General features: G+C 42.7%; 2 protein-coding genes and 4 long non-coding RNA genes across 7 annotated transcripts; 2 read left to right on the forward strand and 4 right to left on the reverse strand.

The window, feature by feature from the left end:
- Positions 1-9,405: 9,405 nt before the first annotated feature.
- On the reverse strand, positions 9,406-10,147 carry LOC134124165 (uncharacterized). The gene is made up of 3 exons (XR_009955668.1): positions 9,906-10,147; positions 9,754-9,789; positions 9,406-9,593 (listed from the first exon to the last, which is right to left on the reverse strand). It is a non-coding gene; the product is annotated as an uncharacterized LOC134124165 (long non-coding RNA).
- Positions 10,148-17,723: 7,576 nt separating this feature from the next.
- Positions 17,724-35,722, reverse strand: LOC119221785 (uncharacterized). The gene is made up of 12 exons (XM_062566303.1): positions 35,515-35,722; positions 35,335-35,435; positions 35,010-35,212; positions 24,116-24,231; positions 23,610-23,855; positions 23,249-23,512; positions 20,023-20,325; positions 19,660-19,920; positions 19,017-19,280; positions 18,658-18,771; positions 17,869-17,931; positions 17,724-17,764 (listed from the first exon to the last, which is right to left on the reverse strand). Exons 1-12 carry the CDS (start codon positions 35,720-35,722, stop codon positions 17,724-17,726), a joined length of 2,184 nt encoding a protein of 727 aa, XP_062422287.1.
- A 1,556-nt stretch (positions 35,723-37,278) lies between these two features.
- Positions 37,279-38,269, reverse strand: LOC134125978 (uncharacterized). The gene is made up of 5 exons (XR_009955874.1): positions 38,242-38,269; positions 38,052-38,140; positions 37,849-37,899; positions 37,502-37,594; positions 37,279-37,392 (listed from the first exon to the last, which is right to left on the reverse strand). It is a non-coding gene; the product is annotated as an uncharacterized LOC134125978 (long non-coding RNA).
- A 5,680-nt stretch (positions 38,270-43,949) lies between these two features.
- LOC119221784 (cytosolic sulfotransferase 2-like) lies at positions 43,950-47,024 on the forward strand. 2 transcript variants are annotated; one of them, XM_037477856.2, is made up of 8 exons: positions 43,950-44,079; positions 44,390-44,522; positions 44,601-44,720; positions 44,814-44,914; positions 45,799-45,925; positions 46,027-46,124; positions 46,230-46,404; positions 46,496-47,023. In XM_037477856.2, exons 1-8 carry the CDS (start codon positions 44,059-44,061, stop codon positions 46,606-46,608), a joined length of 888 nt encoding a protein of 295 aa, XP_037333753.2. In that variant the 5' UTR covers positions 43,950-44,058; the 3' UTR covers positions 46,609-47,023. The 2 variants fall into 2 exon arrangements, with proteins under 2 accessions (XP_037333753.2, XP_037333754.2); XM_037477857.2 differs by having other exon boundaries at positions 43,986-44,079; positions 44,423-44,522; positions 46,496-47,024.
- Positions 47,025-56,233: 9,209 nt separating this feature from the next.
- On the reverse strand, positions 56,234-59,865 carry LOC134124398 (uncharacterized). The gene is made up of 4 exons (XR_009955843.1): positions 59,729-59,865; positions 58,823-58,894; positions 58,526-58,724; positions 56,234-57,757 (listed from the first exon to the last, which is right to left on the reverse strand). It is a non-coding gene; the product is annotated as an uncharacterized LOC134124398 (long non-coding RNA).
- Positions 59,866-68,233: 8,368 nt separating this feature from the next.
- LOC134126078 (uncharacterized) lies at positions 68,234-70,212 on the forward strand. The gene is made up of 3 exons (XR_009955875.1): positions 68,234-68,526; positions 68,864-68,901; positions 69,203-70,212. It is a non-coding gene; the product is annotated as an uncharacterized LOC134126078 (long non-coding RNA).
- The last annotated feature ends 1,648 nt before the right edge of the window (positions 70,213-71,860 follow it).

Below are 71,860 nucleotides of genomic sequence, written 5' to 3' on the forward strand. Positions count from 1 at the left end.
AGGTACACGGACCCCAAACGTTACCTGTGAAACGGTGCAATGTGCTTGACCCAGCGAAGCTTCCTCCAACAGCAGATGAAGGGGAGCCTCCTGCTCGTGTCAGAGTCTTGCAGCAGACATGAATTCCAAGTCCTGATCTGTGGGACACGGCTCCTCCCAGTGGAGATCTGGAGCAGCTTGTTGACGGCTCTGCCTCCAGCTCAGTTGAGTAACAACACGTGTGGGGTACTACTGCTGTGGCTGGGATGGTCTCTTTTACACGTCCAAGAGGGCGACGTGGGATGGAAGGTTGTGAAGCAGACATGTTACGGCTGAGTAGACCACACTCAGGTCGCTGGTCAGCCCTGAACCCAGAAGACTTCAGGACTCAGTGTTTGACAAACACCTGGTCACGGACTCTGAGTCCTAAATATGACACGAGTTTTCATAGATGCAACTTTTTAAACACCAGAAGTTCATAGTTTCTGTCAGTTTGATGAAGCGTGATGATGTTTCTCACTTTATTTCAGCGCTGAATATTCTACTCTACTGTGGACACGCTCAAGGTTTTTATACAACTTTCTTTCTTTTAAAATATTCACGCCAGACGATTCAACACCATTTAGCACTATTTTATTATTACATACATGCCATTAAAAGATGTGTATTGCTTTAAAAAATACAATGCACAGTTAATATTTAAAAAAAGATATATATGTATATATATTATTTGTCGACGTGAAGAAGAAGTTTACAAAAAATACAAATGTATATTAAAAGGTAATTCAGAATTATTTTGATCAGCATGAATGTCAAAGGTAACAAAGTCACTTCCTGTATTTCAGTAAGTATTAAAGGCCCCTTTGATATTGTTCTAATATCTAATATGATTCTAAGGGTTCTGCTGTCCAGCCAATGAAATTATCGATACACTCAAAGAGAGCTTTTTACAATTGCACGTTTTTATATTGAAGCATTAAACCTAAAGATTTAAAGCAATACGTTTCTCTATTCTTTAAAATAAAAGATTCTAAAACACTTACACTGCATTATTTGAACATGGAGTTTAAACTAAACTAAAAGCTGCTGAAAGCATATTGAAGGAAAAATAGGTTTTATGCATTCAAAAGTTAACGAAACTTCAAAATACTACACAGGATTAAAGATTTAGTGAAACAATCTGCTTTATCTGCTAATAGATTAACTGTAGAAAATATGTTTTGCTATTTGAAGCACAAAGCTGCCTAAAATGAATTCTTTAACAAAGCTGTTTTTCTTGTTGGCTGGTTTCGTCCACACGGATGTCTTTATTGATCTGAAAGAACCAAAGAGAAAAAAACAATAGCGCTTATTTAAAATGAGCTTAAATGTGCTTTATGACATTTAACGAAATTAATTGCTTTATAAATGGCTTTATTACCTCCAAATGTTCATGGTTTGACTTCAGAGTAAACAGCTTCCTCTGCTGCTGCACATCTGGATTTTCCTATAAATGAAAGAGTTAATTTTTTGTATGTTTGCCAGTAGTTAAAAATAATGGTGTACTGATATATGGTGTCTTCACTATTGTAAAACAGAAAATAATAGAGATCATCATTAATCAGAATAGTTTGATGAGAAAAAAAGTATTAAAGTAACAGTACCATTTTTGTCCTTTGGATGCAGACAGAAGTCTCATCACATGGAGTCAATGTGTGGACTTTAATTACCTTTATTCCTCTTCTTTTTAGTGGGGGGGTGAACCTGGGCATACGTCACGTTGTCATCTAACGACACAGTATATAGAATATAGATGATGTTTGTTTCATGACTGCATGGTATTGTCATCATTTCTCATTAAAAAAACAAATGGATCCTTCCGGCTTCACCTCGGCTCAGTGGTCTGTGCAGCCCTCCCTCTTCTTAACAATAATTACAAACATAACAGTAAATATCACAATAAGAGCACAGGGTCAGTTTAGGGGGCATTTTGTTCTGCAAGAAGCCTCCCTCCTCCCACTCCTTACAAGAACCTGTCTATGAGGACCAACGCAGACCCCGTACCTGCCCCATAGCAACGAGGCACGTTGGATGACAGCATGAATGTGTTAAACTAGAGCAGGTAGCACCTGTTAAACAGCAGGAGGCCGTGTTGGTGTGGACTGAACCTGCAGCTGATGCAATCCTCACATCCGAGTAAACGGGGCTCTCTTCTGGTTCATCGTGCTTCCCTGTCACAAAGAGACATGAAGGCCTTTGTTAAGGAGACCTAAACCATCTAAATCTCACTATATGAAGTAAAATCACTTACCCTTCTTTTTAAAGTGTTTGAGCTCAATCATAGAATATGTGAGGCTGAATTCATCTGAAATAAGAAATTCTTTGTTTTAGTTGAGTTTGCATTGACTTTGAATCATTTGATTCTAGTATTTAACAGCTGTGTGATGAACACACAGGATGTACTGCACCTTGTTCAGGTTCTTCAGAGCCTTTGATTGTTTCATAGAGACAAGAATCACCTGCAGAGCAGTGAGGATGAAGACGAGGTCATTCAATCATTTGAACCACATATGGAAATGTTAGCATTAAAGTAAAGAACACATTAATAAATAAATCGAAATTGAAAGAGTAATGTTTGTCTCTTTCACCCTGGTTGATCATGTGGTCTGTAGCTGGGCTCTGATTGGTCCTCTGAGACCTTGTGGGTCAAAAACAATGAAGTAAACACAGATGATTGAATGAGGAACATGTAAAGTCCTGCTGCCATGTTCAGAGTGAGAGAAGAGAGGCTTGTACCAACCTGCTGAGGCTTGAAGCTGAAGAAAAAGGTTCCACATTGATCATTAATCAGTGTGTGTAATAATATCTGTGACTTTGACTTATTTCAGTGAAATCAGTCTGATATCAGAAGGAAAAGATCTCACCTTTTGACTTTCTGTAGTGACACAGAAACATCAGCAGGAGAAGAATCAGTAAAACTCCAGAAACCAGAACAACAACCAACATCACGAGAAACACAGAGCTTGATGCTGCTTCTTCAGGATCTACACACAAGTACACACAACCATGAAGAGATACACAAGTACTACAACACATACACTCAAATACACTTACATGAACCCTTGATCACACAACATTCACCTTTCACTGATGCTCATGGTACAGCTTTATTTTTAATTCATTTTTATACACTAAAATGTATAAAACTATATTGTCTCACACTAACAAAGTTTAATTCAGTTACACCTTTTCTAACTCAGACTGTAACACATATTACAAAAGAAATCATCTTCTACTCGTACTCACATTCCACTGACAACCAGCTCTCTGCTGAGGTCAAAGTCTCCAAACCTTGAGGTGATTTCCTTCCTCTACATTTATAAAAGCCTTCATGTGACTTAGTAACTGCAGAGATAAACAGCTCCCCTCTGACAGCATTTGGGAGGAGTTTGTCATCTTTATAGAAATCCACATCATCAAGAAGTTCTTTTGTCCTCAACTTGCAGCCAAGAGACACCGAATGTCCCTCAGTCACAGGATGGACAGGACTCACCAGGATGACATCACCACCTGTGAAGAGACCAGAGGACAGGAAGTCAAACAAGCTGATGTCCAATGAAGAGAAGACATTTATAGTTTACATTTGTTATTCACATTCATACAGCAGCTGAGCCAATAGCTGCATTCCATGGATGAAAGAGACGGCCCTTTGGTGACGTTCATGCTCACAGTTACATCTTTAATTAATGCTCAATATGTGGGGAGACAAATGTCCACTTAGTGGCACTGAGCTACAGGATGGTCCAAAAGGGACACAGTGGAGGAGCCAGGATGGAGCCAGATGACTCTACATCTCCTCCTGGTTTAAAGTCAATGGTGGACGTCTGTGGTCATGAAGAGGAAAGTCAACCACAAAGACGTGTTGGACCTTTAATGAATATAAACTCACTGTGTATAGTGATGTTGGCTGCATTGCTGTACTGTGTTTCAGACTCACACCAGTACACTCCACTACTCGCTCTAGTGCTGGTGTTGCATGTGGATCCAGTCATTTCTCCCCAGTAAGAACAGGATGACATGAAGCCAGATCCATCAGCCTTCATCACTCTCCACTCAGTAGAGGTTCCCTCACAGCTCAGTGACAGTGACTCTGTGCTGAAGTGCTGCAGTCTGTGAGGACTCACTGTGAGAGACGCTGCTGGATTCACAGCTGAAGACACATCATTAGGAGACACACACAGGACAAACAATGTCAACACAAAAAGGACATTTATTCTCTTGTGCAAGAATGTAAAAGTGTGAACAAACTCACCTCCAGACCAGACAAACTTCACATCACTATATAGAGTGTAAATGACAGGATCTCCTCTTCCAGCTCTGCACACATATCCTGCTGTGTGTGTCTGTCCATGAAGAACGTAGGAACCCTGTTCAGTCCCAGTGGTGCTACCATCTAGAAGATCATAGGTGTAGTTGTAGAGGGACAGTTTGTGAACAGCCTTAAACCAGAAGAACCTCCATCCTTCAGACGGAGGTCCAACACTGCAGGTCAGAGTCACTGAGTCTCCACGACTCGTCCATGATGGAGACACTGTGAGGACAGGCTGAGGGACATCTGTTAGAAAGAGGTTTCACAGATTAAAGACATGTTGTGATGAGTCCTTGGTGGATTACTTTCACTGGTGATGTCCTCCATCTTTTTCTTTAACGGTAAAACTGGTGTGATGGTAAACATTATAACCAATTAAACAATTCAACATTTCTGTTTTAGATTCTTTGTTGTCAAATCAGACGTCAGAGAAGTGGTGATTTCCTTTAAACATTAACTCATTCTTTGAGTTCTTTACCGACTGGAAGGCTGTACTCTGTGTAGTAAACTGGGTCTCCTCTTCCTCCTCTGCACCAGTAGACTCCTTCACTAGAGGAAGAGATGCTTCCACTCTGGAGGTTCAGAGGTTCAGAGGTTTTCTCGTCTTTGTACCAGAAGAACTTCCATCCAGATGATGATGATGATGATGATGACCCCACAGAGCAGGTCAGGGTCACATTTCCCTCTACAGGAGAGTCTTTGCTCAGTTGGGCCTTTGGTTTTGCTGTTTTAATGTAGAACAAAGACAAACAATGTAATTATTGTGACTGTGAATTTGTCCACATATACACTCACCTAAACGATTATTAGGAACACCATACTAATACTGTGTTTGACCCCCTTTTCGCCGTCAGAACTGCCTTAATTCTACGTGGCATTGATTGAACAAGGTGCTGAAAGCATTCTTTAGAAATGTTGGCCCATATTGATAGGATGCATCTTGTAGTTGAGGGACATTTCAGAGATGCACATCCAGGGCACAAAGCTCCCGTTCCACCACATCCCAAAGATGCTCAATTGGGTTGAGATCTGGTGACTGTGGGGGCCAATTTAGTGCAGTGAACTCAGTGTCATGTTCAAGAAACCAATTAGAAATGATTGGAGCTTTGTGACATGGTGCATTATCCTGCTGGAAGTAGCCATCAGAGGATGGTACATGGTGGCCATAAAAGGATGGACAAAATCAATGCTCAGGTAGGCCGTGGTATTTAAACGATGCCCAATTGGCACTAAGTGGCCTAAAGTGTGCCAAGAAAACATCCCCCACACCATTACATCACCACCACCAGCCTGCACAGTGGATCCATCATGCCTGTGCGTGATGGATCCACCAAAGCTTTTAAATGTATTGTCAATAAATCAAATAAAAGTGATGACATACCTGATGTTTTTAATGTGAAAGCATCACTCCATTCTGTTGTAATGGCTTCATCTTTCAGTCTGCCCTTACACCTGTAGTCTTTTGTGACTGATGATGTAATAATGGAGCCTCTTGGGTTTTGAGGTGTGTAATAGTAAGGTGTACTCCATTCATACTCCCACTCAGAGCCTCCTCCCTCCTTTATTCCACATGTGAGAGTGATCGTCTCTCCAGAGTAAATCTCAGGCCAGTCGTGTTGCAGAGTCACAACAGCTCTGTTTGTGACTGTTCATCATCATCAGGCCCCAAAGAGAAAAGTTACACAGAGTTTTTGTGTGAGTCTTAACCCTTATTCACAAATACATTTTGTACATCATCAGTTTAGTTCTTTACCGACTGGATGGCTGTACTCTGTGTAGTAAACTGGGTCTCCTCTTCCTCCTCTGCACCAGTAGACTCCTCCACCAGAGGGAGAGATGCTTCCACTCTGGAGGTTCAGAGGTTGAGAGTATTTATTGTCTTTGTACCAGAAGAACTTCCATCCAGATGATGATGATGATGATGATGATGATGATGATGATGATGACCCCACAGAGCAGGTCAGGGTCACACTTCCCTCTACAGGAGAGTCTTTGCTCAGTTGGACCTTTGGTTTTGCTGTTTTAATGTAGAACAAAGACAAACAATGTCATTATTGTGACTGTCAACATTCCATCCATCAATCCCAGTTAACATCAGGTGAGAGAAGGTTCACTCTGGATGATTCTCAACACTTTTATCTCCCTTTTGTTCCACATTTTATTTCTCTTTTTTCTCTGTAATTTGTTATAATGTAAATTTGTTCTGAAGTAAATAACCAGTTTGCTTTGATCTTTGTTCTCAATAAACATTCAAATTGGACAGTTTGTCTTATCATGTTAATTTTCTTTTATAATCCATCTTTATTAGTTATATGTTAAATGATCAATATAATCTGATAATTCATCCTTTTAAACAAAGATCAGCTGACTAAACAGCATCAGGGGTCAACTTCAAGGTTCCTCTTACACGTGTTAACATTTATTAATTATCACTACTGTAAGAGCTATTTTGTTATTGTTTGTTTAGCCACACCCCCTTGGGGGGGGGGGGGGTTCAATTAGGCCGCAATGCCAATATAATCAAGTGGATTACTGGGCACAGGTGTTGGTGTTTGGGAAGTGAAATAGTTTTTCGACTGAGCGTGAACATTCACGAAACCAAGATGTATGTATGTACGAAGAATCAAATAAAGGAAAGTAAAGGACTATTGGAGACAGGGCCTCTACAACTACATTATATTACATTAGCACCTAAACAGGTTTATTAAATCAACACATCTCATTAATATAAAAGTGCTTTAATGAACTCGTTGTGATGGAAAAACTTTGATCACTTACCTGAAACACTTAGAGAGACTTTATTACTTCCTCTTATAACGTTGTGATTCTTCTTCTGAGAAGCAACACACTGATATTCACCACTATCTCCTGTAGTTAGAGGTGATAGTGTATATGTATTTGCTGCTATGTAGGGGGTCCACTGATAACCATTCCTTCTGAATGCATAATTCCAGTCAGCATCGTTTCCTTCCCTTGAGTCACATGTGAAGGTAACTTTCTCTCCAGTAAATAAAGGGGACCAGTTTGGCTCAAAATGCAACAAAGCAACTAGAAACAAACACAACATGCAAAGAATGAATTGTGTTAAATTGTGTTTTCTTTCTTGTTTTCATCATAAATGGACAAAGATATCAGTGGTTTATGTTTCAACATAATTATAATTTAACATAAAGTTGTAGACAGAAGAAGAAGATGTTAAAGTCTCCCTGTAATAAATAATAAAAGGTTCGCTAAGTAATGAGTACATTTCACTTGAAGGAGGCGCCACAATCTGCTGATAAGTTTGATCTGCATAAAATATTGGACAATTTGTCTTATAATCGTTTAAATGTATTTATAACGCAAGAAGATGAAATCCAGTGTTCTGATTGGTTGAGAGCGAGTCACCGGGTGTGAATTATTAAAGCAATAAGGACAAGAGGCTGTACTTTATCATCCAATAATGTAACATGTTACATTATTGGATGATAAAGTACAGCAGCAGACAAACAATGTCAACACAAAAAGGACATTTATTCTCTTCTGCAAGAATATAAAAGTGTGAACAAACTCACTTCCAGAACTGACCATCTTCACATCACTATATAGAGTGTAAATGACAGGATCTCCTCTTCCAGCTCTGCACACATATCCTGCTGTGTGTGTCTGTCCATGAAGAACGTAGGAACCCTTTTTAGTCCGAGTGGTGCTACCAGCTAGAAGATCATAGGTGTAGTTGTAGAGGGACAGTTTGTGAACAGCCTTAAACCAGAAGAACCTCCATCCTGCAGAAGGAGGTCCAACACTGCAGGTCAGAGTCACTGAGTCTCCAGGACTCGTCCATGATGGAGACACTGTGAGGACAGACTGAGGGACATCTGTTGGAAAGAGGTTTCACAGAATAAAGACGTGTTGTGATGAGTCCTTGGACATTTTGCAACCGAAAAATATAATACAGTGAATATCAAAAAAGAAATACTAGTGAAGAATGAAAAAAAATATTTTATTAAGAAAATATATAGAATGGAGTCAAAACTATATTGAACCTGAACATATTTGTTGTCCACTTATATTTACTTTGAATACAGTGATGTTGGTGGTTTGTGATCCAGCCAAGAACATCATGTACTGATTGTAGGACACACGGCAGTGAACAGGTTAAAGTGTCTCTTCTGTAGTTGGACATGAAACGTGGAAACAACAAAGAACCAAGAAGAACAAACCAGTTATATGCAATGAACTACTCTTTCTGTCTTAATCAGTTGCAAATGTTTTCATCCCAAAGGAGCTTTACACACTTGGTGAAGCTCCTTTGGTACATGTACAGGTGTCTGTATACACATTGGATGTAGTCTTAGTTTGGGTGTTTACAGTGATCATTTACATTTGAAAGGATTTTAAATCTAGTTCTTTAAGTAAATGCCAGCAAACCGTAGTCAAATTTAATTTAATTAACACTAAATTTCCCAACAACAAAATTGTGGCTGATGAAATTGCTGAGTGATAGATACAAGATATTTATGTTTCAACATAATTATAATTTAACTTAACGTAGACAGAAGAAGATGTTAAAGTTAGTCTCCCTGTAATAAATAATAAAAGGTTCACTAAGTAATGAGTACATTTCACCTGAAGGAGGCGCCACACTCTGCTGATAAGTTTGATCTGTTTGTGATCAATAATTTATCAATAACTCATTTCTAATTTCTCAATAGAGATTAAATATTGGATGGTTTGTCTTATCATGTTAATGTTCTTTTATAATGAGTCCATCTTTCATCTGTTTTATTTGAAATGATCAATATAATGTGATAATTGATCCTTTTAAACAAAGATCAGCTGACTAAACAGCATCACTGGTCAACTTCAAGGTTCCTCTTACACTAGTTAACATTTATTAATTATTACTACATTATATTACATTGGCACTTTATCAAACAGGTTTATTAAATCAACACATCTCATTAATATAAAAGTGCTTTAATGAACTCGTTGTGATGGAAAAACTTTGATCACTTACCTGAAACACTTAGAGAGACTTTATTACTTTCTCTTCTAACGTTGGGATTCTTCTGAGCAACACACTGATATTCACCACTATCTCCTGTAGTTAGAGGTGATAGTGTATATCTATTTGCTGCTCTGTAGGGGGTCAACCACTCATGACCATTCCTTCTGAATGCATAATACCAGTCAGCATCGTTTCCTTCCATTGAGTCACATGTGAAGGTAACTTTCTCTCCAGTAAATAAAGGGGACCAGTTTGGCTCAAAATGCAGCAAAGCAACTAGAAACAAACACAACATGCAAAGAATGAATTGTGTTTTCTTTCTTGTTTTCATCATAAATGAACTAAAGAGAACTGAAATATTAAATGTAAAACAGTGATAGAAGGTGTTGAATCTTCTTGAGTGAATTCATCAGAATAAAGAAAGTTGTATAAAAACCTTGAGCGTGTCCACAGTAGAGGAGAATATTCAGCGCTAAAATAAAGTGAGAAACATCATCACGCTTCATCAAACTGACACAAACTATTAACTTCTGGCTTTTAAAAAGTTGTATCTGTGAAAACTGTGCTTTAAAGAGAGAAAGTACTCACAGAAAAGGCCCAACACAGCAAACAAAGTGTGTCCCATCCTCACGTCCACTGTGACACTCTGACTCTCTGCTGTGAGAAACGCTTCGTGTCAGCAGACGGCTTCAAAGGTGTGAAACATGCGCAGAAATGTGGAAATGCAGAGACAACGTGTGAATATTAGATGAGAGCTTTTCTCTAACTTCTGCTTCTGTTTATGGTCCGTGCTTCCTTCCCTTTGACCAACCAGACGCTGTTAAACACGTCACATGTTCAATGCTTATAGGAAATAAGATTAATGGAGATAAATTTAATATCCTTTCTTCATACACGGTCATAAGCTGAAGGTTTCTGTAAAGGCAGCTGCAGGAAGTCAAAGGTCTCCCCTGTAATAATAATAATCTTAATAATCTAAACTGAGAGGATTTCAAAATAAAAGCCACAAGCAGCTTGTGAATGTCGTCACTTCATGGTGAGATTGAGGCGTCTCGATGTCTCGTCTCCTACAGGAAGTGACTGTGTCCAACAGGACAGAAACAAAGAGACAGACGGAAGTGGACGTGAAGAGACAAAAACCTCTCACTGCTCACCTCTTAATGGTTTTATCAGAAGTGTCAAGTAACAAAGTACAAATTGTTCGTTCTGACTTAAGTAAACAATTTGGGGATCTATACTTTAGTGGAGTATTTATTTTTCAGACGACTTTTTACTTCTACTCTTTACATTTTAAAAATAGCCTCGTTACTCTTATTTCATTTTGACTTGTCATCGTTCAAAAACAAAAACACATAAAAACTTCCCGGATAATTCGCGCCATCCGGATTGAATGAACTAGATTGTGGTTGGATGAGAAGTTTAAACATTTACCATCCAGACGCCTGATTGGTTTATCAGCGATGCGCCTGCAGATGACGTCAATCACGGTGACGTCGGGTGCGTAAAGTGGCGCAAGGATCGTTTCTCAGGAGGCAGGTCGGTGGTCGCGGTACAAGTTGATCTCACTTTGTATTTAGCGACATGAACCCTCCTCCTCCTCCTCATGCAAAGTCCATATAACGTTAAATCAGTATCTTCATCACCGTGGGTTTGTTCTACAGTTTTTTTCTAACTTTATTGAGAATTTGGCAAAACACAGCGACCTGCAAGTAAATAAAGAGACGTGAATCACAGAAGCAGATTCAGAGGCTGAAACAGACCAAAATAAACCCACCAACGTTTAATTAGACTTAAATGTAGTAAGTGAGCCGTTTTATTTCATCAACCTTAAGGTTCCTTTTTGTGCATCAAAGCCACGTTCAACTCTAACAGCAAACACAGCAGCAGGAGGAAGTGGTGCATTCTGGGAGGCCTCTTTCACCACAACTCAACCGTTGCCTAAGACGTGTGAGTTAAAATCTTTTTCCGTTGTTTTTTTTGTATTTTGCAATTTTAAAAAAACTGCGTTCAACTATACATTTAGAGAAGTGATGAATTGGCAGAAAAACCTTTAACACTTTAAAAGAGGAAACAGACTCTTCACAGAACTGTAGTCAGTAATGTAGAAGCCTCATTTGCATGAAATCAAAATAAAGAAGGTAAAGGAGAGAATTTCCACGAACTCTTTAGTTCCTCATCTGCAGCAGCATGTTGAGAGAAATGCGACAAAACCATTCAGTTTAATACATATATGTGAGGTGTATAAATATATTATTATAACCAAATGGTACAACATACAAAAGCAATCAGATAGAAATACATTATAAACCATGTGACACTTGGTGGTTGATGATGTCACTACTTGAGGAGACACTTCACTACAGACTCATAACCTCCAGTGCAATGTGATACACACTTAAACCGCCTTCTAATCAATCGGTATGAATCATAAATTTGTATTTTAACTAATTGAATCATGTTTGTTCTGGTAGTCGAGACATATTTTATCAGCAGTGACTTTAATGCAGCCTTTTGGATTTTAGGCTCAAACTCCAACAAACATCTCACGTCTAAATGTTTTTACAAAAGAATCGGCTCTTGTGAGATTAATTTCAAAATAAAAAGGTTTAATTAAATTTGAGTTGTAAAGATAAAGATAACTCTGTAGCCAGAGTCTGAGGAGAAGAAGCACAAGGCTTCTCAGAATCAGTCGAACCGTTCCTGTTCCCCTTCACACACAAGATGTATTTTTAGATGTAGCTGCTGGTTGTGTGGTGTCACATGACCACATTCACACAAGAGCTGATGTGCTTCTACAGAGGTGTCGTACTCTGTGATGTATGAGAACATGTTTCAATAGAAGTAGAATTTAAGTTCAATAAACTGCAAAAACAAATCATTATGACATTGATGCAACATTTTTATAATAAAATATTGGTGTTACAACGATGGCTACAAAGTTAAATTTGTAAATGTGTGACAAACAAGTTCCCCACTCTGCGTTAGTGCACGTGATGTGAACCCTGAGCAGATGGGAAGGGACTCAGCTTCTTTACAATGTGTCTCCCGGGTCTCCTGGACATGGCCCCCTGGGACAGAACCACAGCGGGTCGAGTCCCAGACTAAAGGAGGACTTGCAGGTGCCGTTTGGGGCCCTCTGGCGTCCCCTAGTGGTCCTCTGAGGACGTTTCACATCCAGCTGCTCGGTGAGGTCCAACAAGTCCCACCTCCCCTGAAGGAACTCAAACACCACAGGACTCTGCAGAGGATGATTGCGTAACCCACAGAGGCGTGTTCTCCAGGTTCAGGTGAAAGAAGGGTTGATATGCTCTTCCTCCATGTAAGCCTGATGCCTCCTGCCCCCCCCCCCCCTGTGTCGTTCCGTAACCATCGCCCTCGCCGCCCTGAGGCGACCCCGTCTCCTCCCTCGGGCCTACGATGGGGCTGCTGGTCTGGAAGCAGGCCTCGACTTGTCTGGAAGAGCAGGTAGAGACTCTCCACTCGGGGGGGGACGTCATAACTACATCTCTGACGTTCAAAACAAACCGTTTAAAAATTGGTTGAAAATTGAGAAAGTTATGGTTATTTAAAAAGTACATGTATCACTACCAACACACTGTAACGGTGAGCGAGCTGACCGCACCAAGACGGACGCCACGTGCGGAAAATCCACTCCGTTGGCCGGAAAAAGGTCTTGGGACGGTTTCTGCAATAGATAAATTAGGCTGCCTGCTGGCGCCCTCTAGTGAAAAACCTGGCAGTCTGTGAGAAAAGACTTTTCAATCGCTTTAGAACGCATTTAATACTATAAAAGCCCTTTTCCGCCAATTAAAAAATGAAGGTTGGAAAGTCTGAATTTTGATTTCCAAAGTTGAAACCATCACTTTAGATGCACTCACCTAAAGGATTATTAGGAACACTTGTTCAATTTCTCATTAATGCAATTATCAAATCAACCAATCACATGCCAGTTGCTTCACAGCATCTAGGGGTGTGGTCCTGGTCAAGACAATCGCCTGAACTCCAAACTGAATGTCAGAATGGGAAAGAAAGGTGATTTAAGCCATTTTGAGAGTGGCCTGGTTGTTGGTGTCTGAGTATTTCACAATCTGCTCAGTTACTGGGTTTTTCACTCACAACCCTTTACAAAGAATGGTGTGAAAATTAAAAAAACATCCAGTGTGCGGCAGTCCTGTGGGCGAAAATGCCTTGTTGATGCTAGAGGTCAGAGGTCATGGGCCGACTGATTCAAGCTGATAGAAGAGCAACTTTGACGCTAACAACCACTCGTTACAACCGAGGTGAGCAGCAAAGCATTTGGGAAGCCACAACACGCAAAACCTTGAGGCGGATGGGCTACAACAGCAGAAGACCCCACCGGGTACCACTCATCTCCACTGCAAATAGGAAAAAGAGGCTACAATTTGCAAGAGCTCACCAAAATTGGACAGTTGAAGACTGGAAAAATGTTGCCTCGTCTGATGAGTCTCGATTTCTGTTGAGACGTTCGAGATGGTGGAGTAAACAGAATGAGAACATGGATCCATCAGGCTGGTGGTGGTGGTGTGATGGTGTGGGGGATGTTTTCTTGGCACACTTTAGGCCCCTTAGTGCCAATTGGGAATCGTTTAAATGCCACGGCCTACCTGAGCATTGTTTCTGACCATGTCCATCCCTTTATGGCCACCATGTACCCATCCTCTGATGGCTACTTCCAGCAGGATAATTCACCAGGTCACAAAGCTCCAATCATTTCAAATTGGTTTCTTGAACATGACACTGAGTTTACTGTACTAAAATGGCTCCCACAGTCACCAGATCTCAGTGGGCCTTCACACCTCACTGCTCAGAGATGGTTGGATATCATGCAGCATTGTTAGAGTTGCCAAACGTTCCCTGTGAAACGCTGCAATGTGCTTGACCCAGTGAAGCTTCCTCCAACTGCAGATGAAGGGGAGCCTCCTGCTCGTGTCAGAGTCTTGCAGCAGACATGAATTCCAAGTCCTGATCTGTGGGACACGGCTCCTCCCAGTGGAGATCTGGAGCTGCTTGTTGACGGCTCTGCAGCTCAGCCTGAGTAACAACACGTGTGGGGTACTACTGCTGTGGCTACGATGGTCTCTTTTACACGTCCAAGAGGGCGACGTGGGATGGAAGGTTGTGAAGCAGACATGTTACGGCTGAGTAGACCACACTCAGGTCGCTGGTCAGCCCTGAACCCAGAAGACTTCAGGACTCAAACACCTGGTCACGGACTCTGAGTCCTAAATATGACACGAGTTTTCATAGATGCAACTTTTTAAATGCCAGAGGTTCATAGTTTCTGTCAGTTTGATGAAGCGTGATGATGTTTCTCACTTTATTTCTGCGCTGAATATTCTCCTCTACTGTGGACACGCTCAAGGTTTTTATACAACTTTGTTCTTTTAAAATAATCACTAGAGACGATTCAACACCTTTTATCACTATTTTATTATTACATACATGCCATTAAAATATGTGTATTGCTTTATAAAATACAATGTGCAAAGTTTATTATTTATAAAAAGAAATAAAATTTGTATTCGTCGACGTGAAATAGAAGTTTACAAAATATACAAATGTATATAAAAAGGTCATTTCAGATGCTGCATTATGAACAAGTCTGTTTTCAGAATAAACTGTTCCTTCTGTTAAAAAGGGAGATGAATTTCCTCTAAATGGAGGGAAGAATAGTTTGAAATCTTGTTAATTGATCACATCAATGTTTCTCAAAGTGTGGGGCGTGACCCTCTAGTGGGTCGCAGTGGTATTACAGGACGGTCGCTTGGCAAAATTCAGAATGATTTAAATCAGCATCAAAATGTGGAAGGTAACAAAGTCACTTCCTGTATTTCAGTAAGTATTAAAAGGCCCCTTTGGTATTGTTATAATATCTAAAATGATTCTAAGGGTTCTGCTGTCCAGCCAATGAAATGATCCATACACTTAAAGAGATTTCTCAAAGAGAGCTTTTACACTTGCACGATTTTATATGAAAGCATTAAACCTAAAGATTTAAAGCGATACCTTTCTCTATTAAAAATACAAGATGATAAAAACACTTACACTGTATTATTTGAACATGGAGTTTAAACTGTTAAAGAAGCTGCTAAAAGCTTATTAAAGGAAAAATAAGTTTGATACATTTAAAGGTTAATGAAACTTCAAAATACTACACAGGATTAAACATTTAGTTGAAACAATCTGCTTCATCTGCTAATAGATTAACTGTAGAAAATATTTTCTGCTATTTGAAGCACAAAGCTGCCTAAAATGAAATCTTTAACAAAGCTGTTTTTCTTGTTGGCCGATTTCGTCCACACGGATGTCTTTATTGATCTGAAAGAACCAAAGAGAAAAAAACAATAGCGCTTTAAGCTCATTTTTTTATTTAAAATGAGCTTAAAGGTGCTTTATGACATTTAACGAAATTATTGCTTTATAAATGGCTTCATTACCTCGAGATGCTCGTGGTTTGACTTCAGAATAAACAGCTTCCTCTGCTGCTGCACATCTGGATTTTCCTATAAATCAAGAGTATATTTTCTGTATGTTTACCAGTAGTTAAAAATAATGATGTACTGATGTTTGGTGTCTTCACAATTGTAAAACAGAAAATAATAGAGAGCATCATTAATCAGAATAGTTTATAACACCTAGTTATAAACCTTTCCTGCTGAAAATGCGTTTCAGAAAGTTGCTTAAAGTACAGAAATAAAAAAGCTGAAATTAATTCTAAACATTGCTGAAAACACAGAAAAGTTGAAATGAACTTGAAAGAATTGCAAAAAAAACAGAAATGGGAGAAGCTTCTATGAATTTGAAAAAATGCAGAACTAATAACATTAATAACAATAAAAACATTGCTGAAAGAATAGAAATAGGAAAAGCTGATAATTTGTGTAGTAATATAAGGTTTAGTACTAGTTGTGGTACTAGTGGTACTAGCAGTAGAACAAGTAAGTACTAGTTGTTCTAGTATTTGAAAGCAATTGTGGTGTATCTATGGTTGAGGTACAGATAATCATTGAGGCTTTTATTTTGAAATAATGGAATTGGGTGAGGGGGGTTGGGAGAGAGAATGTTTTTTCATTCAAACTAAATGGACTTGGTAAGTTCGAGTCTTCTGACCACTCAAAGCGCTTTAACACTACATGACATCATTCACCCATTCATAGAGAAGGAGGCGCTGATTCGATTCAGGTGCACATAACTGGAATAAGTGCACGTCCACGGCTTTTTTAAGTAGACCACGCTATCGGTCACAGATTTACTGACGCTGAAATGGAGAAGACGCCGCGCGCAGCATATTTCTCACCTGCTGATCAGCAACTGATCAAATATATGAGGAGGTGGAGCATATGATACGCAAAAAGCTGTAATTAAACAGAGAAAAAGCCTGGCTGACAATTGCGGACCAACTGAATGCGGAAGGATTTTAAAATATCTACTTACTAGGAAGTTATACACTCAAAATGCACTGGTTTTACTGCAAAGTGTCTTTGAGTAGCAACATGTAAAAAGCACTATAAAATGTATGCTTATTTAGCCTATACTTTGCCTTAAAAGTGAACAGAGGGAATTAATGTTCCTCTGGGAATTTACACTAAAGACTAATTTCAAACCCGTATTCACACTGCAAGAATATGTTTTACAATATGCAGAAATCTCTATAAACTGTGTCTGCTTATTCTGATTATCTTTCTAAAATGTGCACAGAACAAACAAGACAAGAGAAGATCCTGGCAACAGGTCAAGATAAACATTTAGCATGGTTGGTGACTGCCTTAAAAGTTTGCAAATGGTGTAGAAATTACTTACAAGATGCCTGCTCACATGTTTTATTTAAACTGATTTTAGCAGTTAAAAAAGGCTCATTTGTCTGGCACTGGAGGGGGGGGGGGGGGCTTCACCCCAGCTTAGGAATCTGCCCTTGTTTTAAACCAAAGAAGGCCTGGGAGAGACTCAGGGTGGGACAGTTACTGACTCTGATCCACATGCAGAAACCCACAGATAGTGCATTTACTCTATGGCTTGATGACTGGATCGGATCAATCCATAATTTATACATAGACACGTTTGCTTCATTCTCCCAACAATCACAAGTCTGATCTACCAAGAAGCCATTCTTTCTGCTCCTTGCAGATCAGGAGCTTTGTACAAATCGCTTTTGGTTCATTTGTGAACAAACGAGTGGAATCATACGTTGCCTCCTGGAACTGAACCCTGAATAGTAGAGGTTTGATATCCCAGATTTAACAATATCCACCGACACATCTAGGAGAACGCAAAATGGGTTTTTATTGGGTAACCCATTGTCCTCCCACTGGGTCAAAAACGTCTTACTCTGAGAGTGTCTCCCAAACCTTTAGTGAAGTATGGAGACCTTTTCTAGACTACGACTCCTTACAAGAACCTGTCTATGAGGAGCAACGCAGACCCCGTACCTGCCCCATAGCAACGAGGCACGTTGGATGACAGCATGAACGTGTTAAACTAGAGCAGGTAGCACCTGTTAAACAGCAGGAGGCCGTGTTGGTGTGGACTGAACCTGCAGCTGATGCGACCCTCACATCCGAGTGAACGGGGCTCTCTTCTGGTTCATCGTGCTTCCCTGTCACAAAGAGACATGAAGGCCTTTGTTAAGGAGAACTAAACCATCTGATTCTCACTATGTGAAGTAAAATCACCTACCCTTCTTTTTAAAGTGTTTGAGCTCAATCATAGAATATGTGAGGCTGGATTCATCTGAAATAATTAAATAATTATTTTTATTTTTTTTGAGTTTGCATTGACTTTGAATCCTTTGATTCTAGTATTTAACAGCTGTGGGATGAACACACAGGATGTACTGCACCTTGTTCAGGTTCTTCAGAGCCTTTGATTGTTTCATAGAGACAAGAATCACCTGCAGAGCAGTGAGGATGAAGACGAGGTCATTCAATCCTTTGAACCACATATGGAAATGTTAGCATTAAAGTAAAGAACACATTACTAAATAAATCAAGATCAAAGCTGACCATCAAGAAGAGAAGCATAATGTCCGTCTTCAGTTTCACCCTGGTTGATCATGTGGTCTGTAGCTGGGCTCTGATTGGTCCTCTGAGACCTTGTGGGTCCAAAACATGAAGTAAACACAGAGGATTGAATGAGGAACATGTAAAGTCCTGCTGCCATGTTCAGAGTGAGAGAAGAGAGTCTTGTACCAACCTGCTGAGGCTTGAAGCTGAAGAAAAAGGTTCCACATTGATCATTAATTAGTGTGTGTAATAATATCTGTGACTTTGACTTATTTCAGTGAAATCATTCTGATATCAGAAGGAAAAGATCTCACCTTTTGACTTTCTGTAGAGACACAGAAACAGCAGCAGGAGAAGAATCAGTAAAACTCCAGAAACCAGAACAACAACCAACATCACGAGAAACACAGAGCTTGATGCTGCTTCTTCAGGATCTACACACAAGTACACACAACCATGAGGAGATACACAAGTACTGCCACACGTACACTCAAATACACTTACATGAACCCTTGATCACACAACATTCACCTTTCACTGATGCTCATCTTACAGTTTTATTTCTCAAAATGTATAAAACTATATTGTCTCACACTAACAAAGTTTAATTCAGTTACACCTTTTCTAACTAGGACTGTAACACATGTTACAAAAGAAATCATCTTCTACTCGTACTCACATTCCACTGACAACCAGCTCTCTGCTGAGGTCAAAGTCTTAAAACCTTGAGGTGATTTCCTTCCTCTACATTTATAAAAGCCTTCATGTGACTTATTAACTGCAGAGATAAACAGCTTCCCTCTGACAGCATTTGGGAGGAGTTTGTCATCTTTATAGAAATCCACATCATCAAGAAGTTCTTTTGTCCTCAACTCGCAGCCAAGAGACACCGAATGTCCCTCAGTCACAGGACGGACAGGACTCACCAGGATGACATCACCTCCTGTAAAGAGACCAGAGGACAGGAAGTCAAACAAGCTGATGTCCAATGAAGAGAAGACATTTATAGTTTACATTTGTTATTCACATTCATACAGCAGCTGAGCCAATAGCTGCATTTCATGGATGAAAGAGACGGCCCTTTGGTGACGTTCATGCTCACAGTTACATCTTTAATTAATGCTCAATATGTGGGGAGACAAATGTCCACTTAGTGGCACTGAGCTCCAGAATGGTCCATAAGGGACACAGTGGAGGAGCCAGGATGGAGCCAGATGACTCTACATCTCCTCCTGGTTTAAAGTCAATGGTGGACGTCTGTGGTCATGAAGAGGAAAGTCAACCACAAAGACGTGTTGGACCTTTAATGAATATAAACTCACTGTGTATAGTGATGTTGGCTGCATTGCTGCACTGTGTTTCAGACTCACACCAGTACACTCCACTACTCGCTCTAGTGCTGGTGTTGCATGTGGATCCAGTCATTTCTCCCCAGTAAGAACAGGATGACATGAAGCCAGATCCATCAGCCTTCATCACTCTCCACTCAGTAGAGGTTCCCTCACAGCTCAGTGACAGTGACTCTGTGCTGAAGTGCTGCAGTCTGTGAGGACTCACTGTGAGAGACGCTGCTGGATTCACACCTGAAGACACATCATTAGGAGACACACACAGGACAAACAATGTCAACACAAAAAGGACATTTATTCTATTGCGCAAGAATATAAAAGTGTGAACAAACTCACCTCCAGAACTGACAAACTTCACATCACTATATAGAGTGTAAATGACAGGATCTCCTCTTCCAGCTCTGCACACATATCCTGCTGTGTGTGTCTGTCCATGAAGAACGTAGGAACCCTGTTCAGTCCCAGTGGTGCTACCAGCTAGAAGCTCATAGGTGTAGTTGTAGAGGGACAGTTTGTGAACAGCTTTATACCAGAAGAACCTCCATCCTGCAGACGGAGGTCCAACACTGCAGGTCAGAGTCACTGAGTCTCCAGGACTCGTCCATGATGGAGACACTGTGAGGACAGACTGAGGGACATCTGTTGGAAAGAGGTTTCACAGAATAAAGACATGTTGTGATGAGTCCTTGGTGGATTACTTTCACTGCTGATGTCCTCCATCTTTTTCTACAATTGTGTAAAACTGGTGTGATTGTAAACTGTCTTTAAACATTAACTCATTTTAACAATTAAACACTTCAGATTCTTTGTCCTCAAATCAGTCTTCAGAGAATTAGTGATTTCATTTAAACATTAACTCATTTAATTCCTTACCGACTCGATGGCTGTACTCTGAGTAGTAAACTGGGTCTCCTCTTCCTCCTCTGCACCAGTAGACTCCTCCACCAGAGGGAGAGATGCTTCTACTCTGGAGGTTCAGAGGTTCAGAGGTTTTCTTGTCTTTGTACCAGAAGAACTTCCATCCAGATGATGATGATGATGATGATGATGATGATGATGACCCCACAGAGCAGGTCAGGGTCACACTTCCCTCTACAGGAGAGTCTTTGCTCAGTCGGGCCTTTGGTTTTGCTGTTTTAATGTAGAACAAAGACAAACAATGTAATTATTGTTAGTGTCAACATTCCATCCATCAATCACAGCTGACATCAGGTGAGAGAAGGTTCACTCTGGATGATTCTCAACACTTTTATCTCCCTTTTGTTCCACATTTTTACATCCTTTTTTCTCTGTAAATTGTTATAATGTGATTTTTTGTTCTGAAGTAAATAAAACTTAGTTGGCTCTGAGCCTTTAGAGGCTTTTTGAAAAGTTTCTTCATCAACATGTTCAAAAATAACCGACGTGTTTAGTGCTGTAGCTTCAGTTTCCAAAACTACTACAGAACCTGACGACATGTTGCAGAAACAGCATGCCATAAACATCATAAATAGCACATGGAGGAGGAGAGGTGACTAGCCATAGCGATAGCGGTGCTTGCGGCTCGCAGTAGGGTTGCCAACTCTCCCAACCCCAAATCAGGGACACGTTCGCGGGCTGACGGGGGGGTGCTAGCAGTCGGCGGCCGGGCTTGCACAACCTCGCATGCTCCGCTCTGGCCACCCGGCCCCCGCGCGCACACTGCTCTGATGCGACACAACTTCACAACAACCGGGAGTTTTTCGCGCGTCTTTGACTTAGCAGGCTGTGATTGGAAATCGGTACTGGAGCTGTCAAAAAGATGGACAAATCAAAATTGCCCATAATTCGGGATGTCCCGGGTAATACGGGACGGTTGGCAAACCTAGCTCGCAGGCAGCAGAGGAGAAGGTGCAGCAGGTGTCTGAGTGACAGTGAAGTCCAGGAGGGGCAGAGTGAGCAGGAGAGTGTCATTGAAACGGTGAGCAAGCAGGTAGCTCCATGAACAGGGAGGGGGTGTTAATCAGGGCGGTGCATGAGGACAGTGTGTGTGGACCTGGGCACAACCAAGATGATGACCATTTAACAGTTACCTCCATTAATGAATATTATAATAAGACAACAAACATTATCGTTGTCGGTTGTTGCGATTATAAAGTCTGAGTGTCAGGTTGTCATCTGTCAAATTGTCACTTAAAAGTTACTGCAATGGCCACTCAGTTAGCTAAAGTCAAATAACACAGCATAAGCTATTTTGCACTGTATTTGTAGCTCGCACTGTTGAGAGTTCACTTATTCAACTGCAACTTGTGATATTATATATTTTATATATTCTAATGTAAACATTTAAAACTCATTTCGTCCCTTCTTCTCTAGAAAAAAACTTAAACGATGCCATTTGATTATTTTAATTATTACTCACCAACGAGTTACACGTTAGAAGAAGTAGCTAACGTGTGTTATTTAGGGGTTAAAAACCTGCTTTGCATTTTGAAAGCTGTATATTCAACTAACTAGATATTTTATAATGTTTAATCGGAATTTTCAATATCAATATGCAATATTACGGCAAGTGAATACTCTAAATTATATATATATATTATCAGGACGTTTTGTGTGAGTGATTTGTTTGTATAGGTTTTTTATGGTAAGTGTCTCAACAATTAGAGGTAAATGTTGTTTGGTGTCATATTAAAGAGGGGTTTGTGCTCTTTAAAGGGATAGTTCACCCAAAAAAGAAAATTGTGTCATTTACTCACCTCCAAGTTGTTTCAAACCTGTATGAATTTCTTTATTCTGCTAAACAAAAATATATATTTTGAAGAATGTCGGTAATCAGACAGTTGATGGACCCCATTGACTTCCATGGTATCTTTTTTCTACTATTGAAGTCAATGGGGTCCATCAACTGTCTAAATACCGTCCATGGCACTTACAGTAGTTCTCAGCTTTTCATGGGTTTTTGGGAACGGAACAGTAGATATGCACATGTACAGGGAACGCTAGGATAGTGTACTGGTTGGTGGTTCTGTCCGACCGATTGTGGGGGGGCGGTCTGAGCAAAAATGCCAGGGCCCTTTTTTTGTCCCAGTCCAGCCCTGATGGAGGGAGATCTCCAAAAACGTTGGTTTGCAGGTCAATGAGTGAACAAAGTTGGAGGAAAATACGGGACAAATATGTCCGTGAAAAAAGTGAGATGAAAAGCAGCAGTGAAGATGCACGGAGCAAAAAAGTCTGATGAATAAATAGACAAACCAACGACTTTACACACAAAGACGTCCCTCGTCTTCAACAAAAAGTGTGACTCCACCTGCTGTTCTGGAGGTGAAATGCTTTGAAACAACTGCAAACCTTTAAGGACCATGAAATGAAACGAGTCCGTTGACACAGAAGCAAAGTGGAAGTCAGTCTCCTTGTAATAAATAATAAAAGGTTCACTAACTAATGAGTACATTTCACCTCAAGGAGGCGCAACACTCTGCTGTCCTCCATCTTTTACTTTAACGGTGTAACACATGCGTTACACTGTCTTTAAACATTTTAACCAATTAAACATCTCAATATTGTTTGTTTTTTATTAAGGGAAATAGAGGTGATGACATACCTGATGTTGTTAATGTGAAAGCATCACTCCATTCTGTTGTAGAGTCTTCATCTTTCAGTCTGCCCTTACACCTGTAGTCTCCTGGGACTGATGATGTCATCATGGAGCCTCTTGGGTTTTGAGGTGTGTAATAGTCAGGTGTTCTCCATTCATACTCCCACTCAGAGCCTCCTCCCTCCTTTATTCCACATGTGAGAGTGATCGTCTCTCCAGAGTAAATCTCAGGCCAGTCGTGTTGCAGAGTCACAACAGCTCTGTTTGTGACTGTTCATCATCATCAGGCCCCAAAGAGAAAAGATACATTTGAGTCTTAACCCTTATTCACAAATACATGTTGTAAATCATCAGTTTAGTTCTTTACCGACTGGATGGCTGTACTCTGTGTTGTAAACTGGGTCTCCTCTTCCTCCTCTGCACCAGTAGACTCCTCCACCAGAGGGAGGGATCCTTCTACTCTGGAGGTTCAGAGGTTCAGAGGTTTTCTTGTCTTTGTACCAGAAGAACTTCCATCCAGATGATGATGATGATGATGATGACCCCACAGAGCAGGTCAGGGTCACACTTCCCTCTACAGGAGAGTCTTTGCTCAGGTGGGCCTTTGGTTTTGCTGTTTAAATGTAGAAAAAAGACAAACAATGTAATTATTGTTAGTGTCAACATTCCATCCATCAATCACAGCTGACATCAGGTGAGAGAAGGTTCACTCTGGATGATTCTCAACACTTTTATCTCCCTTTTGTTCCACATTTTTACATCCTTTTTTCTCTGTAAATTGTTATAATGTCATTTTTTGTTCTGAAGTAAATAAAACTTAGTTGGCTCTGAGCCTTTAAAGGCTTTTTGAAAAGTTTCTTCATTGAGACCCACCGACCTCCGGCGAGGGGGCCGAGCAGCGGACTCTGGTGATCTGCTGGGTCACGTGAGGTAAATCCTCTACGGACACGCCCACCCACTCAGGACCATTTTTATACAAGGTGGAGATTCTGCTTGGGCCGCCGGCAAGCAATGGCACCTGAGTTCAGTTCTTAAGTTCAGAGTTCAGAGCTTTAGTTCAAATAAAGCCTCTAATTGCCACCCGGTAAAAGTAACATCCGACAGTGGACAGGCGGGGTCTCAGGGGTCCAGGAGAGGGGGGGGGGGGGCTGCGTGTTCATATAGGTGGCAACTCCGTGGCTTCTGTGGCGTCACAACAGGAATACTCGTTCTGCACTTTTCTACCAACTCAAGCCTCCAATTTAAATGAAACGTTTTTTTCTCTAAAAGCAGCTCGGAGACGAAGCCAAAACAGAAGAGAGAAAGTTGACATTCTGCAAAGCACTTTCAGTGAGTTGGTTTACGGAGCTTCAGATCTTCATGGATTAGATTAATACGAATATGAAAACAGTGATTCATTTAAACATTTTTATTAATATCACTTCAATTGTGCAAAAGGCTGATGTAAGATTTTGAAGTCAGCATTCTGTGCCTCTGTGGTGGGACACGTGAAACTAAACTAAATACACAGTCAGTTGTTTCTCTTAGTATATTTACTACATGTGTTGATTGAAAATACATTGTTGAAAATGTTAATTTGTCATTGTGAAAACATGCCCATTGTGTAAATAACGTTTTTATATGTAGTAAATATATAGTTTGATATGGTGCGCGGTACTATACTGCTCTATAACAAGAGCTAATTTATACGGACTTGCCATCTTGGCAATTACCGTGAATTACCGTAAGTATTGTAATTGTCAGTCGTCATGTCTGACATTTAAACTCAACATTTAGATTTACATTTATATTTAACATTTACATTTAACATTTACATTTAACATTTATATATAACATTTATATTAGGGCTGTCAAAAATAGCGCGTTAACGGCGTTAATTAGCTGTTTGTTGTTAATTACGTCAATTTTTTTGACGCATTTCATGCACGCGCAGTGTGACAAATGATTCAGGTCAGGAAAGTGCCTCTTCCTCTAGGGAATGCACTTCATCCTATACAACACATTACTGCCACCTGCAGGCATATGTCAGGCCCAACAAGTCGTTTGCGCCAGAGACCCCCCCCCCCCCCGTTTCTCGAGCAGCAGAACAGAGAAGAAAAAAAGCTTTATTTTTTTATTATTTAAAAAAAAATCGAATATCAATAACATGTATTTATGTAAAAAAATAATAATGATGATAATAATTGTCACGGTTTGGCCTCGCTTCCTGTTTTAGTTTGAAGTTTCATGTCTCTTGTGGTCCTGGGTTCACTTCACTTCCTGCCTTGTCTTGTGATTGCATGATTGTCTCCACCTGTGTTCAATCACCTGCACCTCCCTTGTGTATTTAAGCCCTGTGTGCCTGTGGTCCTTTGTCGCGTCATTGTCTTACGTCATTCGTCATTGGAGCACGTCGTGTATTTGTTTAGGAATAAAGAGCACTTTGATTGGAAAAACTCTGCGCTTGGGTCCTCACTGCAACCTGCCCCAGCCCGAGTGTGACAGAATGACGCGACCTAAGGAGGACTCTGCAGAGTTTTGGAGCGTTCGGGGCCCCGACTATTTGGACGTGGGAAGTCCTTTTTGGCAGCGCGAGACGGACCTTGTTCTCGGGCCCAGAGGCTACCGAGAGATGTGCCTCGAGATACGAGACATCCTCAACCCGAGGAAAGGGAGCCCGGGGGGGGAAGGAGACCACGAACCCCCCAGTCCCGGCTCCCAGAGCCTCGCCTCCGCCCGTTCCGGCCCCCAGAGCCTCGCCTGCGCCCGTTCCGGCCCCCAGAGCCTCGCCTGCGCCCGTTCCAGCCCCCAGAGCCTCGCCTGCGCCCGTTCCGGCCCCCAGACGCCCGTCAGCGCCCGTTCCGGCCCACAGAGCCTCGCCTGCGCCCGTTCCGGCCCCCAGACGCCCGTCAGCGCCCGTCCCGGCCCCCAGAGTCGTGTCTCTGCCCGTCCCGGCCCCTCGACACCCGATCTTGACCCCCCCTTCCCACCCTCTGGGGACCGTCTAGAATCCGGTCCTTGGAGGGGGATTGGGGTCAGGGCTCAGCCCGGTGATCCCCGCCACGACGACGCCGGAGCCGCACCACTCGGCGCCCCCCGCCATGACGACGCCGGAGCCGCACCGCCCGGCGCCCCCCGCCACGAAGCCCGGTCGCCGTAGCGGCCGGCCCCCCAAGACTTTGAAGTCCGGGCGGCGTGGCATCCCGGCCGGAGGGACCCGACACTGTGCCGCCGACTCGTGGAGTCCCCTGGGCGGCCGGGGGTTGTCGGGTTCCCCGCCCTCCCTCCCTTGTCTGTTTTTCTAGGTTCCACCCTACTTTAGGACCGTCTGGAATTCGGTCCTTAAGGGGGGGGTTCTGTCACGGTTTGGCCTCGCTTCCTGTTTTAGTTTGAAGTTTCATGTCTCTTGTGGTCCTGGGTTAACTTCACTTCCTGCCTTGTCTTGTGATTGCATGATTGCCTCCATCTGTGTTCAATCACCTGCACCTCCCTTGTGTATTTAAGCCCCGTGTGCCTGTGGTCCTTTGTCACGTCATTGTCTTACGTCATTCGTCGTTGGAGCACGTTGTGTATTTGTTTAGGAATAAAGAGCACTTTGATTGGAAAAACTCTGCGCTTGAGTCCTCCCTAATAATTATGTATCTGTGTCCTGTTATTTATCTTTAGTATGCATTTTAGAAAGAAAATGTCACGGTTTGGCTTCGCTTCCTGTTTTAGTTTGAAGTTTCATGTCTCTTGTGGTCCTGGGTTAACTTCACTTCCTGCCTTGTCTTGTGATTGCGTGATTGATTCCACCTGTGTCCAATCACCTGCACCTCCCTTGTGTATTTAAGCCCTGTGTGCCAGTTGTCCTTTGTCGCGTCATTGTCCGTGTTACTTTCCGTCGGTGCACGTTGTCCTGTTTTTTCGAATAAAGAGCACACTTCGTCTGGGAATCCTGCATTTGAGTCGTGCTTCCGCCTGCACCGGCAATCCCCCATGTGACAGAATGACGCGACCATGGAAGGACTCAGCGGGATTCAGTTTTGTGAACCCGTTTTTGGGAACCCGTCTGGCCCTCGGCGGTCCCCGCAGCGTGCAGCAGGCTGCCAGGCGTAACGCCGACCCCGGCTCGCCAGCAGGCTCCGGGCGGCGTCCCGGTCGACGCCCTCGCCGCTGTCCAGACACTGCTTGGGACTCTCAGTGGGAGGCCAGCGCCCAGCCTCCAGTCCTTAGCGAACGCGGGAAGCAGGTGCTGGAGCTGGCCGCCCTCCTCCAGGCCAGGTACGATCCCCACGTCCTGGACCTCCGAGGTCGGCGGCAGCAACACCGTCCACGACGCCCGTCAGCGCCCGTTCCGGCGCCGAGACGCCCGTCAGCGCCCGTTCCGGCGCCGAGACGCCCGTCAGCGCCCGTTCCGGCGCCGAGACGCCCGTCAGCGCCCGTTCCTGCCCCGAGAACCCGGTCAGCGCCCGTTCCTGCCCCGAGAACCCGGTCAGCGCCCGTTCCTGCCCCGAGAACCCGGTCAGCGCCCGTTCCTGCCCCGAGAACCCGGTCAGCGCCCGTTCCTGCCCCGAGAACCCGGTCAGCGCCCGTTCCTGCCCCGAGAACCCGGTCAGCGCCCGTTCCTGCCCCGAGAACCCGGTCAGCGCCCGTTCCTGCCCCGAGAACCCGGTCAGCGCCCGTTCCTGCCCCGAGAACCCGGTCAGCGCCCGTTCCTGCCCCGAGAACCCGGTCAGCGCCCGTTCTTGCCCCGAGAACCCGGTCAGCGCCCGTTCTTGCCCCGAGAACCCGGTCAGCGCCCGTTCTTGCTCCGAGAACCCGGTCAGCGCCCGTTCCTGCCCCGAGAACCACGCCCCCGGTTCCGGCCCCGCGGCGCCTGACCATGACCCCTCCCTCCCACCCTCTTGGGACCGCCTGGAAGTCGGTCCTTGAAGGGGGGGTGGGGTCAGGGGTTGGGCCGGAGCCCCACGCCACGACGACGCCGCAGCCGCACTGCTCGGCGCCCCCCGCCACGACGACGCCGCAGCCGCACAGCTCGGCGCCCCCCGCCACGACGACGCCGGAGCCGCACAGCTCGGCGCCCCCCGCCACGACGACGCCGGAGCCGCACAGCTCGGCGCCCCCCGCCACGACGACGCCGGAGCCGCACAGCTCGGCGCCCCCCGCCACGACGACGCCGGAGCCGCACAGCTCGGCGCCCCCCGCCACGACGACGCCGGAGCCGCACAGCTCGGCGCCCCCCGCCACGACGACGCCGGAGCCGCACTGCTCGGCGCCCCCCGCCACGACGACGCCGGAGCCGCACTGCTCGGCGCCCCCCGCCACGACGACGCCGCACAGCTCGGCGCCCCCCGCCACGACGCCGCAGCCGCACAGCTCGCCGCCCCCCGCCACGACAATGCCGGAGCCGCGCCGACCCGGCAGGCCCCCCGAGACCCTGACGCCCGGTCTCCGACCCGGCAGGCCCCCCGAGACCCTGAGGCCCGGTCGCCGACCCGGCAGGCCCCCCGAGACCCTGAGGCCCGGTCGCCGACCCGGCAGGCCCCCCGAGACCCTGAGGCCCGGTCGCCGACCCGGCAGGCCCCCCGAGACCCTGAGGCCCGGTCGCCGACCCGGCAGGCCCCCCGAGACCCTGAGGCCCGGTCGCCGACCCGGCAGGCCCCCCGAGACCCTGAGGCCCGGTCGCCGACCCGACAGACCCCCCGAGACCCTGAGGTCCGGCGGTCATCCCGGCCGGAGGGACCCGACCCCGTGCCGCCGACCCTTGGAGTCCCCTGGGCGGCCGGGGGTTGTCGGGTTCCCCGCCCTCCCTCCCTTGTCTGTTTTTCTGGGTTCCACCCTCCTTTAGGACCGTCTGGAATTCGGTCCTTGAGGGGGGGGTTCTGTCACGGTTTGGCTTCGCTTCCTGTTTTAGTTTGAAGTTTCATGTCTCTTGTGGTCCTGGGTTAACTTCACTTCCTGCCTTGTCTTGTGATTGCGTGATTGATTCCACCTGTGTCCAATCACCTGCACCTCCCTTGTGTATTTAAGCCCTGTGTGCCAGTTGTCCTTTGTCGCGTCATTGTCCGTGTTACTTTCCGTCGGTGCACGTTGTCCTGTTTTTTCGAATAAAGAGCACACTTCGTCTGGGAATCCTGCATTTGAGTCGTGCTTCCGCCTGCACCGGCAATCCCCCATGTGACAGAAAAAATGGTTAGGATTCAGGTGTGATTAATCATGATTACCAACTTTGTGTTACTGCCAAACATTGTACTTGGAAAAGTTGTTGCATGTATTTACATGATTTTGTCTCTAAATGTTTGAAAAAGTGACGTGAATATTCTACGCTAAATGTACGAAAACTGCGCAGGATTTTAGAACGTGCAATATTTTACAAACGGCGGCCCATAAGTCCAATCTTCTTTATTGATTGAGTGAATGTACAGTAGTGATGAGTTTGTGTGGTTCCACAAGAAAGCAGAAATATCAGCGCCCTCCTAATACCCAACAGGAGAAATGAGCTCAGCAAAACCCAAGAAAATTAAGAAGATTATTTGAAAAACAAAACCACACTCAGGTCGTTAAAAAACGGATCAATCGGCATTTTTGGGGACTCCAAACAGGTTGTCACAAAAGCCACGGAGTTGCCACAGAAGCCACAGCCCCCCCCCCCCCCCCCCCCCCTCCTGGACCCCAGCAATCCCCCCCCCCTGTCCACTGACCGATGTTACTTTACCCGGGGGCAATTTAGGGGATACTTTACTCTAACTAAATCAATTTCATTTCCCACTCCGACCACACACACACACATACACACACACACAAACACACACACACACACACACAGAACCTGCAGACATGAGATGGAAGTGAACAGTGTCTGGTCCAAAGCTAAAATGAGTCGCTGCTGTAAGTAAACGAGGCTTCACTTGTCTCAAATAAATAAAAAATAATAAAACAGACGTATTAGCGTCAGCTGATCTGTCGTACACACAACGGACGTTTTCTAGGAAAACTTGGCTCCGCCCACTCAGCGTGATGTTGTGACGCTCGCTCTGGACTTGCCACTGAATTACTGCCAATAGCAACTCAGTTGCCTTGTTTTGCCACTGCGTTCCACGAGGTGCCAATCAGGTGCCACTCAGTCATTCCTTGCCAAGGAGGATCTCGATGTTTCTCTTCTCTTTATTTTAAATATTTTTCTAAACTTGCGCAAAAAGCTTTGTGAGCTCACGCAGCAAACAAGGCTGTGATTGGTCCGCTAACTGCATCCTTTACAGAGTCTCACGTTTCCGGTTTCATAGCATAATTGCGCCATTATTAAAACGAAGATTTTTTACGAGAGAGTGAATCAGTTTGAAGAGTTTTTGTCGGGAGAAACGCGTGAATATGAACACTGATACAACGCGTCATTGGTGGAATATAAGGACGTGATTATGGCCTCCAGTTCATGGAGGGAGATCTTGTTCGATTGGTGAACAAAGTTGGAGAAAGATACGGGACAAATATGTCCGTGAAAGAAATGCATTGAAAAGCAGCAGTGACGATGCACGCAACAAGAAAGTCTGATAATTAAATAAACAATCAGACGATTTTACACACAAAGACGTCACTCTGTAGGTCGTCTTTAACAAAAAGCGTGACTCCACCTGGTGTTCTAAAGGTCAAATGCTTTGAAACAACTGCAAGCCTTTTAAGACCATGAAATGAAACGAGTCCGTTGACACAGAAGAAAAGTGGAAGTCAGTCTCCTTGTAATAAATAATAAAACGTTCACTAACTAATGAGTACATTTCACCTGAAGGAGGCGCCACACTCTGCTGTCCTCCATCTTTTACTTGAACGGTGAAACACATGCGTGATAGTACACTGTCTTTAAACATTTTAACCAATTAAACAACTCAATTTTGTTTGTTTTTTATTAAGGGAAATAAAGGTGATGACATACCTGATGTTGTTAATGTGAAAGCATCACTCCATTCTGTTGTAAAGGCTCCTTTTTTACGTCTGCCATAACACCTGTATTCTCCTGTGACTGATGATGTAATCATGGAGCCTCTTGGGTTTTGAGGTGTGTAATAGTAAGGTGTACTCCATTCATACTCCCACTCAGAGCCTCCTCCCTCCTTCATTCCACATGTGAGAGTGATCGTCTCTCCAGAGTAAATCTCAGGCCAGTCGTGTTGCAGAGTCACAACAGCTCTGTTTGTGACTGTTCATCATCATCAGGCCCCAAAGAGAAAAGTTACACAGAGTTTTCGTGTGAGTCTTAATCCTTATTCACAAAAACTTTATTTCACATCATCTATGAGTTTAGTTCTTTACCGACTGGATGGCTGTACTCTGAGTAGTAAACTGGGTCTCCTCTTCCTCCTCTGCACCAGTAGACTCCTCCACCAGAGGGAGAGATGCTTCCACTCTGGAGGTTCAGAGGTTCAGAGGTTTTCTTGTCTTTGTACCAGAAGAACTTCCATCCAGATGATGATGATGATGATGATGATGACCCCACAGAGCAGGTCAGGGTCACACTTCCCTCTACAGGAGAGTCTTTGCTCAGTTGGGCCTTAGGTTTTGCTGTTTTAATGTAGAACAAAGACAAACAATGTCATTATTGTGACTTTAAATATATATAAATATCAAATAATCAAACAAAGCTTTTAAATATATTGTCGATAATTCAAATAAAAGTGATGACATACCTGATGTTTTAACTAATGTGAAAGCTTTACTCCATTCTGTTGTAGAGTCTTCATCTTTCAGTCTGCCCTTACACCTGTAGTCTCCTTCGACTGATGATGTAATCATGGAGCCTCTTGGGTTTTGAGGTGTGTAATAGTCAGGTGTTCTCCATTCATACTCCCACTCAGAGCCTGCTCCATCCTTTATTCCACATGTGAGAGTGATCGTCTCTCCAGAGTAAATCTCAGGCCAGTTGGGCTTCACAACAGCTCTGTTTGTGACTGTTCATCATCATCAGGCCCCAAAGAGAAAAGATACACAGAGTTTTTGTGTGAGTCTTAATCCTTATTCACAAAAACTTTATTTCACATCAACTATCAGTTTAGTTCTTACCGACTGGATGGCTGTACTCTGAGTAGTAAACTGGGTCTCCTCTTCCTCCTCTGCACCAGTAGACTCCTCCACCAGAGGGAGAGATGCTTCCACTCTGGAGGTTCAGAAGTTCAGAGGTTTTCTCGTCTTTGTACCAGAAGAACTTCCATCCAGATGATGATGATGATGATGATGACCACACAGAGCAGGTCAGGGTCACACTTCCCTCTACAGCAGAGTCTTTGCTCAGTTGGGCCTCTGGTTTTGCTTTTTTAATGTAGAACAAAGACAAACAATTCAATTATTGTGAATAAACAATACTACAATTTGCTAAATTAAAACACCACAACAATGAAATTATTTAATCATTTCTGAATCTGTGTATATAGTTTAGATTTAGTAAACTAAAGGTAATCAGGCTCATGTTAAGAGTCACTGATTCTCCTTCATACAAGGAGGACGCAGGAGTTAAAGGTCACATCTTTGTCTGTGGAACACTTAGTTCTTTGCTTTACTGAATCAGTTTAATATAATGATCAATGATACAAGATATCAGTGATTCATGATTCAATATAATTATAATTTAACATCAATTTGTGTGCAGAAGATGTTAAAGTCAGTCTCCATGTAATAAATAATTAAAGGTTCACTAAGTAATGAGTACATTTCACCTGAAGGAGGCGCCACACTCTGCTGATATGTTTGATCTGTTTGTGTTATTATTAATGAATCATAAACTAAATTCTAGTTTTTTTTCATCATGCTATTGTTATCTTATAATCAGTCCATGTTTTATCTGTTTTATTTGAAATGATCAATATAATCTGATAATTGATCCTTTTAAACAAAGATCAGCTGACTAAACAACATCAGTGGTAAACTTCAAGGTTCCTCTTACACTAGTTAACATTTATTAATTATCACTACATTATATTACATTAGCACTTTATCAAACAGGTTTATTAAATCAACACGTCTCATTAATATAAAAGTGCTTTAATGAACTCGTTGTGATGGAAAAACTTTGATCACTTACCTGAAACACTTAGAGAGACTTTATTACTTTGTCTTATAATGTAAGGATACGTCTTCTTCTTCATAGCAAAACACTGATATTCACCACTATGTCCTGTAGTTAGATATGATAGTGTATATATATTTGCTGCTCTGTAGGGGGTCCACTGATCATTCATTCTAAATGCATAATCCCAGTCAGCATCGTTTGCTTCCCTTGAGTCACATGTGAAGGTAACTTTCTCTCCAGTAAATAAAGGGGACCAGTTTGGCTCAAAATGCAGCAAAGCATCTAGAAACAAACACAACATGCAAAGAATGAATTGTGTTTTTTTCTTGTTTTCATCATAAATGAACTAAAGAGAACAGAAACATTAAATGTAAAACAGTGATAGAAGGTGTTAAATCTTCTTGAGTGAATTCATCAGAATAAAGAAAGTTGTATAAAAACCTTGAGCGTGTCCACAGTTGAGGAGAATATTCAGTGCTAAAATAAAGTGACAAACATCATCACGCTTCATCAAACTGACACAAACTATTAACTTATGGACTTTAAAAAGTTGTATCTGTGAAAACTGTGCTTTAAAGAGAGAAAGTACTCACAGAAAAGGCCCAACACAGCAAACAAAGTGTGTCCCATCCTCACGTCCACTGTGACACTCTGACTCTGCTGTGAGAAACGCTTCGTGTCAGCAGACGGCTTCAAAGGTGTGAAACATGCGCAGAAATGTGGAAATGCAGGGACAACGTGTGAATATTAGATGAGAGCTTCTGTTTATGGTCCGTGCTTCCTTCCCTTTGAACAACCAGACGCTGTTAAACACGTCACATGTTCAATGCTTATAGGAAATAAGATTAATGGAGATATATTTAATATCCTTTCTTCATACACGGTCATAAGCTAAAGGTTTCTGTAAAGGCAGCTGCAGGAAGTCAAAGGTCTCCCCTGTAATATTAATAATCTTAATAATCTAGACTGAGAGGATTTCAAATTACAAGCCGCAAGCAGCTTGTAAATGTCGTCACTTCATGGTGAGATTGTGGTTTCGATGTCTCGTCTCCTACAGGAAGTGACTGTGCTGAAACAGGACAGAAAGAAAGAGACAGACTGAAGTGGACGTGAAGAGAGACGAAAACCTCTCACTGCTCACCTCTTACTATATATACACACATATATTTATACATATAAATATAAATAGATGTTATAGACGTGTGATGTAGTTATAGCTTTACAATGAAAGAACTTCTCGGAATTAGTCCAAAAACGTTCCTGTTCGCCTTCATACAAGATGTGTTGCTGCTGATTACGTGGTGTAACACGACCACATTCAAACCACACCTGATCGGCTTCTACAGAGATGTCTCTGTGGTGTATGAGAACATGTTAAAATAGAAATAGAAGTTAAATTCAATAAACTGCAAACACAAATCATTGTGACATTTTTATAATAAAACATTGTTGTTACAACGATGGCTACAAAGTTAAATTTGTAAATGTGTGACAAACAAGTTCCCCACTCTGATCCTCCTCATTTAATACTGCAAGTAAAACAGAGGAAACCTTCATCTTAGTAAAGAGAAGCTACAGAACGGCCTCTGGGTTCAATGTTTCTGTGTCCAAACTATCAAAGTAGTGGAAAACTTTGGCACTTTGACAAATGAAATCACCCCACAGTGCAACAACCAGACCGTGCACTGGACCCGTGCATTAGTGCACGTGATGTGAACCCTGAGCAGATGGGGAGGGACTCAGCTTCTTTACAATGTGTCTCCCGGGTCTCCTGGACATGGCCCCCGGGGACAGAACCACAGCGGGTCGAGTCCTGGACTAAAGGAGGACTTGCAGGTGCCGTTTGGGGCCCTCTGGCGTCCCCTAGTGGTCCTCTGAGGACGTTTCACATCCAGCTGCTCGGTGAGGTCCAACAAGTCCCACCTCCCCTGAAGGATCTCAAACACCACAGGACTCTGCAGAGGATGATTGCGTAACCCACAGAGGCGTGTTCTCCAGGTTCAGGTGAAGAAGCGCAATGAGAACGTGTCCAAGGACAGGACGCCTCCTCGCGTGACACCAACACTCCTTTTCACACCCTGAAGGGGGGGTCGGTGTCGGGAGCATCTGGGAGGTGAAATGCTGAGGTCACATGGCTAACCTGATGCCCAGGACATCCGGTGGGAAGGAGCCCGTTGGCTACAATGAGGACGAAAACACAGAGTGACACGCACACTGCAACCATCGTCCCTATCAAAGTGTTGCCCCCTGCTGGTACCACGAGTGAACTGAACAACCACGTTTTTGCCCCGACAGACGACGGACGTGTCGTCAGTGAAAATGTTGATGACGACCTTCCTGTTTGACCTCTGGGAGGTTCTGCAACCCTCTACGTCACAGACAGACCACGCCCACTCCTCCCCGATGGAGCAGTTGACCGTGATGTCGCACAGAGCGGCAGACAGGTTGGAGGGCAGTGCCGACATCCTCATGACAGGTCTGGGGACAGTTTCTGCAACAGATGCGTTAGATGCATTTCGGCTGCCTGCTGGCGCCCTCTAGTGGAGACTAGAAGCAACTACAACCCAATCAGTCTGTGAGAAGAGACTTTTTAACACGTTTTGAACGCATTAAGAACAACGGAAGCCCATTTCCGCCACTAAAAAAATAAGAGTTATAAAGTCGAAACTCTGAGATCTAAAGTCAACATTTAGATATGCGCATGCGCAGACTCCTGTTCGGTTCAAGGACTTCCCAAACTCTCGCTGCGGTTGTTTCTCTAAAGCGACCAGTGATAAATCCAACAACGTTATCTGCATTTATTGTACACTTTAATGGTGTCGGACGTGAAAGCACGTGTTGTCCTCAGCGTGTCGGTCCTGCGCAGCAGTCCAGCAGAGAGGCGACACACGTCCAGACTGAGGGAAGCGCGCATGCGCAAAGCCGCCTCTGATCCTGCAGCGTCTTTCCTCGCTGAGGAGTTGGAAACACGTGATCAATAAAGAGAGAACTCTCTTCAGCGCTTTTCAATCGTCACTAACAAGGACTTCTACGGAGTAAATACCAGAGGTGGGAACAAGTCACTATTATGCAAGTCACAAGCAAGTCTCAAGTCATTGCCCTCGGGTCCCGAGTCAAATCGAGTCAAAGACGAAGCAAGTCCCAAGTCGAGTCTAAAGTCAAAGCCAACGAGTCTCGAGTCGAGTCACAAGTCGTAACGTTTTATTTTCGAGTCAATTCAAGTCCTCTTATTATAGTGGGGACGGGGAACCCTGGGTGATGGTGCGCTGCCTCACAGACCTACACTACGAAGGGAAGGGTAATGGTGGATCGACTGTGACTGTGTTATAGTACTGTAACGCTCACCCCAATGCTGCAGCGTAAATAAGGAGGCGATGGCTGGCTTGCAACTCCGCTGCATTTATTTATATAAAACAACTCAACTTCGGTCACTGTTGGCCGTCACCACGCCGAACGAACACTTCCGCATACACGGCCCCCCAAAACTCGGGTTGTCTCGCGTAACTACAGCTGGTAACAGAGCATAACGTGAACACATGCAACATCTGCATAACTGATTAACTAATAACTTTAACTCAGCTCATTACACTACTTTAAAACGGACGTTGACATAATGTTGGCGAGGATTTTCCATCGGAGTCTGAATCCGGGTTCAAAAATCCCGATTTTTGTAACCTTGAACGAGCTGTCTCGTTGATACGGTCAAATGGACTGCAGTGATTGGATGTCGTGCAGGCAGCGCGCTCTCTGCATACAGGTGGCGCACATTTATTTGACAGATGCAGATAAGCATAGCGGCGCGGTGGTGTGAAAATGTTTTCCCCTAGTTTTCATGGGAAGTAGCAAGTCTTCTCGAGTCAAAAGGCTCGAGTCCAAGTCAAGTCACGAGTCATCGGTGTTCAAGTCCAAGTCGAGTTGCAACTCTTTGTACGTTTTGTCGAGTCGAGTCTCAAGTCATCAAATTAATGACTCGAGTCTGACTCGAGTCCAAGTCACATGACTCGAGTCCACACCTCTGCAAAATACTGTCTCATATCAGGAAAGAAGTTACACAATAATTACTCAGAGACAAAGATGTGGTTTTTCATGTCGTCATCTGTTCCCCTGGTTCTGTCCATGCAGATGTTTTATTCATCTGAAAGAAGAGAGAAGGAAAAGAGATTAAAGGTTATTTAAGAGTAACATGTGTAAGTGTTGTGTTGGACCTTTGCTGACTGCTGGTAGTAATACACAAGTACACTCACATTGTACTACATGGTCCGTTGTACTTGAAGTACCTGCAGCTGTTTATCTCGTCACATTTGAGTAATCGCTCTCCTCTGGTTCATCATTCGTCCCTGTTAGAAGGATCAGATGAATGCATGAAGAGACACTTTATTCTCCTTTATTAAAGCTCTGCTGACCTACAAAAGCATCTCAACTACTGCAGGTTGTTCCCTCATAGAAGTGTTCACATCAGCCATCAATGTCTTTAAGCTCAAACACAGAGTCTGTGACGTCATCCATACACTTTGTCTTTAATTTAAAGACACTTGATCATGTGATTCTAGTATTTAACAGCTGTGTGATGAACACACAGGATGTACTGCACCTTGTTTACGTTCTTCAGAGCCTCTGAGTGTTTCATAGAGACAAGAATCACCTGCAGAACAGTGAGGATGAAGACGAGGTCATTCAATCATTTGAACCACTTTGTATGAATCATATAATCTTCTCAAACAGGTAACTAGCTATAGAAATGTTACCATTAAAGTAAACAACATTTAATTAAAATAAATCAGGATCAAAGCTGACCATGAAGAAGAGAAGCGTAATGTCCGTCTTCAGTTTCACCCTGGTTGATCATGTGGTCTGTAGCTGGGCTCTGATTGGTCCTCTGAGACCTTGTGGGTCCAAAACATGAAGTAAACACAGAGGATTGAATGAGGAACATGTAAAGTCCTGCTGCCATGTTCAGAGTGAGAGAAGAGAGGCTTGTACCAACCTGCTGAGGCTTGAAGCTGAAGAAAAAGGTTCCACATTGATCATTAATTAGTGTGTGTAATAATATCTGGGACTTTGACTTATTTCAGTGAAATCAGTCTGATATCAGAAGGAAAAGATCTCACCTTTTGACTTTCTGTAGTGACACAGAAACAGCAGCAGGAGAAGAATCAGTGAAACTCCAGAAACCAGAACAACAACCAACATCACGAGAAACACAGAGCTTGATGCTGCTTCTTCAGGATCTACACACAAGTACACACAACCATGAGGAGATACACAAGTACTACCACACGTACACTCAAATACACTTACATGAACCCTTGATTTCTTTTACAGTGAAATATATAAAACTATAATGTCTCACACAAACAAATAGTTTAAATCAGTTACACCTTTTCTAACTCAGACTGTAACACGTGTTACAAAAGAAATCATCTTCTACTCGTACTCACATTCCACTGACAACCAGCTCTCTGCTGAGGTCAAATTCTCCAAACCTTGAGGTGATTTCCTTCCTCTACATTTATAAAAGCCTTCATGTGACTTATTAACTGCAGAGATAAACAGCTCCCCTCTGACAGCATTTGGGAGGTGTTTGTCATCTTTATAGAAATCCACATCATCAAGAAGTTCTTTTGTCTTCAACTCGCAGCCAAGAGAGACCGAATGTCCCTCAGTCACAGGACGGACAGGACTCACCAGGATGACATCACCACCTGTAAAGAGACCAGAGGACGGAAAGTCAAACAAGCTGATGTCCAATGAAGAGAAGACATTTATAGTTTACATTTGTTATTCACATTCATACACTGTAAAAAAAAAAATCGTAAAAAGTTCAAATGACTGGCAGCAGCGGCTGCCAAACAAAGACTGTAAGATTAAGGTCAAATAACTTTATTAAGTGCGAACAACCATACATTTACAGGAATTTTCCAATACAATTTTACGGAGAAACATATTTTATTTTAGGGATTTTCTCTGTATTATTATGATCAATAAAGTTTAAAAAAGGGATATCATTAAAGGTTTTGCAGTGAAACAATATTATTTCACAGATTTGTCCCGTAGATGCCAGCCAGTAACAGACAACCATTCGCACACCTACAGGCAGTTTAGACCGACCAATTAACTCCTTGTGGTGGAGTTGTACCCAGCTTGTTTTTACTGTGAGGCAACAGTTCTAACCACCACACATCTATTTTTACAGTGTAGTTTACATTTGTTATTCACATTCATACATCAGCTGAGCCAATAGCTGCATTTCATGGATGAAAGAGACGGCCCTTTGGTGACGTTCATGCTCAGTTACATCTTTAATTAATGCTCAATATGTGGAGAGACAAATGTCCACTTAGTGGCACTGAGCTACAGAATGGTCCAAAAGGGACAAAGTGGAGGAGCCAGGATGGAGCCAGATGACTCTACATGTCCTCCTGGTTTAAAGTCAATGGTGGACGTCTGTGGTCATGAAGAGGAAAGTCAACCACAAAGACGTGTTGGACCTTTGATGAATATAAACTCACTGTGTATAGTGATGTTGGCTGCATTGCTGTACTGTGTTTCAGACTCACACCAGTACACTCCACTACTCGCTCTAGTGCTGGTGTTGCATGTGGATCCAGTCATTTCTCCCCAGTAAGAACAGGATGACATGAAGCCAGATCCATCAGCCTTCATCACTCTCCACTCAGTAGAGTTTCCCTCACAGCTCAGTGACAGTGACTCTGTGCTGAAGTGCTGCAGTCTGTGAGGACTCACTGTGAGAGACGCTGCTGGATTCACACCTGAAGACACATCATTAGGAGACACACACAGGACCAACAATGTCAACACAAAAAGGACATTTATTAAAGTTTATAAAAGTGTGAACAAACTCACCTCCAGACCAGACAAACTTCACATCACTATATAGAGTGTAAATGACAGGATCTCCTCTTCCAGCTCTGCACACATATCCTGCTGTGTGTGTCTGTCCATGAAGAACGTAGGAACCCTGTTCAGTCCCAGTGGTGCTACCAGCTAGAAGATCATAGGTGTAGTTGTAGGGGGACAGTTTGTGAACAGCCTTAAACCAGAAGAACCTCCATCCTGCAGACGGAGGTCCAACACTGCAGGTCAGAGTCACTGAGTCTCCAGGACTCGTCCATGATGGAGACACTCTGAGGACAGGCTGAGGGACATCTGTTGGAAAGAGGTTTCACAGAATAAAGACGTGTTGTGATGAGTCCTTGGTGGATTACTTTCACTGATGATGTCCTCCATCTTTTTCTTCAACTGTGTAAAACTGGTGTGATGGTAAACATTATAACCAATTAAACAATTCAACATTTCTGTTTTAGAATCTTTGGCCTCAAATCAGAGACATTTCAGAGAAAACGGCAATTTCATTTAAACATTAACTCATTCATTTAGTTAATTTAGTTCTTTGCCAACTGGAAGGCTGTAATCTGTGTTTGGTCCGTCAGAATCTCTTTCGGGATTCCGACCCGGGAGATGACCTGGGGTCTGATAACCTGAAGGGTTTTTTAACGGTCAGGGAGAGTTAGTGGGGGGAAGTGGGGTTGGAGAGTCAAGCTGCAGGCTGGGCTCCCGGCGAAGAACCAGACCGCCGGAGATACTCATCCGAGGGAATACGGACATGACGTTGCCAGCAGGGCCGGCGCTAGCCATTTGGGTGCCCTAAGCACAAATGCTTGGTGGTGCCCCCCCCAACCAACCAACCAACCAACCACCACCAAAGGAATAACAACCATTCAGAATGTCTTAGTTAGGTTCTCTTTATTCCCCAAATAACTTCTAAACATACATAATTTACATAAACAAACATGAAAAGAAATAAATTATATAAAAGATAAAATTATAAATTATATATACCAAATACCACCACAATTACTAAAAACACAGATTTGGAACTGAACATTGTAAACGCAGAAAGTATTCAAGTATATAACCGTGTAAGTAATAATGTGCACATTTCTTCAGTAAATAATATACATAAGTACAAATAATAATAAAGTGCAAACTGCACAGTAGAATTTACTTTACCATCTCTATAAAAGAGACCATTCTGCTATCCGATAGAACAATATTACAAACATTTTCACTACCATCAGTTGTCAAAGGCCCTACAGAGGCACACGCCTGCATTTCCTAGCTGCAAAATCAGCTCTCAGGTCATATGATAGTTTCTGAGCCACGTCCCCATTGATGCTGATGACAGCCAGACCACTTAAACGTTCCTGCCCCATTGATGAGCGCAGGTACGTTTTGATTAGTTTGAGCTTTGAAAAGCTTCGCTCAGCAGAGGTAACTGTGACAGGGAGAGTCAGTGCAATACGAAGAGCAATCCATAGATTGGGATATGCCTCTTGAAGCCGATTGTTATGCAAAAACGTAAACGATAACATGAAAAACAAATGATAACGGTAACGGTAACAGAAACTTTGGGCGGCCCGCGGACGAGTACCGACTACGGCCCACGGCGGTCCGTGCGGACATTATGAGGCGAGTACATGTGGGCAGCCGGCCAACCGGTGACCGCTAGCAACGGTCCTCACGAGACAAAGTTCGGGGACCCCTGATTTAAAACATTGTCTTAGCTGAGAGCGACGCGCGAGCATCATCCCGCTGTCTCTTTCTTCCGCCCCCGACTCTTGATGCCTTTTCGAAGCCGTTTCAAAGCTGTCTGTCACATTTGAGATTTGAGGCATAATCGAACAAACCACTGGGGGAGGGGGGGCCGCACAGGAGGTTCCCCTTTTTCTAGACTAATTTGGTCTAGGCCTATTACTTTTGTATTGCTTTTGCATATTAACATGCTTTAGACATATTTTATTTGTTATTTGTACTAGTAGCCTACTGTGATGATTTTTCACGTCCCAGATTTTTTGGTGCCCCCCCAGGCACTTGGTGCCCTACGCGCAGCGCGTGATGTGCGTGTGCGGAGCGCCGGCGCTGGTTGCCAGGAATCTAGTTGGACTGGCCCCAGGCGGCCGCTCGGATTACAGTGAGACCCAAAAGGATGTTTTTCCTACCGGAGGAGTTTGGAGTTTGGACCACTATTTTGTTAATTCCCCAGAACTGTAATAAAATCCTTGTTTATAGTTAACCTGGTGTCCAGAAGGTCTGTTACATGGTGTTCCTGTGATAAACACATCTGTTTAAAGAGGTTAAATCAATTCAGGATGAGAACAGGATCCAAGTAACTCGTGTTGTAAAGTCTTTTAGTTAAAAAAAGTCCTGGATGTAATGAATACATGTGAGTGTGGAACAATGGGGTTAAACAAGTACATGTGGTTATAGAACTTTTCATAGTGTTTTAATATTATTTTATTATTTATTATTATATAAATAAAATGTCAGGCGGTCCAACCACATATTTATGAAATGTATTTATTTTCATCATACATTTCTGTAAATAATACTTTGGAGAGTCTCGCTAAAATGACTATTTTGTGGTTACAATAAATGCGTTCTCTTCACTGGGTCATTATTTAGATTTTATGTTTATTACAGAGATACAAATCAATGCATTCAATACAACATTTCTTCACAGCGTATTTAGTGACCAATTCTTTTAACTTGACTTTAAAATCATTACATTCACAAGCATTAACTTTTCATTTTTTACCAGGTTGCTCCGCTTAACATCGATCAGTGCTGCCTGACAATATCAGTAATCAGGAAAAAACTCTAGTTAGGTGTAAGAAAACCAAGCATTGTTTGTTAAAAAAAGAAGAAAATGTAATCAAATCCCAAAAAAACATACCCAAAACATTTCATGAATGTATTTTGTTACTTGTTGGGGGAGAATGTGTTGAGTTGCATATTGTGAGTCTCTCAGGAACTTGGTGTGTGACCTTTCGTGAGAAACTTGTGACCTGACTTAGTTCACGATGGCGTCCTGTCTTAGCAGATGGAACCCATTGATGGAACCCATTGATCGATCCTTATCATGTTCCGTTATGGGGCTTTGTGCTGAAACAACACAGGTCCCTCTTCAAAGTGTATAAAACTCTTGCTCTCCCCTTTTCTCTTAGTCAGATCTTCCTGCTGCTCTGAGGGAGAAGGAACAATCTTTCCCTTTTCAGCTGAATTGAGTCATTTGACTTTGTCTGTACTTATGGCTTGTATTGATGATTTCTGTATTCTTTATGATTTCTCTATATTCTAGTTAGTAATAAATATTTAATCACAAAGCGAGTTGAAGATACTTTTGATTTCTCACAAGGCTTCAATCCACAAATTTCCACCACTCTATTTATTCTCATTTGATAATGGGGTGTTTTTTCTATCTTGAAAAACATATTATGACTTAACAATCTCTAACCAAGGTCCACCTTCTTGCTTTTTAAAATTTTTTGGTTGCCCGCTCACAAAAAAGGGTCTTCAGCCCAGAACTATACTTCTCATTTCAATAAACAATATTTAATTGTTAAGAAATGTTTTTACTGTGTAAATTAACCATGGAGGCAGAAATGTATTTATTTCTTTTACATAAACATTCAACTTATACAGACATTTGATATTAATGATTGAGCAGAACATTTTGCTTTGTGATGAATATACTTGTCAGGGATCTCTGATGGAACATTTTAACATTGTCTTCATAAATCACTTCAAACAGGTCTCTGGTCTGTTTGTCCTGCAGTTTCGTGTTAATAACTGACTGAAGGTTACGCATGCAATGATTTGTTGGCCTCCGATTACACAGGTCCAGGTGTTACGCAACAAGGACAGAAAAGGAGTAAAAGCGTGTTTGCTTCTCTGGTAAACAGCTGTGAGCAGGAGAAGAGGAAGGTCTACAGCCGCCAGCATGTCTTCTGCTCCGGGCAAGGTCAGTGTCTCTATTGATGAAAGATTGAAACAGTTAAATAGTCAAAGAAGCAAGAAAGAGAAAAGGGGATTCAGTTATACATGACTATACATCCTCAAATAACAAAACATAGTCCGTTTGTACACTATAGAGTTCAGAAGGCTTCTACCGGTTTAAATTCATCACATTTCATGTCTTCTTACGTTTCAACTTGTATTCGTAGATTTAATGCACTATGTGAACACATGTGGCAGCATACAGACACAAAGCAGATCCCTACAAGCTTCCTGTGAAACCTGAACCTTGCATTCATTGCTTGTTTTTCCTTCAGTTACTGCCTCGACCTGAAATCTTTGATTTCCAGGGAGTCTCGATGACTCGCTTCTTCACAGACAACTGGGAGAACGTTCAGAACTTCCAGGCCAAGCCGGGTGATATTCTCGTTGCAACATACCCCAAAGCAGGTAGCCCGCGAGGCCCTTGACATACGATGCTTTGCAGATAATACGATGTGCTTATAGAGGTGTCTCTCTGTCCTTTAGGAAACACCTGGGTCTCCTACATCCTTGACCTCCTATATTTTGGTCAAACAGAGCGCCAGACTATCCCGATATTTGAAAGAGTGCCTTTATTGGAGCTCACAAGCCCAGGTTTTGGTTCAGGTATTCAAGACTCCTCACTGCAGCTGTGTCGAACTGTTGAAGAACCGTCCTGGTTCAATGCTTTGCTCTCTCCACCGTCCTCTTTTCCTGCAGGAAAAGACGCAGTGGACAAGCTCCCCACCTCTCCTCGAGTCATTAAAACTCACCTTCCTGTGCAGTTTGTGCCAAAGTCCTTTTGGGAGCAAAACTGCAGGGTCAGTAGTGTGTGTTGTTGATTTGGATTACGTCAATTTACATGAAAGATGCTGAAACAGACCAAGTAGTAGTATGAGGATATTATATATACATATATACACAGCGGGTGAGATAAGTTTGAACACGTCACCATGTTTGGAGGAGAAATGGCACTGCACATCACCCTAAAAACACCATACCAACAGTGAAGTTTGGAGGTGGGGCTGCTTTTCAGCAAATGGTACTGGCAAACTTCACATAATTGAAGGAAGGACGAATGGGCAAATTTACAGATTCTTGACAGAAATCTGCTGCCATCTACCAGGATGATGAAGATAAAACGAGGATGGACATTTCAGCAAGACAATGATCCCAAACACACATCCAAGGAAACTCAACTGGTTTCAAAGAGAGAACATACAGCTGCTAGAATGGCCCAGCCAATCACCTGACTTAAATCCCATTGAAAATCTATGGAAAGAACTGAAGATCAAGATTCATAGAAGAGGCCCACGGAACCTTCAAGATCTGAAGATTTCTGTGGAAGAAGAAAATCACGTATACGCGTATACTTTTAAAATACTTTTTCCCTGTGTCATTTCACATTATTACACATAACCTTATTTCTGAACTTCTTTGTTTTGGTTCCTGTGTATGTATTACTTGGGTTGTTACCAACATCTGGGTAAAACTTCATGTCAATAGCTCTTTTGGAAATATATTTACTGAGAACAATGGTGACGTGTTCAATACTTATTTCAATGGATGAGACATATTTTATATATCAATGAATAAAGGTCGAGGCCAAAGTGCCATTGATTCATTAAATCAAGACCAATCAGCTGGAGACACCGAGGGGGGGGGAGAAATCGTCCAATCGTTTAAATGTCTTGTTCTCTTGCAGATCATCTACGTGGCCCGCAATGCCAAAGACAACGTGGTGTCATATTTCCACTTTGATCGCATGAACAGGATGCAGCCGGAGCCCGGAGGCTGGAGCAGCTACGTCCACCGATTCATGGAGGGGAAATGTGAGTGTGAAGCACGACCAAACGACCTGTGAGCGGCACAGATTCCCACTTCTTTAAACGGCTCCTGAGGTGCTTTGGTGTTTGGTTCCCGGGGCCCTCAGTGATGTTCGGGTCCTGGTACGACCACGTGAACGGCTGGTGGAAGAAGAAGCAGACTTACCCCAATCTCCATTACGTTTTCTACGAGGATCTGGTGGAGGTGATGTAGTGACTTCTTCCCGCTGAGGCCTGCTAGTCCCACCGAGCTGATGATAATGCAACAACAACAACAACAACAAAAACAACATCATCATCGTGTTTCCAGGATACCGGGCGGGAAATAGAGAAGCTCTGCTGCTTCCTGGGTTTGTCCCGTTCGGACGAGGAGAAGAAGAGAATTATCGATAGATCGCAATTTGATAACATGAAAAAGGACGACATGGTCAACTACTCCAGCATAGCTGTGATGGATTTCAAAATCTCCCCTTTCATGAGAAAAGGTAACTAAAAATGAATAAATGTGTGTGACATGAAGAAAATGAACCCCTCACTTTGAGCTAAAACCCCGAGTGATTCTCCGTGGTTTCGCAGGGAAAGTCGGTGACTGGAGGAACCACTTCTCTGAGGCCCAGAGTCTCCAGTTCGATGAAGACTACAGGAAGAAGATGACAGACGTCACTCTTCAGTTCCGCTGCGACATCTGATGCAGGACGGCCGAGGGGCAGATGTGGAGACGACTCCTGAAGTGTGTCTCTACATGCTACTTACATCCGAATGAAGGACGAGAGCCACGTGTTGTGACCTCATAGACTCGTACACATCCCCCAGGTGGAGTCAGAAGATGACAACAAAGCGGTGGAAATTTCTCCAATCCATAAATGATAGGATAATTGTTGTGAATGAATGCATGGTTAAGAAATTCATTCTATTGTTAACTTTTTACCATCCTGTAAGGATGCAAGTCTGCGTCATCGTATTGTGTAAGTAATTAATGAATAAAATTCTAGCACTGAAAATTGTGGCAAGCTTGGCCAGATGAATGAGACAGGAGTCTTAACCTTCTTTCGCTGTTTTTCCTGTGTTTCATACACCCAAAGACCTTAGGATGTGGACCCCTCATGAGGGCGTTGAACACAGAAGTTCAACCACAGCCACACTAAGTTGGGTCATGGTGCCCACACTCTTACACGTTAAACTAACACTAACACTTGAGCACAACATAACAGAACCTAGAAAAACACGCATGAATAGGATAGGGATTTAAATGCATCCAAAGATTGTCCCATAATGCAATGCGCCAACCAGCGCAGCCTAACGCAATCTGCCACTCCGATCGCTACAATATTTATGCATTGAAATTATGTATCTGAATGTTTTACAACGTTAAAATACTGCAAAAATCCAACCGCAAATAATTCAACGTTTTATTATTCAACCACGAAAAATTAAATTGAATTCAGTTCAGTTTAATTATTTGCGGTTGAATATATGCTAAACATCCCCTTGAAGAAAAACACAAAATGGTCCAAGAATTAAATCGCAGCAGGAAGTGTTTACCAGAGGTGTGGACTCGAGTCATGAATTTGATGACTTCAGACTCGACAAAACGTACAAAGACTTGCAACTCGACTTGGACTTTAACATCGATGACTCGTGACTTGACTTTGACTCGAGCCTTTTGACTCGAGAAGACTTACTACTTCCCATGAAAACTGGGGGAAAACATTTTCACACGGCCGCGCCGCTCCGTTTATCTGCATCTGTCAAAAAAATGTGCGCCACCTGTATACAGAGAGCGCTGCCTTCACGACATCCAATCACTGCAGTCCATTTGGTTCTGATTCGACAGCATCTAAACAGGCACGACAACTAATGAAGCGCAACAACGCGCCAGTTGGAAAAATGATACCGAAGATAGTTTCGTTTGGCTATAAAAATTACGAGGTAGTCGACAAAAACGAGTTGCTATTTGCAAAACATGCGGGTCGAAGATTACAGACGGAGCTGCCACAACGTCCAACTTTGTTCGACACCTGAAGCTGCACAAATAAAGGTAAGTTTTGAACGAATGCTGAGCACCTTATCGAATGTACCGTAACTCACGAGCATTTGACCGTATCAACGAGACAGCTCGTTCATGCTTACAAAATTCGGGATTCTTGAAACCGGATTCAGACTCCGATGGAAATCCTCGCCAACATTATGTCAACGTCCGTTTTAAAGTACTATAACACAGTCACAGTCGATCCACCATTATCCTTCCCTTCGTAGTCTAGGTCTGTGAGGCAGCGCACCATCACCCAGGGTTCCCCGTCCCCACTATAATAAAAGGACTTGAAATGAATCGAAGCTTAAATGTTAAGACTTTGGACACGACTTGAGACTTGCCTCATCTTTGACTCGACTCGGGACTCGAGGAAAACGACTCGAGACTTACATGTTACTTGCGTAACAATGACTTTTCCAACCTCTGGTATTTACAAAAGCTGCAGCCAAAAGTGATGCAGCAGTGAGAGCGAGCTTTATTGAGGCTGAAGAAATCTCCCGCGCTTCAACGTGTGTTTTTCTGAGGGTGCCTTCTTGAAGCGGCGCGAGCTAAAGGTGTGTGAACACGTGACCACCAACCCGACACACACTTTTCAAAGTGAAACACTATCGCAGACAGAGTTCGAGAGCTCGCAGAGAATGTGACGTCACAGCTGGACGAAGAGGCCCGCGGTCATCTGGCTTTTTCATTGGTCGCCGATGAAAGCAAAGACAACACGACACATCGCAGCTGTCCCTCTTCATGCGAGCCGTGAGGACGGACCTCTCTCTCACCGAGGAACCCTTGGATGTGGATGCGTTACGTGGGACGACAACGAGGAACTTTTTTTGAGGCGGTCTAAGTCCGTAAGTAAAAATAAGTCACCCTGGAAAAAACGTGGTGGTGCTAACTACCGATGCTGCACCTGCAATGATTGGAGAAAAAGAAGCTTTAGTTGGACTAATAAAGGAGAAAATGGTTACCAATCATTGCATCATCCGTCAAGAAGCTCTGTGTGGAAAGGTACTGGAAAAGGATGACGTAATGGCCACGGTCACAAAAACAGTGGACTTGATACGGTTGCGTGGCCTGAATCTCCAGCTCCTTAAATAAAGTAGTATTTATAAACTTCGACATAAAGTTGTTTTTATTTTCCTCTGTCGTTGTTGCCTGTTGCTGAGGTGAAATGCATTCTGGGATATTTGGCTCTCACAAGAACAGACGAGCCTGCTCCGATGCGTGCCCGGTAAAATGGGCGGGGCGAGTCACATCCGGGTATTATGACCGTTCTCGGCCAGATGCGGACTTTAGAATTGGGACAGTACTCGGGCTGCGACTGATGACGTTTCACGAGTCCACGAGAACAAAAGTCCACACAAGAACGCATATTGAGAAAGGGCCCGAGACGCCAGAATCTCACCATGAAGTGACGTCATTTACAAGCTGCTTGTGGCTTTTATTTTGTAGGTCGGCAGAGATTTATTAAAGGAGAATAAAGTGTCTCTTCATGCACTCATCTGATCCAAATTTAAGGATGTGTGGCAATACGAGCGGCCTATAACACGCCAGGAAGAAAAAAAACTCCAGCAACGCCACTTGGGATAGGCCCAAGACCATTCTTGTTAAGGCACGCAGAGCCGTTCACCAAATCAGCGGTCAGAGACCAGAAGATAATTATAAAAAAAATAGTCGTTTAATACTCTTTTTAAAATGGCAATATGTTCTTTGATAAGGAGTTGAGGAATATAAAGAAAACAATAAACAAACAATTCAAATCAATAAACCAGCATGCATAATAAAGAAAATGCAAACAAAAAAGGAAAAAAACCCACATGCAATATGTCCAACAGTTCACGCAATATAGAGAGCCACATTTGTACCAGTTTTTCAGAAAGGTTTTTAGCCGGTATCAAGAACAGTCTCAGTGAGGGGGGAGCGCGCCGGAGAAGATTGACCCATTAATTGGTCGTGGCACCAGGATAGCCCCACGACAGCATGTCCAAGGCTGCAGCCCGGTCCAGCTATGTTGTGAAACACAGCGTTAGAACAAGACCGTAATTAATGTACAGCAAACAGGCAGACACAGCGACTTACCAAATTACAGGTGAAGCTGCCCACAGACCCCGGCGGTGGCACCCACCTTGCGCACACACTCAGACAGCGGCCCACACTATAACAATTAAGACGATTAAGATTTTTAATAACGCCCAAATGTGTCAAAAAAGGGAGGCATGCATCGTACCGAGACACCGAACGCCAGCAGTCCAGGTAAACATCCACCCACACGGGGACATCCATGACCCAGACAGGGTCGCTATATGAAAGGATGCACATTAGTGCCGCATACACGGCGACACAGGAGAATAAAAAGGCACAAAAGATGGAAACATTGCCCTTACCACACCACAGCAGAATGTTGACCTACAGGGCAGCGGCCAAAACATAAAGCGCGCCTCTCGGACACGTCTCCACAGACACCCAGCAGGAGAAGACAACAGGACGAGTCCACACACCAGAGGCTTAAGTAATATCCCACCTCTCCCAATCAATTAGAATTAGCCCCAAGTGCGCTGGTCCACACCCCTGTGTACAGGAAAGAGGGGGGGGAAAACCCTCATCCGGTCACAGATGGAAACAGTTGCAGGTACTTCAAGTACAACGGACCATGTAGTACAATGTGAGTGTACTTGTGTATTACTACCAGCAGTCAGCAAAGGTCCAACACAACACTTACACCGGTTACTCTTAAATAACCTTTAATCTCTTTTCCTTCTCTCTCCTTTCAGATGAATAAAACATCTGCATGGACAGAACCAGGGGAACAGATGACATGAAAAACCAAATCTTTGTCTCTTTGAGTAATTATTGTGTAACTTATTTGATATGAGACAGTATTTTGTTGATGAGCAGATCTTTTAAAGGCTTTACTTGTGGAAAATAGTCTTATTACATGTATACTTATTCAAATGTTGGTAATGAGTGTTTTTTTTCCTCAGTTACTTTGTTTTTTTTAAAGCTTTTGTAGAAAACTTTGACTGGAGGCTGGTTTGAAAAGCAGAAAAAAGCAGTTTGACGTCTTTGAGCTTCAGTGCGTTGGTGATATTATTCAATATGAAGTCATCTTCTTCTTTTACTTCTGATATAAAAGCTTGTTATTAAACAAAATATTTATGTTCATTTTTGTAGTTTTAAAATGTTTAACAGGTGCTGTTTGTATTTTATCTTCACCTGGATGTGTTTAATACAATTTGTAATGTTTGAACATTTTATTTATAATAAACTTGCAGCTGTAAGCAGTGTTTCTGTCAGTCATTTCTTCAATTAAATAAATATTATTAGAAGAGATTACAGTGAACGTATGTCCACATGCTGCTTGTTACGTGTAGAGATGTGTCCCTCTCTTGCTCTCACCTTTTTTGTGTGTCCTGCAGGTGAGGGGCGGAGTATTGTCTGGCCCTGCCTCCAGAGCACCCCGGTATTGGCCCACACTCCGGCCATTTTCAGCCAATCCGATATTGAGGGCAATTATAAAGCCTCTCTCTTTGTGCTCTCTCAGCTCTGACTTTTGTCCATTTTCATAGATGCAACTTTTTAAAAGCCAGAAGTTAATAGTTTCTGTCAGTTTGATGAAGCGTGATGATGTTTCTCACTTTATTTCAGCGCCGAATATTCTACTCTACTGTGGACACGCTCAAGGATTTTATACAACTTTCTTTCTTTTAAAATATTCACTCCAGACGATTTAACACCTTTGATTCACTATTTTATTATTACATACATGCCATTAAAATATGTGTATTGCTTTAAAAAATACAATGTGCAGAGTAATTATTTATTAAAATATATTGTCGATGTGAAGAAGTTTTCAAAATATCCAAATGTATATGAAAAGGCCATTTCAGAAGTGGCTGCTTGTAATAAAAATGCGTAATTCTCTACATGAACACTAGGGGGCAGAATTATGAACAACAGCTGTTCAAAGTCTGACTTCAGAATAAACTCTTCCTTCCGTTACAAAGGGGGAGATGAATTTCCTCTGAATGGAGGGAAAAATAGTTTGAAATCTTGTGTATTGATCACATCATTGTTTCTCAAAATGTGGGGCGCGACCCTCTAGTGGGTCACAGTGGTATTACAGGAGGGTCGCATGGGGAAATTGAGAATTATTTTGATCAGCATGAATGTCAAAGGTAAAGTCACTTCCTGTATTTCAGTAAGTATTAAAAGGCCCCTTTGGTATTGTTCTAATATCTAATATGATTCTAAGGGTTCTGCTGTCCAGCCAATGAAATGATCCATACACTTAAAGAGATTTCTCAAAGAGAGCTTTTACAATTGCACGTTTTTATATCAAAGCATTAAACCTAAAGATTTAAGCAATACCTTTCTCTATTCTTTAAAATAATATATTTTTAAAAAACCTACACTGCATTATTGGAACATGGAGTTTAAACTGTTAAAGAAGCTGCTGAAAGCATATGGAAGGAAAAATAAGTTTGATACATTTAAAGGTTAACAAAACTTTAAAAATACTACACAGGATTAAAGATTTAGTGAAACAATCTGCTTCATCTGCTAATAGATTAACTGTAGAAAATATTTTCTGCTATTTGAAGCACAAAGCTGCCTAAAATGAATTCTTTAACAAAGCTGTTTTTCTTGTTGGGCGGTTTCGGCCACACGGATGTCTTTATTGATCTGAAAGAACCAAAGAGAAAAAAACAATAGCGCTTATTTAAAATGAGCGTAAAGGTGTTTCATGACATTTAACGAAATTATAAATGGCTTCATTACCTCCAAATGTTCATGGTTTGACTTCAGAATAAACAGCTTCCTCTGCTGCTGCACATCTGGATTTTCCTATAAATGAAAGAGTTAATTAGGGCCTGAGCCGACTGCAAGTCGGGCGAAAGCCCTATTGAAATTGCAAGAATTATTATTAAAGCTGCAAGCAGCGATGAACGGGCCTTCGCCTATTCTCGCACGTCGGGGTGGGGCGGCGGTCGGCCGGGCTCGCGGGTCAAAAAAGACTAAAGAGACTAAACAAATCATTCTCGGGGCTGCCATTCAAACCCGAATCTGCGGCCTCGCGAACGGAATCCACCGACGCCGGGCTGTTGCCCCGCTGCAAAAGACCTGCAGAGTAATCATTACGGGTCTCGGGCACGATGACCACGATAACAAAAAGATGCATTCCTGTAAAATAAAGGTAGAGTCTGAAGCGCAAGAATCACAGCAAACGCTCGTCTCGTTCTCCAGTTTGCGTCCGTATAATTGATTCAACACACGTACAGTTTACATCCAGTGCATTTTTCTTGTCCTGTATATCTTATAGACGCAGTCTCAATCAAGGTTAATTCACACCTTGGTTTAGTCGAGGTAGAAGGACGACAGCTAACCCCACCTCTTTTGCTCCATCAAGATATGTTAACTTTTTAACCAAACCCGCTGGATGACGAAGTGGCTGTCTTCCTGAAGAGAGCTTTGCTGAATGAAATAATTAATAATACATTGACTAAGATACACTCTTCCTCCAGGGCTTAATATATCGGTAAGTTCAGTTTGAATCAGTTAAGCCATGTAGAAACTTTGCATTGACCCAAGTCATTAAAATTAAAAAAGTTCCAAGCCATCCAGGCCTATATGTCGTCAAGACAATTGAGTAGTTGTCCAACAGAGTTATCCTTTTTTGTTTTAAGATAAAAACCATAGCTGTTATTACTGCCTAATATAGTTCCAATTGACCAACTACATGAGACATTTCCACACCATATTGACCGTGCAATCTCTTCTTCAAACTCCGTTTGAAAGAAGACCACTGGCTGAAAAAAGAAAAATAAAAGAAATGGGACCGGACCAGCCACAAATTAACATCAGACAGCAGGTGAAAGACAAGGAAGCGTCGTACACTAGAGGCTTTTCGCGGACATGGTACACTAGGAAGCCGTGGCTAACCGGCTGTGGAGTAACTAACTCGCTGTTTTGCTTCCCTTGTTTGCTTTTTAAAACCGCAGCGACCGATCGAGTCTGGTGTGAAAACGGTGTTCAGGACATGAAACATTTCATCTCATCTGCTACTCCAAGCACTCACCATCTCATCTGCTCCTCCAAGCACTCAGCATCTTATCTGCTCCTCCAAGCACTCAGCATCTCCTCTGCTCCTCCAGGCACTCAGCATCTCCTCTGCTCCTCCAGAGATGCTGTTGTGTCCCTGGAGGAGCAGAGGAGATGCTGTTGTGTCTCTGGAGGAGCAGAGGAGATGCTGTTGTGTCCCTGGAGGTGCAGAGGAGATGCTGTTGTGTCCCTGGAGGAGCAGAGGAGATGCTGTTGTGTCTCTGGAGGAGTTTTATGTTTTTTTTGTGTGTCTGTCTTAGAGGTGGTTTGCTGTACGATTTATGTGAACACTGGAGACAATGTAAATAATTTTTATTGACTTGCTCACCATTACAATTGGTAATGCACAGTCTTCTTCATCTAGTGGTTACTCCATGTAATAACAGCGACTATTTGCCTCTTTGTGTATATTGAATATTGACGCAAATTACAGCAATTATAAGTTCACCTTGTATGACTTGGTTTCCTAATATGATGTGTATGACTTGGTATGACCTTGTCTTTGAAAGAACAATATTTGAAATCTACAAGGACATTCTAAATTCATAATAATTACATTAGATGCTATTTGTTTTTAAGTCGTTACTTTGGTGTTAATGTAATAAATAAACGGCAGAAATCTCCCTCAGCCCCCCCTACTTTTTCCATCACCAGCCGCCACTGCTTAACAGTAACCCGTAATATCACAAAACGTGTTTGCATCTCCACCCGTATGTTGCTTCCCAACGGAGCCACCAGCTCACTGTGATTACGCAATACAAAATGGCGGAGAGTGCGATCTTTGGGGACTATATTTTGCAGCATTGTTCAATAAACACAATTGAAGTCACATCAGGAGTCTAATTAATTAAGAAAGGGCGATGTACAAAGTGCAAAACATGAATAGCGGTTACTTTGAACAGAAATACATTACGTTAGAGCTGGCAAACGCCAGGTCACTCACGTCTCCCCCTCCAGCTCCACACATACGGCAGCTGTGCCCAGCAGCCGTATGTGGCTGAAACGAGTGTGACACAGCTGCTCTAAGTGTACAGTTATTTAAAAACCTCAGCAAGGAGAGTTACCTGAATCATTTTGTCCGTTAGATCAGCCGGACACGCGTTTAAAAAAAGAAGTAACAAAAAAAAAAGTATGATTTCGTCGGGACTCGATCTCACGACCATAGGATCGGGGGGCGGTCTCTTACCAGGAGAGCTAAACCCTCTGATGGCTTTGAGAATTCGAAAACTCACTGAAATAGGATTGGTCACTCTCCGCCAAAAATTCAGGTAATATTCACACTAAAAAAATTATAACTGCCTTCCTGTTTGTTTTAGAGAAAATTCCTCAGAGACTTTTTTAAGTCTCCCTTTAATACATTTGGTAAAAAATCAGCGGACTTGTCGGTCAAACAGGGTGCGGGCGGGGCTTCGTCAAAATCTTCCAGGGGGCGCAATGGAGGCAATTTTTCACTTTTGATCCAAAACTGCACATCAGGTCTGTAAAGGTCATCACGTAGGATACTCACAGAGGTTTTCAAGAGTTTTGGAGTGTGCCGAGGCTCAGAAGATGTGCTTGAACTTTCATGCGAATATGGCGACGTCACAGCCACAAAGTTGGTCCAAAACTCCCAATTCTCACTGTGAGCCATCGTCACAGTCTTACGTCTTATATTCCCAGATTTGAAGTTGATCAGATTAAAGGGCTGGGAAATGGACATGTAAATGTACAAACTTTGCATTGACCTAAGCCAATAGGTGGCGCTATACTTTTTCGAAAATCACTGCATGGCATTACTTAAAGGCCTACACAAGCATCATGAATATACATTTATAGCCAGAAATATCAATGTTCCTTGGAGTTATACCATTTTACATTTTGGAAAAAAATCGTCCAAAATTGTCCAAACTGCACGCAAGCTCACGCCCAGGTGGTTTTATGAAAACTCTTGATTTTAATAACTTTTGACCCCAAGGCTGTCAGGAACCAGTTGCCAAATTTTGAAATGGATCGGATTTAAACTCTCGGAGGAGTTCGTTCGTTTGTAAATGCAAAAATTGAAGGAAATGGCCAAAAATACACAGAATCACCACAGCGCCCCCTAATGTTCAAATATTCTGGGAAAATTTGGGGATGTTCTAGGACTCATTGTGAACATGTCCTCAAAATTTGGTGAAAATGACGGTTAGAAAAAAAAAAAGTTATAGGCCTTTGAACTTTCAGGACACAAACCTACAAACTTCATTGGTCCATAACTTTATTGAAAAATGAGATATCAACATTCTTTCAATAACTTTTGATCGCATCGAGCCAACGATCATTTTGCCGAAGATTTCGTAAGAATCGGACCAAGCGTCTGGGAGGAGTTCGCAAAAACGTGTTTTTCACAAAATTCAAAATGGCGGCCATAAAACGGTAGGCGCATTTGCATACCATAATTTTTTTTGTGTACAGCACATCCAAGAGAACCTGTGTGAAAAGGTTCCAAGTCGATCGGTAAAAGTAAAAAAAAAAATTAACATTGCGGCCACTTTGGGGGGCGCTAGAGAGTTCTTTTTTCTCTCCTCTAATTGCGGGACCCGAATCATACGTCAATTTTGCGCACTTCTGATGCGCGTGCAAAAATTCAAGAGTTTTTGAACATGATGAAGTCCCCGAAAGTGCGTTCGAAGTGGCGAAATAATAATAATAATAATAATAATTAAAGCTGCAAGCAGCGATGAACGGGCCTTCGCCTATTCTCGCACGTCGGGGTGGGGCGGCGGTCGGCCGGGCTCGCGGGTCAAAAAAGACTAAAGAGACTAAACAAATCATTCTCGGGGCTGCCATTCAAACCCGAATCTGCGGCCTCGCGAACGGAATCCACCGACGCCGGGCTGTTGCCCCGCTGCAAAAGACCTGCGGAGTAATTGTTACGGGTCTCGGGCACGATGACCACAATAAGTATCACAGCAACACTTGTCTCGTTCTCCAGTTTGCGTCTGTATAATTGATTCAACACATATACACATCCAGTGCATTTTTCTTGTCCTGTATATCTTAGATATCATAAATGCAGTCTCATTTAAGGTTAATTCCCAGAAATATCCACCTGTAATTACCTTAGCTGTTATTACGGCCTACTATAGTTCCCATTGACCAACTACATAAGGGATATTTCCACACCATGTTGACTATGATAAACGTATACAACTCTTATTCACATATGGACATTGCAATTTAGAATGTATATTCATTAACTCAGCATGTACCAAACCATATTGTCATGTAAAAAAACCAAAACATGACCAAACATGACTAAATAAATCACTGCCCTTGCATACTGAACAAATATTGCATTCTGGATTCATTTTAAGTCACATGAGGAGTCTTGTGCATGCCAAGAATCAAACCCTGGTTTACTGCGCCAGGGGCCAACGCTCTGCAGATGACCTATATGGTCCAATACAATTTCACAATCGAAACGTCACTCAAATAGGATTGGTGCCTCTCTTGCAAAAATACAGCGAATTTTAATACTTAAATGACAGCTAAAGGAGAAAATAAAACGCAGTAGGTCACATAAGTTCTGTCGGATGTTCAAGTTGCCCAGAAGGATGAGCGGAGAGCTGTCATCTGGAAGTTGTAACTCTTCCATTCGTTGTAGAAGTAAATAACTTCTTCTCTGGAAGGATAATTTTCCGCTGTGGTCCAGTCAACTTTGCCATGATTGTGACGCCAACCTGTGCCGTGTGCTGGAAGAAAAAAAGAAGGCCAAATTATTACATCGATATGTAATGGAATGCTGTTGTAAGAACACAGGAAGAAGGCTTTTACATTACATGTCATTTAGCTGACGCTTTTATCCAAAGCGACGTACAATAAGTGCATTTCCACATAGAGATACAAACTCAGAAGAACAAGTAACAAGAAAGTACATTTTTCATTAACTAAGCAGTTTCAAAACATGTTAAAGATAAGTGGCATTATAAGTACAATTTAAGTGCTACCATTTGTTAGTGCTACGGTTTGCTAGTGTTTTAGTCAAGGTAGAGTCTAAAAAGGTGTGTCTTGAGTTTTCGACGGAAGATGGAGAGGCTCTCTGCAGTCCTGATGTCATCAGAGAGCTCGTTCCACCATCTGGGAGCCAGGACAGCAAAGAGTCGCGATCTCGTCGAGTGCTTTTCTCTCAGTGAGGGAGGAACAAGCAGCGTGGCAGATGCAGATCGGAGTGTGTGGGTTGGGATGTAGGGTTTAACCATGTCCCGGATGTAGACTGGTCCCGATCCATTCACAGCGTGGTACGTCAGTACCAATGCTTTGAACTGGATGCGGGGAGCCACTAGTAACCAATGAAGAGAACGGAGAAGCGGTGTGGTGTGGGAGTATTTCAGAAGGTTGAAGACCAGTCAAGCTGCTGCATTCTGGATGAGCTGCAGTGGTCGTATGGCGGTAGCAGGGAGACCCGCCAGCAGAGAGTTACAGTAGTCGAGGCGAGAGATGACAAGAGCCTGAATCTGTACCTGCGCCGCCTTCTGAGTGAGAAGGGGTCGTATTCTCCTGATGTTAACGGTGTTCGCCAAAGTTAACAGTCAGGTCCTGAGTGGGCGAGTTTTTTCCAGGGAAGAGAAGTAGTTCAGTCTTGTCGGGGTTGATCTTCAGGTGATGGGCGGACATCCACTGGGAGATGTCAGTCAGACATGCAGAGATCCGTGCCGCCACCTGAGTGTCCGAGTCGGGGAAGGAGAGAATTAGTTGGGTGTCTGTGTTTTACAATTATGCAGACAGAACAAAATATACATAAAGAAATGCTTTCCCACCTCGCTGGAGTTGAAAGCCACGTGTCCAATGTGCCATTCCCATTGATGGTGGCATGACTTTGCACGTGGCATCTGAAAGTATTTGAGCACCAACATGTATTATCAGAATACGATTAGGGCTGTCAACAGATTATAGACAATTAACTAGTTAATCACACATTTTGTAAAACATTTATCTTGATAACAATATTTTTTTCTCTTATATTAACTGTTTACAGTTTAGTAATTTGTTGTTTCAACTCCATAATGAGCTTGACGTGTGTATATTATTTCATTGGAATGAGGGGCATATTAATCATATCATTTAATGTTAGATTCATGCTCATTGTGAAGGAAATAAATATATAACATTGAAAAGCATTGAAGACGCACATTACATTACGTGTCATTTAGCTGACGCTTTTAAACAACAAAGTAGTTAGTTAGCTGCTGCGAGTAGTAGTGTGTAAATAAAGTGATTCAATCGGGCCAAGTTATTTAGGGCACACGGAAACGTAAACAAAGTGGCGCTAATAGCGTGAAGAGGGGTCTTTTATTCCCGTGAAGCTACCGTAGTTAGCTTTACAGGAACAAAATACGTATGCTAGTTGATGTTCTTCAAGCATAGCATAGGCTGCCCTGGGCTGTGCTAAATAGTGCACAGCAGCCACAGCCGGCAGTAAACTCAAATTAGTGTGACAAATCTGCTCTAAAGTGTAGTTATTTAAGTCAATAACCTCAGCAAATAGAGTAATCTGAACCACTTTGTTCGTTAGATCAGCCGGAGACGCGGAAAAAAAGAGATGTTTGTGACGGGACGTCCCTTAAGCAGCTAATAGCACCGAATTAGTGTTAGCATGTTTACAGTATCCCCGCTATTTAAGTGGGTAAGACTGAAGAACGCACAAGGAAAAAGTCATCACTCACCTACCAAAGCGTTTCCACTTGGTTTAGTCCGTTTGGATTTAAGCATAGGTGTGTAGCTAGCAGTTTAAAATATAAAATACGGACTTGATACGAGCTGCAGCTGTTCAACGCCGGGGCTTCAATGGCGACCTCTCGCGATAACAGCATTAACTCACGCGACACTACGAGCCGCCCTCTACTCTGCGCATGTCCGTCAACAAAGACTGCTGGGTAATTGAGTTCTTTAACGTAACAGTTCCCCGTAACATCTAGTAAAATCCCAAAACGTGTTTGCATCTCCACCCGTATGTTGCAGAATACGTCTATTTAAATCCAGATGTAAATATATTGAACTGTCCGTGTTATTTGTCCAGGTTAGATGTGTCGTTACTCGCAACCAGCTGGCCGGTCCGCCAGCTGAGTGCCTCAGTCTGCTGTTTCATTCTGTTCATGTGCCACGGAGCAGCTTCTGTCCTTAAACTGAAACGATTTTCACAAACCTGCTCTTAAGTGTAGTTATTTAAGTCAAACACATCAGCAAGGAGCGTAAACTGAATCATTTTGTTCGTTAGATCAGACGACACGCGTTTAAAAAGAGGAGGAAAAAAAAATAATTTCGTCGGGAGTCGATCCCACGACCATAGCATCGGGGGGCCAACACCTTACTCACTGAGCTATTCTTTCAGATGGATTTGAGAATTCGAAAACTCAATCAAATAGGATTGGTCACTCTCCGCCAAAAGTACAGGTAATATTCACACTAAAAAAATTATAACTGCCTTCCTGTTTGTTTTAGAGAAAATTCCTCAGAGACTTTTTTAAGTCTCCCTTTAATACATTTGGTAAAAAATCAGAGGACTTGTCGGTCAAACAGGGTGCGGGCGGGGCTTCGTCAAAATCTTCCAGGGGGCGCAATGGAGGCAATTTTTCACTTTTGATCCAAAACTGCACATCAGGTCTGTAAAGGTCATCACGTAGAATACTCACAGAGGTTTTCAAGAGTTTTGGAGTGTGCCGAGGCTCAGAAGATGTGCTTGAACTTTCATGCGGAGATAGCGTCGTCACAGCAACAAAGTTGGTCCAAAACTCCCAATTCTCACTGTGAGCCATCGTCACAGTCTAACGTCTTATATTCCCAGATTTGAAGTTGATCAGATTAAAGGGCTAGGAAATGGACATGTAAATGTAGAAACTTTGCATTGACCTAAGCCAATAGGTGGCGCTATACTTTTTCGAAAATCACTGCATGGCATTACTTAAAGGCCTACACAAGCATCATGAATATACATTTATAGCCAGAAATATCAATGTTCCTTGGAGTTATACCATTTTCCGTTCTGGAAAAAAATCGTCCAAAATTGTCCAAACTGCACGCACGCTCACGCCCAGGTAGTTTTATGAAAACTCTTGATTTTAATAACTTTTGACCCCAAGGGTGTCAGGAACCAGTTGCCAGATTTTGAAATGGATCGGATTTAAACTCTCGGAGGAGTTCGTTCGTTTGTAAATGCAAAAATTGAAGGAAATGGCCAAAAATACACAGAATCACCACAGCGCCCCCTAATGTTCAAATATTCTGGGAAAATTTGGGGATGTTCTAGGACTCATTGTGAACATGTCCTCAAAATTTGGTGAAAATGACGGTTAGAAAAAAAAAAAGTTATAGGCCTTTGAATTTTCAGGACACAAACCTATAAACTTCATTGGTCCATAACTTTATTGAAAAATGAGATATCAACATTCTTTCAATAACTTTTGATCGCATCGAGCCAACGATCATTTTGCCGAAGATTTCGTAAGAATCGGACCAAGCGTCTGGGAGGAGTTCGCGAAAACGTGTTTTTCACAAAATTCAAAATGGCGGCCATAAAACGGTAGGCGCATTTGCATACCATAATTTTTTTTGTGTACAGCACATCCAAGAGAACCTGTGTGAAAAGGTTCCAAGTCGATCGGTGAAAGTAAAAAAAATAATTAACATTGCGGCCACTTTGGGGGGCGCTAGAGAGTTCTTTTTCTTCTCCTCTAATTGCGGGACCCGAATCATACGTCAATTTTGCGCACTTCTGATGCGCGTGCAAAAATTCAAGAGTTTTTTAACATGATGAAGTCCCCGAAAGTGCGTTCGAAGTGGCGAAATAATAATAATATTAAAGCTGCAAGCAGCGATGAACGGGCCTTCGCCTATTCTCGCACGTCGGGGTGGGGCGGCGGTCGGCCGGGCTCGCGGGTCAAAAAAGACTAAAGAGACTAAACAAATCACTCTCGGGGCTTCCATTCAAACCTGAATCTGCGGCCTCGCGAACGGAATCCACCGACGCCGGGCTGTTGCCCCGCTGCAAAAGACCTGCGGAGTAATTGTTACGGGTCTCGGGCACGATGACCACAATAAGTATCACAGCAACACTTGTCTCGTTCTCCAGTTTGCGTCTGTATAATTGATTCAACACATATACACATCCAGTGCATTTTTCTTGTCCTGTATATCTTAGATATCATAGATGCAGTCTCAATCAAGGTTAATTCCCAGAAATATCCACCTGTAATTACCTTAGCTGTTATTTCTGCCTACTATAGTTCCTATTGACCAACTACATAAGGGATATTTCCACACCATGTTGACTATGATAAACGTATACAACTCTTATTCACATATGGACGTTGCACTTTAGAATGTGTATTGATTAACTCGGCATGTACCAAACCATATTGACAAGTAAAAAAAACAAAATATGACTAAACATGACTGAATAAATCACCGCCCAAAACATGTTAAAGATAAGTGGCATTATAAGTACAATTTAAGTGCTACCATTTGTTAGTGCTACGGTTTGCTAGTGTTTTAGTCAAGGTAGAGTCTAAAAAGGTGTGTCTTGAGTTTTCGACGGAAGATGTAGAGGCTCTCTGCGGTCCTGATGTCATCAGAGAGCTCATTCCACCATCTGGGAGCAGGACAGCAAAGAGTCGCCATCTCGTCGAGTGCTTTTCTCTCAGTGAGGGAGGAACAAGCAGCTTGCCAGATGCAGATCGGAGTGCGTGGGTTGGGATGCAGGGTTTCACCATGTCCCGGATGTAGACTGCTCCCGATCCATTCACAGCGTGGTCCGTCAGTACCAATGCTTTGAACTGCATGCGGGCAGCCACTCGTATCCAAAGAAGAGAGCGGAGAAGTGGTGTGGGAGTATTTTGGAAGGTTGAAGACCAGTCGAGCTGCTGCATTCTGGATGAGCTGCAGTGGTCGAATGGCGGCAGCAGGGAGACCTGCCAGCAGAGAGTTACAGTAGTATTTGGTGTATTATCAGAATACGATTAGGGCTGTCAACAGATTATAGACAATTAACTAGTTAATCACACATTTTGAAAAACATTTATCTTGATTACAATATTTTTTTCTCTTATATTAACTGTTTACAGTTTAGTAATTTGTTGTTTCAACTCCATAATGAGCTTGACGTGTGTATATTATTTCATTGGAATGAGGGGCATATGAATCATATCATTTAATGTTAGATTCATGCTCATTGTGAAGGAAATGAATATATAACATATTGAAAAGCATTGAAGACGCACATTACATTACGTGTCATTTAGCTGACGCTTTTAAACAACAAAGTAGTTAGTTAGCTGCTGCGAGCACGGTTCTACTCAGTGTGTAAATAAAGTGATTCAATCGGGCCAAGTTATTTAGGGCACACGGAAACGTAAACAAAGTGGCGTTAATAGCGTGAAGAGGTGTCTTTTGACGCTGTAAAGCTACCGTAGTTAGCTTAGCTAAAAGACGTATGCTGGGTGAGACTGGAGAACGCACAAGGAAAACGTAATCACTCACCGTCAAAGGCGTTTCCACTTCGTTGAGTACATGTGGACGTAAGCACCGGTGTGTAGTTAGCAAGCTGGCTGACTGGCTGCTCCATCCGGCAGCCGCTAGCTCCACTCGCTATCCCAGTTAGCTGTCCGTGCCGTCGAGCAGATATAACAAGCCCTTAAACAAAACGTACCTCACTGGCTGCACACATCCAAGAGGGAATGAGAACACTTTGCTTACATCCACATAGTAGTAATAGTTCCTGAAGTATAGGTGTGTAGTTAGCAGTTTAAAATACGGAGCGGTGATACTTTGCCTGTTCAACACAAAACCGGAACATGCGCAGACTACGTGCGCGGCTGTGCGCACGTAGTCTGCGCATGTCCGTCAACCAAGAATAGGGAATTCTGGGTGATGAAGTTCTTTAACTTAAAATGTCCCCGTAACATCTATTTACATCACCAAACGTGTTTGCATCTCCACCCGTATGTTGCAGAATACGTGTATTTAAATCCAGATGTAAATATATTGAACTGTCCGTGTTATTTGTCTAGGTTAGATATGTCAAACCCGCGACACGCTGCCAAACGGCTGCGCCGTGAGCCAGCTGTCCTGCATCAGCCTTACCTTCTTCTGTCAGCTGTATGCGCGGCCACGGAGCAGTTTCTGGCCTTAAACTGAAACGAGTTTGACATACCTGCTCTTAAGTGTACAAAGTCCATAACCTCAGCAAGGAGAGTAAACTGAATCATTTTGTTCGTTAGATCAGAAGACACGCGTTTAAAAAGAGGAGGAAAAAAAAAAAATTGATTTCGCCGGGACACGATCTCACGACCATAGGATCGGGGGGGCGGTTTCTTACCAGGAGAGCTAAGCCTTCTGATGGGTTTGAGAAATCGAAAACTCACTGAAATAGGATCGGTCACTCTCCGCCAAAAATACAGGAAATATTCACACTAAAAAAATTATAACTGCCTTCCTGTTTGTTTTAGAGAAAATTCCTCAGAGACTTTTTTAAGTCTCCCTTTAATACATTTGGTAAAAAATCAGCGGACTTGTCGGTCAAACAGGGTGCGGGCGGGGCTTCGTCAAAATCTTCCAGGGGGCGCAATGGAGGCAATTTTTCACTTTTGATCCAAAACTGCACATCAGGTCTGTAAAGGTCATCACGTAGGATACTCACAGAGGTTTTCAAGAGTTTTGGAGTGTGCCGAGGCTCAGAAGATGTGCTTGAACTTTCATGCGAATATGGCGACGTCACAGCCACAAAGTTGGTCCAAAACTCCCAATTCTCACTGTGAGCCATCGTCACAGTCTTACGTCTTATATTCCCAGATTTGAAGTTGATCAGATTAAAGGGCTAGGAAATGGACATCTAAATGTAGAAACTTTGCATTGACCTAAGCCAATAGGTGGCGCTATACTTTTTCGAAAATCACTGCATGGCATTACTTAAAGGCCTACACAAGCATCATGAATATACATTTATAGCCAGAAATATCAATGTTCCTTGGAGTTATACCATTTTACATTTTGGAAAAAAATCTTCCAAAATTGTCCAAACTGCACGCAAGCTCACGCCCAGGTAGTTTTATGAAAACTCTTGATTTTAATAACTTTTGACCCCAAGGGTGTCAGGAACCAGTTGCCAGATTTTGAAATGGATCGGATTTAAACTCTCGGAGGAGTTCGTTCGTTTGTAAATGCAAAAATTGAAGGAAATGGCCAAAAATACACAGAATCACCACAGCGCCCCCTAATGTTCAAATATTCTGGGAAAATTTGGGGATGTTCTAGGACTCATTGTGAACATGTCCTCAAAATTTGGTGAAAATGGGGGTTGGAAAAAAAAAAGTTATAGGCCTTTGAACTTTCAGGACACAAACCTACAAACTTCATTGGTCCATAACTTTATTGAAAAATGAGATATCAACATTCTTTCAATAACTTTTGATCGCATCGAGCCAACGATCATTCTGCCGAAGATTTCGTAAGAATCGGACCAAGCGTCTGGGAGGAGTTCGCAAAAACGTGTTTTTCACAAAATTCAAAATGGCGGCCATAAAACGGTAGGCGCATTTGCATACCATAATTTTTTTTGTGTACAGCACATCCAAGAGAACCTGTGTGAAAAGGTTCCAAGTCGATCGGTAAAAGTAAAAAAAAAAATTAACATTGCGGCCACTTTGGGGGGCGCTAGAGAGTTCTTTTTTCTCTCCTCTAATTGCGGGACCCGAATCATACGTCAATTTTGCGCACTTCTGATGCGCGTGCAAAAATTCAAGAGTTTTTGAACATGATGAAGTCCCCAAAAGTGCGTTCGAAGTGGCGAAATAATAAGAAAAAGAAAAAGAAAAATTCTTGCAATTTCAATAGGGCTTTCGCCCGACTTGCAGTCGGCTCAGGCCCTAAATAATAATTCTTGCAATTTCAATAGGGCTTTCGCCCGACTTTCAGTCGGCTCAGGCCCTAATTAGGGCCTGAGCCGACTGCAAGTCGGGCGAAAGCCCTATTGAAATTGCAAGAATTTTTCTTTTTCTTATTATTTCGCCACTTCGAACGCACTTTTGGGGACTTTATCATGTTCAAAAACTCTTGAATTTTTGCACGCGCATCAGAAGTGCGCAAAATTGACGTATGATTCGGGTCCCGCAATTAGAGGAGAGAAAAAAGAACTCTCTAGCGCCCCCCAAAGTGGCCGCAATGTTAATTTTTAGGGCCTGAGCCGACTGCAAGTCGGGCGAAAGCCCTATTGAAATTGCAAGAATTCATTAGGGCCTGAGCCGACTGCAAGTCGGGCGAAAGCCCTATTGAAATTGCAAGAATTTTTCTTTTTCTTTTTCTTATTATTTCGCCACTTCGAACGCACTTTTGGGGACTTTATCATGTTCAAAAACTCTTGAATTTTTGCACGCGCATCAGAAGTGCGCAAAATTGACGTATGATTCGGGTCCCGCAATTAGAGGAGAGAAAAAAGAACTCTCTAGCGCCCCCCAAAGTGGCCGCAATGTTAATTTTTTTTTTTACTTTTACCGATCGACTTGGAACCTTTTCACACAGGTTCTCTTGGATGTGCTGTACACAAAAAAAATTATGGTATGCAAATGCGCCTACCGTTTTATGGCCGCCATTTTGAATTTTGTGAAAAACACGTTTTTGCGAACTCCTCCCAGACGCTTGGTCCGATTCTTACGAAATCTTCGGCAAAATGATCGTTGGCTCGATGCGATCAAAAGTTATTGAAAGAATGTTGATATCTCATTTTTCAATAAAGTTATGGACCAATGAAGTTTGTAGGTTTGTGTCCTGAAAGTTCAAAGGCCTATAACTTTTTTTTTTCCAACCCCCATTTTCACCAAATTTTGAGGACATGTTCACATTGAGTCCTAGAACATCCCCAAATTTTCCCAGAATATTTGAACATTAGGGGGCGCTGTGGTGATTCTGTGTATTTTTGGCAATTTCCTTCAATTTTTGCATTTACAAACGAACGAACTCCTCCGAGAGTTTAAATCCGATCCATTTCAAAATTTGGCAACTGGTTCCTGACACCCTTGGGGTCAAAAGTTATTAAAATCAAGAGTTTTCATAAAACTACCTGGGCGTGAGCTTGCGTGCAGTTTGGACAATTTTGGAAGATTTTTTTCCAAAATGTAAAATGGTATAACTCCAAGGAACATTGATATTTCTGGCTATAAATGTATATTCATGATGCTTGTGTAGGCCTTTAAGTAATGCCATGCAGTGATTTTCGAAAAAGTATAGCGCCACCTATTGGCTTAGGTCAATGCAAAGTTTCTACATTTAGATGTCCATTTCCTAGCCCTTTAATGTGATCAACTTCAAATCTGGGAATATAAGACGTAAGACTGTGACGATGGCTCACAGTGAGAATTGGGAGTTTTGGACCAACTTTGTTGCTGTGGCGACGACATATTCGCATGAAAGTTCAAGCACATCTTCTGCGCCTCGGCAGACTCCAAAACTCTTGAAAACCTCTGTGAGTATCCTACGTGATGACCTTTACAGACCTGATGTGCAGTTTTGGATCAAAATTGAAAAATTGCCTCCATTGCGCCCCCTGGAAGATTTTGACGAAGCCCCGCCCGCATCCTGTTTGACCGACAAGTCCGCTGATTTTTTACCAAATGTATTAAAGGGAGACTTAAAAAAGTCTCTGAGGAATTTTTTTTAAAACAAACAGGAAGGCAGTTATAATTTTTTTAGTGTGAATATTACCTGTATTTTTGGCGGAGAGTGACCAATCCTATTTGAGTGAGTTTTCGAATTCTCAAATCCATCTGAAAGAATAGCTCAGTGAGTAAGGTGTTGGCCCCCCGATGCTATGGTCGTGGGATCGACTCCCGACGAAATTATTTTTTTTTCCTCCTCTTTTTAAACGCGTGTCGTCTGATCTAACGAACAAAATGATTCAGTTTACGCTCCTTGCTGATGTGTTTGACTTAAACAACTACACTTAAGAGCAGGTTTGTGAAAATCGTTTCAGTTTAAGGACAGAAGCTGCTCCGTGGCACATGAACAGAATGAAACAGCAGACTGAGGCACTCAGCTGGCGGACCGGGCAGCTGGTTGCGAGTTACGACACATCTAACCTGGACAAATAACACGGACAGTTCAATATATTTACATCTGGATTTAAATAGACGTATTCTGCAACATACGTCATGGTGATGTTACTAGAGAAAATGGTGCGGCCCCTTTAAGAGCTACACGCACGGGCTACGGAGGGGGAGAGCGCATGAGGAAGTTGTGTTGTTGTTGTGATGACGGAGTGGATGTAGCGGCCGGAGAATTGTCTGTACTGTAACTTTGTTACTCAGTGTTAGATTAATAAATCCTCAAAGAAAGTAAAGCGGACTTTTATTCACCAACCCCGGGACGAAGGGAATTAACCCCAAAGTTTACTTAGCCGACAGTACTTTGGCCCTGGAGCAGACAGCAACGCCTCCCCCTGCAAACTCCGACTACGGTCAGAGACGGACCGGCAGGAAAGGTGAACACAAGGCTAACGAAGTTAATTGTCAACATTAATGTGCCTGTCATGGTATGAGGCCAGACGTGAGTTGTGTTCTACATTCAAGAGGGTTTTTATTTAGCACTGAACAATAACAACCAGCATACGTCTTTTAGCTAAGCTAACTACGGTAGCTTCACGGGGATAAAAGACCCCTCTTCACTCTATCAGCGCCACTTTGTTTACGTTTCCGTGTGCCCTAAATAACTTGGCCCGATTAAATCACTTTATTTACACACTTTGAGTAGAACCGTGCTCGCAGCAGCTAACTTAACTACTTTGTTGTTTAACTTCATTGTCTATAATCTGCCCGCAGCGTGCAGCCGGGCGCAGCTAAATGACACGTAATGTATTGTGCGTCTTCAATGCTTTTCAATATGTTATATATTTATTGCCTTCACAATGAGCATGAATCTAACATTAAATGATATGATTAATATGCCCCTCATTCCAAAGAAATAATATACACACGTCAAGCTCATTATGGAGTTGAAACAACAAATTACTAAACTGTAAACAGTTAATATAAGAGAAAAAAATATTGTAATCAAGATAAATGTTTTCAAAACGTGTGATTAACTAGTTAATTGTCTATAATCTGTTGACAGCCATAATCGTATTCTGATAATACACGTTGGTGCTCAAATATTTTCAGATGGCCCGTGCAAAGTCATGCCACCAGTCTGAGGACATCACTGGGAATGGCACATGGGACACGTGGCTTTCAACTCCAGCGAGGTGGGAAAGCATTTCTTTATGTATATTTTGTTCTGTCTGCATAATTGTAAAAGACTTCTTCCCGCATTCGTACAACAGCATTCCATATCGTGTGACTGTCGATGGATGTAATAATTTGGCCTTCTTTTTTTCTTCCACCACACGGCACGGGTGGGCTTCACCGCGGGCAATCGTGGCAAAGACCCAAGTCGACTGGACCACAGCGGAAAATGATCCTTCCAGAGAAGAAGTTATTTACTTCTACAACGAATGGAAGAGTTACAACTTCCAGATGACAGCTCGCCGCTCATCCTTCTGGGCAACTTGAACATCCGACAGAACTTATGTGACCTACTGCGTTTATTTTCTCCTTTAGCTCTCATTTAAGTATTAAAATTCGCTGTATTTTTGCAAGAGAGGCACCAATCCTATTTGAGTGACGTTTCGATTGTGAAATTGTATTGGACCATATAGGTCATCTGCAGAGCGTTGGCCCCTGGCGCAGTAAACCAGGGTTTGATTCTTGGCATGCACAAGACTCCTCATGTGACTTTAAATGAATCCAGAATGCAATATTTGTTCAGTATGCAAGGGCAGTGATTTATTTAGTCATGTTTGGTCATGTTTTGGTTTTTTTACATGACAATATGGTTTGGTACATGCTGAGTTAATGAATATACATTCTAAAGTGCAATGTCCATATGTGAATAAGAGTTGTATACGTTTATCATAGTCAACATGGTGTGGAAATATCCCTTATGTAGTTGGTCAATGGGAACTATAGTAGGCCGTAATAACAGCTAAGGTAATTACAGGTGGATATTTCTGGGAATTAACCTTAAATGAGACTGCATTTATGATATCTAAGATATACAGGACAAGAAAAATGCACTGGATGTGTATATGTGTTGAATCAATTATACAGACGCAAACTGGAGAACGAGACAAGTGTTGCTGTGATACTTATTGTGGTCATCGTGCCCGAGACCCGTAACAATTACTCTGCAGGTCTCTTGCAGCTCGGCAACAGCCTGGTGTCGGTGGATTCCGTTCGCGAGGCCGCAGATTCAGGTTTGAATGGCAGCCCCGAGAGTGATTTGTTTAGTCTCTTTAGTCTTTTTTGACCCGCGAGCCCGGCCGACCGCCGCCCCGCCCCGACGTGCGAGAATAGGCGAAGGCCCGTTCATCGCTGCTTGCAGCTTTAATTAGGGCCTGAGCCGACTGAAAGTCGGGCGAAAGCCCTATTGAAATTGCAAGAATTTTTCTTTTTCTTTTTCTTATTATTTCGCCACTTCGAACGCACTTTTGGGGACTTCATCATGTTCAAAAACTCTTGAATTTTTGCACGCGCATCAGAAGTGCGCAAAATTGACGTATGATTCGGGTCCCGCAATTAGAGGAGAGAAAAAAGAACTCTCTAGCGCCCCCCAAAGTGGCCGCAATGTTAATTTTTTTTTTTACTTTTACCGATCGACTTGGAACCTTTTCACACAGGTTCTCTTGGATGTGCTGTACACAAAAAAAAATATGGTATGCAAATGCGCCTACCGTTTTATGGCCGCCATTTTGAATTTTGTGAAAAACACGTTTTTGCGAACTCCTCCCAGACGCTTGGTCCGATTCTTACGAAATCTTCGGCAGAATGATCGTTGGCTCGATGCGATCAAAAGTTATTGAAAGAATGTTGATATCTCATTTTTCAATAAAGTTATGGACCAATGAAGTTTGTAGGTTTGTGTCCTGAAAGTTCAAAGTCCTATAACTTTTTTTTTTCCAACCCCCATTTTCACCAAATTTTGAGGACATGTTCACAATGAGTCCTAGAACATCCCCAAATTTTCCCAGAATATTTGAACATTAGGGGGCGCTGTGGTGATTCTGTGTATTTTTGGCCATTTCCTTCAATTTTTGCATTTACAAACGAACGAACTCCTCCGAGAGTTTAAATCCGATCCATTTCAAAATTTGGCAACTGGTTCCTGACAGCCTTGGGGTCAAAAGTTATTAAAATCAAGAGTTTTCATAAAACCACCTGGGCGTGAGCTTGCGTGCAGTTTGGACAATTTTGGACGATTTTTTTCCAAAATGTAAAATGGTATAACTCCAAGGAACATTGATATTTCTGGCTATAAATGTATATTCATGATGCTTGTGTAGGCCTTTAAGTAATGCCATGCAGTGATTTTCGAAAAAGTATAGCGCCACCTATTGGCTTAGGTCAATGCAAAGTTTGTACATTTACATGTCCATTTCCCAGCCCTTTAATCTGATCAACTTCAAATCTGGGAATATAAGACGTAAGACTGTGACGATGGCTCACAGTGAGAATTGGGAGTTTTGGACCAACTTTGTGGCTGTGACGTCGCCATATTCGCATGAAAGTTCAAGCACATCTTCTGAGCCTTGGCAAACTCCAAAACTCTTGGAAAGCTCATTGAGTGTCCTAGGTGATGACCTTTACAGACCTGATGTAGAGTTTTGGATCAAATGCTAAGAAATCCCTCCATTGCGCCCCCTGGAAGTTTTCGACGAAGCGGCGCCGGCACCATGTTTGACCTACAATTGTGGTGATTTTTTTAACAATTGTATTAAAGGG

The sequence above is a fragment of the Pungitius pungitius genome, chromosome 1, assembly GCF_949316345.1.
Source record: "Pungitius pungitius chromosome 1, fPunPun2.1, whole genome shotgun sequence".
Lineage (NCBI taxonomy): Eukaryota > Metazoa > Chordata > Actinopteri > Perciformes > Gasterosteidae > Pungitius > Pungitius pungitius.

Excerpts from the sequence above, each read along its gene's own strand:
- LOC119221785 (XM_062566303.1), bottom strand. The coding sequence starts at position 35,722 with ATGTCGGCACTGCCCTCCAACCTGTCTGCCGCTCTGTGCGACATCACG. Across the intron at positions 19,281-19,659 it reads AGCCAACATCACTATACACA|GAGGTGATGTCATCCTGGTG; the intron begins GTGAGTTTATAT and ends GTCTCTTTACAG. Across the intron at positions 18,772-19,016 it reads GAGCTGGTTGTCAGTGGAAT|ATCCTGAAGAAGCAGCATCA; the intron begins GTGAGTACGAGT and ends ACTTGTGTGTAG.
- LOC119221784 (XM_037477856.2), top strand. The coding sequence starts at position 44,059 with ATGTCTTCTGCTCCGGGCAAG. Across the intron at positions 44,080-44,389 it reads TGTCTTCTGCTCCGGGCAAG|TTACTGCCTCGACCTGAAAT; the intron begins GTCAGTGTCTCT and ends TTTTTCCTTCAG. Across the intron at positions 44,721-44,813 it reads AAGCCCAGGTTTTGGTTCAG|GAAAAGACGCAGTGGACAAG; the intron begins GTATTCAAGACT and ends CTTTTCCTGCAG.